Source organism: Rhipicephalus sanguineus, chromosome 2 (genome assembly GCF_013339695.2).
Source record: "Rhipicephalus sanguineus isolate Rsan-2018 chromosome 2, BIME_Rsan_1.4, whole genome shotgun sequence".
NCBI lineage: Eukaryota > Metazoa > Arthropoda > Arachnida > Ixodida > Ixodidae > Rhipicephalus > Rhipicephalus sanguineus.
The window spans coordinates 188,272,866-188,344,680 of record NC_051177.1 but is presented as its reverse complement, the minus strand read 5'-3'; the positions used below and the strand labels follow the sequence as shown (position 1 = coordinate 188,344,680).

The following is a 71,815-nucleotide window of genomic DNA, read 5'->3' as shown; positions in this document are numbered from 1 at the left end:
TCCAGTTTGCTATGAAATGTTAACAGGTGCTTCAAGTGCGCGGTACTTTTCTTATGAAACTAAATAAAATGCTGTTCCGGGAAATGTGCTACATTCTACCGTGGGTGCGCTACCGCTGGTTACGCGCTGAGGCGGTTTCAGTCGGCGAAGCAAAACTGCCTTGCCGCAACGGGTTTAAATTGTAAAGCACCAGTAGGCCCCTAAAGCGACAATGTGAACACGAATATTCTTGGCGTTTCCTGTTATATAGGATCACATATCGGAAGGATATTCAATAAAATACCAGCTGATCGGCATCTACTTCTAGGAGACACTACACTTTTCATGTTCACTTTCCACGTGCATGAGATGCGCAATTTTCTGCATTTTAATCGCGCGGTAATTCTGTACATAACGTAGGTCGAATGACTACAACAGCGAAATAATATTATTTCAAAGATAAAAGAGGACAACGTTTTATTTAAAATTAGATGGACACTACGTCGGCTCGACATAGGCTGTCCCTCATGAAATATGCTTTCAATTGGGTCAACTGCACTTTCTTACCGTCATCGCTGCGCCTAGCCGCGCTAAATAAAGCCTCTTCCTAACCATCCTACATTATACAAGCATGATATTCAGATAGCTAACAACGCTTTATTCGCTACACTGAAAACAGACAGGCCAATTTGTAACCTAGCGCAGAGCTTCATTATCGACGACGACAGGCCTGCACGTGATTCGCAGTGTCAAACTTGTACCTTCTGCTCGCTGTGAGGCGGTTCTTTACACGTAATAACCGTCAACGTAAAAACTAGGAAATGCCGGTAACGTGTACAGGCCCGCCTGACATTTTTATGCCCCGATTGCCGACTACCAAAGCGGACACAAGCAAGAAGTGATAGCGGCGACAGCAATAGAATTCGGGCACAAGCCTCCAACATGGCGCCGAATCGTTAGCTTCGTCAAACCTCCAACAGATGGCAGCAATTTTGCATAAGGTCTATTGATATACAGCATATACTGGCCTTTAGCTTAGGAGTGAGAAACGTACCTTCTGCACTTCAGTGCAATGCATATTATTTAGTTTGCATTCCTTGAACATGGAACGTCGAATAGTTTGTATTGTTGAGCTTGTAATCTTTGAACATGGGATGTCGCCAGAGCCAACGTTTTGAAACTTGGAGTTGTCTTCATAAAGGGAGCAACTGTTAATTCTTGATGTTGCCATCTTGATGAAGGCAAGTCTACTCGTACAAGAGTTGGCTGCAGTGACATACCGTTTGAAGATTTTTTTCGTCTTTTCAAGCCTCCTCCATCTTCCATCGAACATCTGTGATGTTTGTGCTGCCATGAAACTGTGGTGAAACTGTGTGGTGCTGCCATGAAAAAAAAATATGGGCGTGCGCAGGCACAGCACCATCGAAGAAAAATAATTATTTCTTTGTTAAAGATAGTGAAGGCACACTAATGCAATCTCAGCCAAGATTATTAATAGTTGCCGACTCAATTTTAATGTAGTAGTTTCGTTGCTGTGCATACGCACGATGAAACTCTCATCAAAAAGTGGGAAGCAACCACACATGCTCCAGTGTTCAGCTAACCAGTCATCACTGCCTTTCTTTATGTTTCAGTCTTCCCTGAGCCTTTCTTTGATACACTGCCCCATTTGCCCCACATAATGCTTATCCCATCATCTGATAAACGATGCCTTCTTTGCAGAGCACATAATGTGTCCTGTGATTCCTATTGCAGCCAAGTGAGTGTCTGGGTTGCAACCTTTTCATAGTTTAGCACGCTTATTTGAGGCCGTGAACACTATGCTGATGATTGCCCGACCACCAACCGTTCTTATATTGTCGGATATCCCGTGCAGGTATGACATAGTGGCAAACATATTTTGGCCATCACGATTAGCCATTTCTTTGGCCTGGCAGCTGGAAGGTGTTTGTTTAGTAGGGCTTCTGCAGCCAATACAGCAAGGGGAGCAGGATATCCTGCTTGCATCCAGCGAGTTCTTGAAATCAAGCCTCGTCCACAAGAAATAGGAACATGATTATTTAGTACAATATGCAAGCACATAAGTTTTTAAATGTTTTAGATATGAGGATGACTGCGTCTTTCTTTATTAAATACCACAAAGGTTCTTTCGAATCTGAAGCCACTAACATATTAACACTGGCACATGATTACTAACACCCACTGGTGCTTACCCACGAGCATCCGGGCAAGGATTGTACCATATCAGGTTCCTGAATGTACAATTTCATTTGCATAAAAAGTGCATGAGCTAGTTATACGAACTGATGGGAAACAAGCCATTGCTGCCTCTTAGTTTCTCCCACTCAATAATGGTAGAAAGGTGCATTGTCTGACACTGCTTGGACAGTGGCGTAGCGAGGGGGTAGCAGACCGGGCCCATGCCCCCACTCGCCCTCTTCCCCGAAATGAATTTCTGCCTATGCCACTGTAGCTCGCTAACGCAGTAAAATTTCTGTTCCTATTACTTGTGGACTAGCCTTAATTTCCAAAGAACTCCCCTGACACAAGCAGGATATCCTGTTCACCTTGCTGTATCGTTTGCATATGCCCTACCCAGAAAACCACCTTCCAGTTGCCAAGCCAAAAAAAAAAAAAAAGCCAAATCTTGATGGCCGAAAAATGTTTGCCACGATGCCATATCTGCACGGAATATTCAACAATATAGAAACTGTTGGTGCTCGGAATCATCAGCATAATGTTCATGGCCTCAAATAAGCATGTTAAACTATGGAAAAGCAGCAACCCAGATACTCAGAGGAGAGGCTTGGCTGCAATAAGAATCACAGGACACGTTACGTGCCCTGCATATAAGGTACCGTTTATCAGATACTCCTATCATGGGGTAAGCATTATAGAGGGCAAATGGGGCAACATCTCAAGGAAAGATTCAGGGAACATTGCAACAATGTAAAGAAACGCAGCGATTGCCTGTTTGCCAAACAGTAAAGAAACTATACTACATTGATTATTGAGTCAGCAAGTATTCATAATCTTGGCCGAGATTGCGTTAGTGTGTCATTACACTACTTGTCAAAGAAATAACTATTTTTCCTGGACGCAGCTGTGCCTGCGCATGTTGAAGTTTTTCTTTTTAAATTATAAATATGTGTGATCTGAGTCCAAAAAACACTTAAAAGATAGCGCCTATCTGTGTCCCTTCTTGTCCTGTCTTCACTACTCTCTGCAATAAACGTAATGGTTAAAAGGGAGCCGTTCGGCGACCTAACAGCTTGTCACTATTAGTGGGTTAGTAGGCCTTGAGGCGCTCCACGTTGACTATGTCGCGCCCTCGACGGCGCATGTCCAAAGCTGGTTCGATGGGTTCGATCAGGTAGTTGACCGGTGATGTGCGCTCGATGACCCGGTAGGGGCCTTCGTATTTCGGCAGTAGTTTTGAAGAGAGGCCAGTTGCAGTGGTAGGGACCGAGAGCCATACGAGCGCTCCGGCGACTAACGTGGACTCAGAAGTGGTGGTGCCACCGTGAAGGCTCTTCTGCTGCTCTTGTTCGTGCATTGTAAAGGTCTTTGCAAGCTTGCGACACTCTTCAGCAAGCCTGGCTGTGTCAGAAATAGGCGCACACTCAGATGGATCCGGCTTGTAGGGTAGTATCGTGTCAATGGTGTGCGACGGGTGCCTTCCGTACAACAGGAAGAAGGGTGAAAAACCAGTAGTGTTCTGAGGGGCGGTATTATAGGCGTAGGTGACGAAGGGCAGAATGGCATCCCAATTTGTGTGATCGGCGGCGACATACATTGAGAGCATGTCGCCGAGCGTGTGGTTAAAGTGTTCGGTTAGGCCATTCGTCTGCGGGTTGTAAGCAGTAGTTTTGCGGTGAACAGCATGGCACTCTTTGAGAATGGCTTCGACGACTTCCGACAAGAAGACACGGCCTCGATCGCTGAGAAGCTTCTAGGGTGGACCGTGACGCAGCATGAATCGGTGTAGCAGGAAGGAGGCAACATCGCACGCTGTAGCCGCTGTGAGGGCAGCGGTTTCGGCAGATCGCGTTAGATGGTCAACGGCGATGATGGCCCAACGGTTACCAGCCGAGGTCAGAGGAAGTGGTCCATACAAATCGATGCCCACGCGCCCAAACGGATGGTTAGGGCAAGGTAATGGTTGTAGACCGACTGATGACACGTGCGTTGAAGGTTTTCGGTGTTGGCAATCGAGGCAGGAGCGGACGAACTTCTGCACGTAACGGTACATCCCTCGCCAGAAGTATCGTTGTCGAATGCGGTGGTAAGTTTTGGATACCCCAGAGTGCGCGCATTGCGGATCAGAGTGGAAGGACTCGCATATTTCAGCACGCAGACTTCGGGGTATCACAAGTAGCCACTGGCGGCCGTTGGCGTTGTAATTGCGTCGGTGCAGTAGGTTGTCACGAATGGCGAAATTGTGGGCTTGACGACGCAACGGGCGAGTGGTTGGTGTTGCCGACGGATCAGTGAGCAAGTCTATCAGCGAGGTGATCCATTTATCCTTGCGCTGCTCGGTAGTGATGGTGTGAACGTCGATGGAAGAAACAGCAATGTGAGATACTGAGCAGGAGGCATTGGCGTCAGGCAAGGGGGAGCGCGAGAGGGCGTCGGCATCAGCATGCTGGCGTCCGTTGCGGTACAGCACGCGGATGTCGTAGTCTTGCAGGCAAAGTGCCCAGCGGGCGAGACGGCCCGAGGGATCCTTCAATGATGACAGCCAGCATAGTGCATGATGATCGGTGACGACATCAAATGGGCGACCATACAAATAATACATGAAAATTTACTACTTTGAAAATTATTAGAGAAATACAAATGCAGAGGTTCATTATTCACATAAAGGCCTATTCATACAGCAAATATGAACAAACTAAGATGTTCACAGAAGTAACCATAGCGTCCCAAATTTGACTAATTTTCACTAACGTAGCGTTTGTCGTGAATTTTTAAAAATGCATAATTTGCTCAGAATTCCATCAAATTATAAGAGCTATTTCTTCTTCACTTCTACTTATGCTAAATAGAAAGATATTTGTAATGTATAGCTTCAGTAGCTGCCAGCATGGTTGCGAATTTACGAAAACGCACTCTTCGTAAGATGGTCGTCGTCAACCGGCGACGCTCGTCGAATTTTCCTGTGTTGAAAAAAATTTTTATGTGAAAACAAATTGCGATTTCGTGCTGTGCAGTCATATGTGCACAACATACAAAATTATCAGGAAAATCGGAAACATCAAGTATACACCTTTTTTTATCTTTCGTGGAATCGACCATTGTAAATGATGTTATCTCTGTGAAAACACTTGGGTTCAGGTGATATCTTAAGTATCTGCGTGATTTCTAGAAAAGTTAGTCGTGAGTTCAGCACTGCTATGTGCTCTTTTCTTGAGTAGCTGTGCTATCCTGTCAAGATGTTTAACAAGTAACAACGCACTTGAATGTGGATTCTTCTTTGTGGCAAAAGAGCGCAGACAACGGGACGAAGAACATACAGGGCACAGAGCTGACTATCAACTGATTTCCTTATTGGAAAGTCTGAGAATCTGTAGGCAGGCGAGCAAAAATCGAAAAATGGCACAAATGCTATCAAGTGACTCGGCCGCCCGGCTTTTTTTTTGGATAGGGTTTACAAGATGCGGCAGAAGCCGATTTCATTAAAACATAAACACAAGCAAAAAATGGCAAAAAAGAACAATGACATGGTGGTCAATACCAAACTGATTAAAACCGCTAAAAGTCTGACATTCATAAATCAACAAAAACGAAGAACCAGGGTCTGAAAAAAAAAAGGTTTTTAAGCAAGTGACAGCAAGGCTAGAAAACTGCAACCACTAACAATAAAACAGAAAACAAAACAAGAAAACAAAACATGTGACAACAAGCTTAGTGATCACAATTGAGGCTCATGGCAGCTAATTTCTTCGTCAAATAGTGCTAGTGATAGCGCGCTAACGCAAGCTGCTCCCCTTTTGTGAATTATGTGCGCCTCACAAATTTTGTGAGCACATTACTCCCGATATTTCATGAGAACTTGCACATTGTCAAGCAATGGGGAGCAGCCGCATGATGTACAATGCCAGGTTCCTGCCTGTTGTTGCTTTTAAAGATTTGGCATGTTCACCCATTTTGTAATTTATGCATCGTCCGGTTTGTCCTACATATGATTTTCTGCATGATAATGGAATGTCATAAATGACGTTCTTCACGCATTCAATGAAATGATTTCTGTGCTTCTTGTCACAGCAAAAGGATACTGTTTCATCCCTGTTAACTAGCCTGCATAGGGAGGCCAGATGGTTTGGGATGGAGCACAAAACTCTTATGCCTACTCTGCCTGCAGTCTTCTTCAACCTATGAGAGAAACCGTGAATGTAGGGAACGTCAGCCAAGGGAGAGCGAGTGTGCTTGTTTGGCCTGTTATTTCTGGTCGTTCTAAGAGTGACGAGCATCTTTTCAGCTAGGGAGCTCAAAAGAGCACTAGGGAACCCCGTGCTCCTCGAGCGTTCCACTTGAATCGTAAAACTTGTTTCCGTCCACTGAGGGCATGATCGGGTGAGGGCGTTTCTCATGGCAGAATAGCCTATTCCTGGAGTCATCCAGGAGTCATGCATGGAGTACCATTTGAGTAGCGAAAGGATGCTGTTATGCAACGTTACATCAAAGAAGCTGACCGAGCTAATTGGCCTGTATATGATAGCTGGCCTATCTATGACACCACAGCCCTCAGAAGTGCTGTATAGCGGTTTGTTTTCTTATGTTTTTGATCAAAGCAGCATTAAGCCAAGGCTATGGGGTTGGGCATTGAATACACGTGGATTATTCAAGTAAAATGGTAAAAATGATATCACTATTTCGAAACAGAAAGTCATCAATCATAAATTGCAGCATCTGTTGATGTGTTGCGCTAAGCTGTTCGCTTCAATGCCAAACTACATTTTCACACTCTCTCTTGCAGGTTTCAAATACAGCAACTGTACCACCACAACAGTGCAGCACAGGAGAGCCTATCGTCAGTGCCGCGTCGAGAAATTAAATAAAAAAGCACTTACTCCTGGAAACTTCTCGTATCATCTTATTGGTTTGTTTGTGATTATAAAACTGCACTTTCATGGGAATTGAATCAACTAGCCCCATTTATTGTCCCATTGAAACTAAATAAATTGACAATGTAGAGCTTGTTTCCAAATGCCTGCATCATAGGCCTACAAGATTACTTATTGGCTTCAAAATACTCTTACATGTAAAGAACGCTGTTGATATAGTCATTGCTGGAAATGTTCTGCTGATATTTTTGTTACAATCCTCTAAAGCCTACACACTTTCGTATTGTTAACCACAAAAAGATTTATTGACCTGTGTGCAGCAAACATGCTGTTGCAGGCATAAGGCTGCAATACGCTGAAACTCATACATCAGAATTCTACACACTAACAGCAGCCAATTCCTTGTAGACCCTCATTAGGTGTGCATGAGAAAGCGCATTAGACTGGCAAAAGACAGTCTAATGATTCTGATAATAATAATAATATCTGGGGTTTAACGTCCCAAAACCACGCTATGATTATGAGAGACGCCGTAGTGGAGGGCTCCGGAAATTTTGACCACCTGGGGTTCTTTAACGTGCACCTAAATCTAAGTACACGGGCCTCAAACATTTTCGCCTCCATCGAAAATGCAGCCGCCGCGGCCGGGATTCGATCCCGCGACCTTCGGGTCAGCAGTCGAGCGCCATAACCACTAGACCACCGTGGCGGGGCAATGATTCTGATGTCTAAAGACATTAGTCTCTTTATTGAAATACATTAATTTTTTTTTCTGTGAGATTAGCTGATGCATGCTCCTTGTGTTAAGTAAGATGCAATTTTTCTAGTTCATGAAGTTGACTGACGTTATCAAATGATGTAGCAAATTTTCATCAATAGTTGCTGCAAATAGCTAACATGCACGGTGGAAATTTGCTAACTTACAAATACTATTTTCCTGCATTTAGTAACTAAGTAATAACCGTCGTGGTAGTAATGTTACTAGCTTAGCTTACTACCTTCCAATAAGTAGTAACAGGAACTAGTAACTGTCATGGTAGTAAATTTACTAACTTTATGTTACTACCTTTGGTATGTAATAGCTGCAGGTAGTAAATGACATGGTAGTAACTTTACTACCCTGCCGTTTACTACCTGCAGTTACTACTTAGGTAGTGAATGTTGTGACAGCAATTTACTGCCTCAAAGTTAGTAAGTAGCACTACCTTTTCTTAAGAGTGTAGAATGATGTGTCTTGTAGTTAATATTGTTTGGGACACAATTGCAAGGAAAGTGCACACGTTCAAAGCCAAATTGCTAAGGTAGCTTGCTAGAAAATAACAAGTGGACTGCCCCCTTATTTGTTTTGAAAGGATAAGTTCATGAGATTCAATTAGCTTAATCTAATCCAATAGCAGCTTTGAAAACCACTTCAGAGAAACTACTGCCGAGATCCTTTAGGGGGCCATTATGTGCACAGGTGCTGAAGTGGAACACGTGGAGGTTGAAAATTGAGCAATAAAGAATATGGCATGTATTTTAGGGTGATTTTATTTTTACCTTCGTTATTTTGTTCACACAATGCCCTATTACTCCAACAAGAGAGCATATAGGTGAAGAACCCTTGCAATGCATCCTATTGTATATGTAGTGATGCGTGTGCTCTGCAGGTGAGAAAGACAATGGGGACATCAATGAACATCAATGTCTAGTGGGTCTTTGGGATTTTGCCGAAGACATCATGTTTGTCCATGATGAACCGGCAGTGCAACCACACACGGACATAGGAAAGAAGGCACATAACACAGTGCTGTGTTTCGTGTACCTTTCCTTTGTGTGTGGTTGTGCTGCTGGTTCATCATGAAGGACAACCAACTAGCCCAAGTTTCAGCCTTGCTAGACATGTTTGTGCCTGCTATTTTTTTTTGTGTCAACAAGCTGTCCTCCTACTCTTGTAGAACTTCTCACTGTCTTGTGTTTGCGTTGTAGCGTGACAATATTCTCTATATTTTCTCTCATGGCTCTAATTCATTTCATTGTTCTGCTCAGTATGCAGCTGCGCAGCAGCATAACATGTTCCTTCATTCACTTAGTGCACTAAATACTGGCATGGGTACTCGAAGAAATGGCACAAAATGTAACAACAATTAGCGGTGCCAGATGGAACACCTAAATGCCACAGTTCTACAGTAATGGGTGAAGGGAAGGGCTTGAAGCAGAGAATGGAAATAAGGGACCCATGCATACATAATTAAGTGCCAGGCTGGCACAGTGATGGATTTGGACTCGATGCCTGACTAACTTATTGCAAATATATGTCTCAACACTGCAAGGGAAAGGTCATGTTTTGAAATGGTACCAGAAAAATAACAAATACATTTCAGGTCTCAACATTTAGTGAAGGACAAATCTTGTACTATATGCAAATACCCTTTATGTGGCACAATGTCTGACAGATGGTGTGCCGTGGTAACTGCACGTAAAGGGGGCTGCACGTAAAGGATAATATTGAAGAATTGATCGCTGGGCAAGTTGGTAATCCATGACTACAAAGAACTGCGCGAAATAAACTGGCACAAGGAAGACGCTTGTCCGTGCGTCTCCTTGTGCCAGTTTATTTCACGCAGTTCTTCGTAAAAAAGAATAATAGCTGCACATTTAGACGTGTATGTCTGCATGCTTATGTGAGCGCTATATGAGCTGCTAATTCTGAAAAAAAAGCTGCAACACTTGCGCTTGAACTACTACAGAATGTTATTGTGTATAGCTAGTGTTGGTACTGGCAATAAATCTTGGATTCTCAAGCACAGTTTGTATTAGCTGCTGTACCAGCCAAAGCTAAGGATGTTGCATGACAGCTTATATTTAAATAAAGGTGCACGTAAAGCTACATGGTATGGAACAGGGGCGTAGCCAGGGGGGGGGGGGGGAATTGGAGGGCGTTCAACCCCCCCCCCCCCCAAAAAAAAAAAATTTTTCAATTTTGCTTGTGTATATATACACACAGACATGCAAACGCATGCACAAACATACATAAAGCATGGATGACTCCCCCCCACCCTGAAAAAAATTTCTGGCTACGCCCCGGGTATTGAACATGAGGGAGGTTGACTGGGACACGTAAAGCTCAACATTTATGGGTGTGCTATTAGTGTGAAAGCGTGCTTTTTATTTGCAGCTGTTATTTGCAATTATGACACCTACTGAGTAAAAGAATTGTTCCTCTATATCTACTATTTAGTATTTTACGTTTGCATGTCGTGTCCCATGATCCGAATCAAGCAGGATGCTACTGACTGCACATTTTTAAGACAGGTGAACATTTATTCCTAGAAGTCAAGATTACTGCCCGAGTTCAGCCACTTCTAGCATTCTGCTAGTTTATACGTTTAAGCGTTGTTAAGCTCAAAGCATACTCGACTGGATGACGTGGAGTGAAGTAATACTGGCCCTTGTCGCTCCGATCACATCTCGTAGCCAAGGAAAGAATCACTTTCACTCGTCGACAATGGGTGGAATACGAAAACAACCTTCAACCTGCTATGTTTCCCAACACAGGGCCTCCACCAGATCGCTGTTCGGCGCTGATATGTGGTCAACTGAGGCATGTTATAGAGCTTAACGTTCATGAAGCTTCAAGGTGCAAAACAAGTGCATATTTAATTTGGGGTTATTATTTAGATTTAACAGCACCTATTAAATATTAGAATGTTTCAAGTTAATCTTTGCATCATTCAGTATAATTGTTCACATGATCCTTCTGAATCCTTCAGGCCACTTCTGACTTTTGAAGAAATAGCATGGTTTTATCCTTGAAAGCTGGATCATATTGTGACTTCATTCGATTTCAAGCATTGCTATTTTTGATGCGACGCTTGGCAGGAAACATATGTTCTAACGGGTGATGCAAGCGATTTCATGCGTGCTCTTTCCGCGCCAGTCATGCACTATACGTTTCATCGTTTGTGGAAGCCAAGGGGAGCATCACTTCCAACTGTCAACAACGAACGAACCACGAGAACGAACAACCTCAGACCCGCCGTCCTCCCCAGCATGACAATCCCACGGCATCGCTCGTCCGCGCCGTCAGCCTCGAGCTCGGGAGACTGCATTCTTTTTCTGCGAAGGCTCGTTGTTCTTTCGACTCAACAACAACGTTCCTTCATCGCCTATGCTACACTCGAGAGAGAAATGAGCGCGCCCGTTCTGAAAGCTGGTCCGTCGCCTCGTACGCGCTGCACTACACCAAACCCATCAGTTGCGCGAATAAGCGATTATGTGTTTTAATCCGATTCTCTGAGATGAACCTCTACATAATACTGTCCGTATAAACGCACCGACATCAACGCGATGCTCGCGAAGGACGTGGGAGACTGTACTTCGCCAAGTAGAGATGAGATCAGCTGACTTCCACCGCCTGTACTGCGTCAAACATCGCAGAAAACTTTTCTTTGGCGGCTGGTTGCCCATCAGGGCACGTTCGGCTGCTGTATGATGCCGGCAAATGGAAATGCACTCGGAAACGCATCGTTCATTGTTCACCTCTGTCTCCGTGCGGGATGCGCAAGCCGTCGGACGAGAAACATAATTCCACACACAAACTGACTGTGACTGCCCGCGAGGGTTCGCTTAAGGTCGTGCACACGTATACACGCGCATTATACGCGAACGATGCCTCTCATATATGCAAAATTATAGCGTTGTAGCCGATCGTAAAATCGTCCAAGATAACGTGAAGTGCATATATAAAGCCGCGGAAGTCCACCGAGATCGTGTGGTGCGGTGGCGTAGTGGTTACAGTGTCTGCTTGTCACGCGGTTGGCCTGGGTTCAAATCCCCGTGGTGGAGTGTGTGTGTGTTGATACATGGTTTGTGACTCTCTGTGCAGTGTTCTTGTGATGTGTAAATGCATATTCATGAGTTGAAAGGCTGAAGAGAACAAAAGAAAAGAAAGAGGTACACTGCACGATCAACTACAACGTAGAAGAATTTCTTTTTTTTTTCTAAAAATTTGCGAAAAGTACCGCATATATTTCGACCGCATATTGAGCCGTATATAAGCCGGACAGATTTGACCTGAAATACCGCTTAACCACATCGACGGTATGCGTTACTTTAAGCGGTCACTTTTAAACGGCCTTCTGGCAACGAGATGGCCGCGCATAGGGAAGAGCCGCATAAATTTAGGCCGCATAAGAAAGAGCCGCTTAGCCAGAGGCCGTATAAAGAAGGGCCGCATGAAAGAGCCGTATAAGTAGGCCGCTTAGAGAGCCATTTATAAGCGTCGAAAATTTGACCTACTTTCCGCCTTATATGCGTTGTTTTAAGCGGTCGTTTGCTAAGAGTGTATGGTCCACAGTTGTCTGAAGTGCTTTTATGGTGTGTGTATTGAGTCTATTTCGTTGTATGTGTAGTCCAAGCACCCTAAGCCTGTCTACTTTGGGTACGGGGGTCTTGTTTAATGTTATTTGTATATCTGAGATGTGCTTTTCAGAGCCCCGATGGGCAGGGAGGAGGAGCAGTTCGGATTTAGTAGGTGAACAAACGAGATTCATGATACCCGCACAGACCACCACCTTGTCAGCGGCAGTCTGCAGGGTCTCCTGGATGTGACCGTCAGAGCTTCCTGTCATCCAGAGGGTAATATCGTCAGCATAAAGTGAAAATTTGAGATCTGGGATGGATCTCAGTGTTCGAGCCAGCGGCATCATGGCGAGATTGAAAAGGAGAGGAGATAAGACAGATCCTCCAGGTGTGCCGAAACTCCCTAAGGAGTAAGAGCAAGAATGTTTGGACCCAATGTGGATAGTGGCCGTACGGTCCGAAAGGAAGGTGGATATGTAATTATGTATTTTTTGGCCAACGCCTATAGCGTTAAGTTCACTCAGTATGGCGGCGTGGCTGACGTTGTTGAAAGCTCCATGGAGGTCGAGACTGAGAATTGCTTGAGTGTCTAGGCTAGAGTTTGGCATAATGATGTCATGCTTCAGGCGAAGCATGACATCTTGGCTGGAGAGGGATTTCCGAAAGCCTATCATTTCGTGAGGGTATAAGTTGTGTTCTTCGATGAATTTGTTAAGGCGGTTGAGAATGACGTGTTCAAGTACCTTGCCGATGCATGAAGTGAGGGAAATCGGGCATGGGTTGGATGTGTTTATGGGTTTACCTGGTTTAGGTATGAAAATAACTCTGGCATCCTTCCACGCGGCCGGTAGGGTACAGGTGTCAAGGCAGTGGTTAAAAAATTTAGTGATGGCTGTAACTGAGTTGTCATCTAGGTTACGGAGAAGTTTGTTATTGATGAGGTCAGGGCCTGGTGCGGATGAGGTCCGAAGGTTCGCAAGCGCGTGTCTAACCTCAGTCTCCGTTATGGGACTATCTAGATCATCATTTGGTTTTCCGATATATTCAGGTGCCTTGCATCGATACGCTGGGGGTAGGTGTTTGTCACGGAGATCGTTAAAAAGGGTGCTTAGGTCGTCCTTGTGCGAGTGAAGTAGTTTGTTAATGTGATGATTACTTGTGGTGCGCGATATGGTAGGGTCCAATAAATGCCGCAGGAGCTGCCATGTTCTCCTGCTGTCTAGGTGACCATGCATGCTTTCGCATTTTTGCCCCCATTGTTGGCAGGCGAGCTGCGTGGCATATTCTTGAATTTGTAAGTCTAGTCTCGCAATTCTCAGTCTCAGTCGGCGATTGTGTCGCCTCTTCTTCCAGCGTTTGAGGAGAGATTGCTTAGCCTCCCACATGTGAAGAAGTCGGGCGTCAATCGTTGTGAAAGGGGTATCAGGTGATAACTTGGTGGTATGCATTTTTGTGTCGGTGTGTAGTTGTTGTACCCATTCCGAGATGTCCTCTATCTCAGTAGGCGCCGAGTATTGACGGGCCTCGCGGAACTTGTTCCAGTTAATAAGGCTCAGGGGCTTGGGAGATAGCGGTTTGTGTCGAAAATGTACGGTAGTTTGAATAATGTAGTGATCACTGCCGAAGTTAATGTTGAGGTTAGTCCATGTGATACACTGAAGTCGATGTGTGAGTGTAAGGTCAGGAGATGTATCTTTAGCTACGCTGTTACCTAATCTAGTGGGCATATCTATATCGTTGTGAAGAGTAAGGTGGTGGTCCTGTATGTGCACCCATAAGGCCCTGCCCTTGGGTGTAGAAATAGAGTGGCCCCATACTTGATTTGGTGCATTGAAGTCACCAACTACTAGGAGAGGGTGATGTTGTGTTGCCGCAATGGCTCGAGCAAAGAGAGTGTTGAAGCGATGGTGTTTTGCCTGGGGCCGGCTATAGATGTTTAATACGTATAAAGGTGACGCTTGAGTTTTAAAAGGAAGGACCTCCAAAAAGTCGTGTTCTATGTCGATGCCGTCGAAACTATAATGAGTTACCGTCAAGTGTTTTTGCGTTAATATTGCAGTGTCAGGTGAAGTTACAGATTTATTTTGGTGTACACTGTACCCCGGAAAACTTATGTTTCCGTGGGTCTCTTGTAGTGCAATGACTGCAGGGGGATTGGGGCAGGAGGCCAAGTACTGTTGAACGTTTGCTTTCTTTTTTCGGAACCCCCTGCAGTTCCATTGCCAGACCACAAAGTTAGAGCGATGAGGGTTTGCAGCCATGGTCGGGAGGGGGTGTTGGGGAGGGGGTGGGTATGGCTATGTTTGGATTGTTCGCCGTGACGGCGGCAATCCATGCAGTCGTCTGCTGCATGTGCGCTTGTACGAAATCTAGAAATTTGTCAAGTTTTTCATTTATGGCAGTTTGGCCGTTCTCCAGAGCCGTGAATCGGCTCTCTATGTGCGAAATCTTGCTCTCAATGACAGCGAATCTATTCTGGGTTTTATTTTCAAGAGCGTTTATCCTGTCATTAAGAGTTAAAACTGAGTCGCCGAGAGATTCTTCCTGGCGCGGTGTGGCAGGGGCTTTGCGCTTATTTGAGGGCGGCAGGGAGATGTCTCGAGACATTGAGGGTGTAGTGTCCATGGGAGGAGGAGGAGGAGGTGCCGAGGTTTCAACGGTAGGAGGTGGGTCAGCCGGAATGGAAGGTCGGGGTGCGGAATACTTTGAAGGTGTGCTAAGGCACATGCGGGATTGAAGCTCAAGTTTTAGCTTTTGAATTTCCGCCTTTAGACTGGCGTTTTCAGCTAGAAGTTTCTCTAGGCTACTGTTTTGAGATGAGGAGCAGTTAGAGGAAGCTGTCTGTGCCCAGCTTACCGTGAGTGGGTCTTGCAGAGGGCCGGTGGGATGGGGGTTCGTTGATTGGGTGGGGAAGGCAAGTTCTTTGGGAGTCGAGTTTGGTCCCCTTTTCTTGCTCCTGCTGCGACTACGCTGCTGGCCACGGTCTTGCGATCGATGAAGGCTAGGTGTCCGGGATGAAGAAGCATGCGTGGGCTTGGAAGGTATCTGGGATTTAGGAGTCTTGGTCTTGTATCGCTGTTTGCACAGCGGTGAACCAGTGAGGTGAGCTCCACCACACACGACACAGATTGGTTCGCATTCATGGTCCATTGGAGAGTCCTTGAGTCCACATTTGTGGCAAATGGAATCGAGAGTAGAGGGGCAGACATCCTGTCGATGTCCGATTTTGCGGCAACGGGTGCAGGCTTCCACCTTTAGTCGGAAAGGGAGGCAACGAAGCGTGCAACCTTCATAGTTGATGTAAAAAGGGACGCGAGAGCCCCGGAGTACGACCAAGATGGTTTCGGTGGTGCCTAGTCGTCGCGCGGCCCCAATGGTCATTGTTGGATTGCATCTTTGGAGGGTGGGAAGGATTTCCTCTTCAGTGTAATCCAGAGGGAGTTGAAACCTTCCACGGCAAGAGTTTATGGGGTCGGCAACATGGGTGGAGTTAAGATCTGTCCAGGCTGGTAGGAGGCTAGGCGTTTCCCGCTACTAGGGATGCCTCTTCCTTATCGTCCAGTGACACCTTGCAACCAAGGAGGCCAGCTTCCAAAACAAAACTGTTTATTAAAAGCGAAAAGGTAAGATCAGATGAGATCAAAGTACATGACTGTCCAGCGGAGGCCGATGCCCGGCTCGCGCCCCCCTCATCCACACACACACCCGTTTATAAACACTCGCGATGTAGGGCGGAACCATTGTTTAATCTCCTCGCTCGGTTTCTACCAATGAGTGTATCATATCGGACGATAGAAAGAGAGGCGGGGCACCTTCAGTGTACACGCCCCCTTTCGAGCCCGCCTTCCACAACACATCGTTCACGTACCACTGTGGGACACTTACAGCAGTGCCCCAGGGCTCTCCTGTTTACACTTGCGTACATTTCAGTGTAGCTGGCCTGGCGCGGCGACATCACTCGCGAACACAACACTGGTTCAAATGTTTTAACAATGAACAAGTTATCTCGCCCTTCGCCCCACGCAAACCTCTCCTCACTGTTGTCCTTTTGAAGTCATAGACCCGCGCCGCCGAAGAGTCCGCCTTGTCGGCATCCAGGCCCCATTCAGACAATGAAGCTGTCGGCACCGGGAGGGTCCGGGCCACTGCACGTGGCGTGCCCACACGCGACGAGACGACCGCTGTACAGCTGGTCTGGCGCGGCGACGTTGCTCGCAAACACACAAATTGGTCCGAGGATCGCCAACAATGCATACGCACTTCGCCTTCCGCGCCGCGCCATCCATGGCCCGTGTCTCTTATCTCCCGAAGCCGCAAACGGCGCACGCCGTCGGGAAGGCTCTTTGTGCGCTCTCGTGCCCCTCCAGATGACACGGCGGATCGGCCGCGCGTTATTGAAACTAATGGTTCTTTTACCGCAAAGCAGCAAACTCTCGGACCATGTGAACAGTGGCGCGGTGTCGGCTGCGACTGATCCTCTAACAATCGGAGCACGTGTTCTGCGCACTGCCCGAGGGCTCACTCAAGCCAACGTTCGGCTTGGCGAGCTTAACTCCTCCCCACCGAGAATGTTGTGGTACACTTGTTGTACACACAACACATTATCAGAACATGTAATACACCATGACACTTTAACATTGAATAAATGAGCACTAACGACACTGTAATCACGAGAACATATGGACTGATTAGTGTACACGAATGTTTGTTGCGCACCACACAACACCAACACATCACAGGGCTCTGCAGGTCAGGCCACCACCCTATACATTCCTTGGCCCACCATGTCACACTCGCAGATGCCAACGCTAAGCTTAGGTTGACGAGACAGACCCCGGAACCGCAGTCTTAGTCAGCTCTTGCTCTGTGTATCTGTCGAGCCTCGAAAGCGCATCGGCACAGTTATTCAGGGAGCCCTTAATGTGGGCAAATTCAATGTCATATTTCTGCAAGGCCAGGCTCCATCGAGTGAGGCGAGCGCTTGATGATGCCGATTTCGTTAGATACGTAAGAGGGTTATGGTCCGTGATTACCGTAATCTTCGAACCAAAGAGCCACGTGTCCAGACGACCTAGCGCCCACACGATCGCATAGGCTTCGCGCTCGATAGCTGACCATCTAGTCTGCGGCGAGGTGAGCTTTTTGCTTAAGAATGCAATGGGCCTTTGTTGGCCATCTATTTCTTGTGACAGGCACGCTCCTACTGCTTTCTCTGACGCGTCGGTTGTAATCACAAATGGTCGCTCAAGGTTGGGGACCGCTAGTGTAGGTACCTTGCCTAATTCAGCTTTCACGACGTCAAACGCGTTCTGCGACTCACTGTTCCACGGTATCACGTTTGGGACGCGTCTGTGGGTGAGATCGGTCAGGGGCCGTACTATTTCGGAGTATGACGGAATGTAGTCCCGGTAGTAATTAAACAAACCCAGTGCACTTCGTAGTTCTTTCTTTGTAACGGGCGCTTTAAGCTGCTGAATGGCTTGAACCCGCTCTGGATCTGCTGAATGCGACCCCGATCCCACTACATGACCCAAATACTTTACGCTTTGCTGTGCAAACTTACACTTTGAAGGGTTGATCGTAAGTCCGGCATCTTTAATCGTCCGCAGCACCTTATCTAAGTGCTCCAGATGCTCGTCCCATGTCTCAGAGTACACAGCAACGTCATCTATGTACGCACAGGCGTGGCCTCTGTGCCCCAGCAACACCTCGTTCATAATTCTTTGAAAGGTGGCAGCTGAATTCCGTAGCCCATACGGCATCACTTTCCATGCAAACAGCCCTCGGGGTGTTGCAAACGCTGTGTACTTCTGTGAGTCCTTTTCAACGAGTATCTGCCAGTAACCACGCGTCATATCAAGCAGAGTGATGTACCTCGCTCTGGCGACCTCGTATAGAAGTTCTGTCACATTGTTCATAGGAAAACTATCCGCCTCTGTGATCGCGTTCATCTGCCGATAGTCAATGCAAAGTCTGATCGTCGCATCTTTCTTGGCAACACACACAATGGGATGTGCGTAACTACTCTCGACCGGATACACTAGACCCCATTCCAAGAGTTGTTCAACCTGGCGATCTACCTCACGACGCAGTGTCATTGGCACGCGGTACGGGTAGCTTTTTGTTGGCTTGGCACCCGGCATTACACTTATTTTGTGCTCCCCAACTCTGCACTGTCCGGGTTTTGCGGAGAATACATCCTCGTAGTGACGTACTACTCGCTCCAGCCCAAGGTACTGCCCTTGTGTTAAGTGCTCACACGCGCGGACCGCAAGTCGAACATTTCCCGATTCATCGGAAAGGTCAGGTATGTTCTCTACTTCACCGAGCTCCTCATCGCATTCAAAGATCACCCCTACATTATTCACGCGGGCGTGGTATTTCCTGAGTCGATTTGCATGAATGCACCGCTCCGTCCCATCTTGGAACCTGACAATGTAGCTGTCCTGTCGCTTCTTCTCTTTGATTATTGCAGGTCCCACCCACTTCGGTTGCATTTTATTCTGCTGGTTTATATCCAACACCAGAACCTCCTCGTCAACACAAAACGTTTTCTCTCTTGCCCTTAAGTTGTATTTGCCAGCGTATGCGTTTTGCATTTTCGCCGCTTGGTCGTCAACCCTCTCTGCTGCCTCGGCCATCCGCTGCCGGAGTGCAATCAGATACTCTGACGCCGCCTTGTTGAGGCCCGTGGGTGGTGCCCACTTTCCTGTCCATGTCCTTTGTAATATACTAAGCGGACCATGCGGAAGGCGTCCGTACATCATTTCAAACGGAGATGCGCCCGTAATTTCATGCGGAACCTCTCGGTAAGCCCAGAGCATGCATGGTATGAAGCGGTCCCATTCACGTGCATGTTCATTTATGATACTCCTCAGCATGGCCTTGAATGTACCGTTCCAACGCTCAATTAATCCGTTACTTTGTGGATGTTCTGGCGTGGAGAATCTCATATTTATCCCCAGGCGCTGAGCTAGTTCTCTGGTCAATGAAGCTGTGAAGTTAGTGCCTTGGTCACAACAAATAAGCTGAGGGATACCCACCCTTGAGAATATGTCCAGCAGCGCCTGACACGTTGCCTTCGCGGTTAACGCACGAAGAGGTATAACTTCAGGCCACCTCGAGCACAAATCTATGACACACAGAGCATAACGGTAGCCTCGTGCTGAGGCGGGTTCAACGGGACCTACGCAGTCTAGGTAAATAACTTCAAACGGTTCACGCGGTCTAGTCAATGGTGTAATGGGCACCCTGTCTACGGTCCTTTTCTTTGAGAAGATCTGACAAGTGTGGCACGTCTGGCAATGCTTCCTAACATCAGCTGGAAGCGTTGGCCAGAAAAATGCACTGCGGATTCGGTGCTTAGTTTTCTTCTCTGAGAAATGTCCTCCGCACGGCATATCATGAGCGAGGATGAGTACTTCATTCCGGCGGCTTTCAGGTAGTACGAGCTGCCGGCACGGCCTGCCATCCAATTTCTCCGTACGAAAAAGTAGCCCGTCTTCTATTACCATACCGTGTGTTCCTGCTCTAGCCTGATGCCATAGATTTTCTAGCGAGGGATCCTCTTTCTGTTCCCTGGCAAAAGTTGGGTCCGCTGTACATGGCTCTGGAGAGCGCAGCACACATTGCTCTTCCCTTACTACCTCCATCGTGTCCTGCTCAACGTTCTCGCTTGGCTCGAATTCCAACACCGGTGCTCCGTCGGTGTCCCCCTTGCGTTGTGTCTCTATACTTATTTGTGCTAATCTAGCGGCATGTTCTGCAGCATCGCTTTTCTCATGTTGTAGTTCTTCCAGAACATCCGGAGTTATTAAGGCATCAACGCCTTCTGTTAACTCATCGGTCACCGCACACAGTGTCATCAGTTGCGGATTTGTTCCCCCATTCGCTGCTGGTAAACTCAGGGGCACATACACGAGGTCAGCTAGGACGGTATGCCCAAACGCCCCTTGCAGGCGTACCTTTCCACTGCCCTCTGCTTTCATTTCGTTTGGTAGGAGGATGTTTTTATTTAGTATTGTAATGTCGGCTCCAGAATCTAGACATGCCTTGAACAACCGCCCGCCACAAAGAACATCAACCCAAGTTAACCTAGATTCTGACGGGGTGTTGCTGGTCCCTATTTCCTCTTCATTAAACTCGCAACCCGCCTTTCCGGCAAACTTGGTCGACCGCGGTGCATTACCACTCTGATCGCTGGTTGCTGCCTTCGGTTTAGTCTGAGGGCAGCTCCACTGAACATGGCCAAATTTTCCACACCCATAACATTTGGGTGGTGGGCGCGGCTCCTGCGCATGACTTCGGTTTAGATTTGAGTCCGTACGTGGCTTTGGTTCCGTATTTACCGGCATGCCAGCCCCTCTCTGGCGATATAAAGCTCTGCTCTCTTCAAATTTTTCGGCTAGTTCAGCTACCTTCATCGGTCTAAACCAGTCGCCTGTTTCATGCTGGAGCACATAGGCACATAGCTCGTGCGACAACATCTCTTTCACACGGTCAGAGATCATGAGCGCGCGAAGCTCTTCCAAGGTCTTTACATTCCGGCTCCGCAAATAATAGTCAAGGGTTATGTCTAATCGTGTGACAAACTGTCCCCAGCTTTCCTTGCCTTTCCGGCAGGCGTAAAACCTGCGCTTATACTCCTCAGGCGTCAGTTTTAATTCCGAGAGCACTAGCTCGCGGATTTCATTGTATGACAAAACTCTGTCCTCGGATTTGTTTGCAACGAGGGTCCTACTTTTCTCATTAAGGAAGGGTACAATGATAGCGCCTGCAGCATCCTGTGGAATGTCGCAGCTTCTGAGCATACTTTCCGCACTTTTGAACCACGCTGGCGCCAGGTCATCTGATTCAGGCATTGTGGGAAGTACTGCCCTTAAGTCCTTGGCATAGCTACTCAATTTTGCCCTCCGTCCACCTTCGCTCTCATGAATACCCTGCTCTTGCAGCCTTAATGTCTGAAGCTGAATTTGCATCCTGAGCATTTCTAGATCCAGCTCCTTCTCCCTGAGCCGCATGGCAGCATCCGGATCACTAGAGTCTAAAGTACGACTATGCGCTTCCGAAGCTTCTACGCTCAAAAGATCTGTCTCTGTCAACCCCGGTTCAACGGTTATCTCTCCCGCTGCACGCTGCGTCTGTGCCCGCGTTTTAACCGACATGGTGCTCCCGGAGAAAATAGGGCAGGGCCTACCTGAGCTCATGCGCCGCAGCCACTTGGCGAGCCGTCTGCAGGTGACGCCTGTCGAAATCCTCCAACGTCAGGAGCCGAGAAGTCGCTCAGTCGATCCACCGGGTCTTTCACAGCGGCTCGTGGGTTTTCACCGTCGTAGTAGCGACGCCGCTGCTAGTCGATACACCAGGACCAGCACCTTTCAGTCGCCGATTCCTTGCCCGAAGACTGTGCTTGGGTGTCGTCGCAGGAAGCTGGTTGGGGCCTCTACCTTTGATGACGCCGCGCAAAATCGAGCCTTGGCTCCAGGAACAGCTTCCAAGCAGAAATCACTAGATGTTGCCTGCCCTGATGCAGCAAGTCAGTCAGACGATCCTGGTCACGGCACCAGTTAAGATCTGTCCAGGCTGGTAGGAGGCTAGGCGTTTCCCGCTACTAGGGATGCCTCTTCCTTATCGTCCAGTGACACCTTGCAACCAAGGAGGCCAGCTTCCAAAACAAAACTGTTTATTAAAAGCGAAAAGGTAAGATCAGATGAGATCAAAGTACATGACTGTCCAGCGGAGGCCGATGCCCGGCTCGCGCCCCCCTCATCCACACACACACCCGTTTATAAACACTCGCGATGTAGGGCGGAACCATTGTTTAATCTCCTCGCTCGGTTTCTACCAATGAGTGTATCATATCGGACGATAGAAAGAGAGGCGGGGCACCTTCAGTGTACACGCCCCCTTTCGAGCCCGCCTTCCACAACACATCGTTCACGTACCACTGTGGGACACTTACAGCAGTGCCCCAGGGCTCTCCTGTTTACACTTGCGTACATTTCAGTGTAGCTGGCCTGGCGCGGCGACATCACTCGCGAACACAACACTGGTTCAAATGTTTTAACAATGAACAAGTTATCTCGCCCTTCGCCCCACGCAAACCTCTCCTCACTGTTGTCCTTTTGAAGTCATAGACCCGCGCCGCCGAAGAGTCCGCCTTGTCGGCATCCAGGCCCCATTCAGACAATGAAGCTGTCGGCACCGGGAGGGTCCGGGCCACTGCACGTGGCGTGCCCACACGCGACGAGACGACCGCTGTACAGCTGGTCTGGCGCGGCGACGTTGCTCGCAAACACACAAATTGGTCCGAGGATCGCCAACAATGCATACGCACTTCGCCTTCCGCGCCGCGCCATCCATGGCCCGTGTCTCTTATCTCCCGAAGCCGCAAACGGCGCACGCCGTCGGGAAGGCTCTTTGTGCGCTCTCGTGCCCCTCCAGATGACACGGCGGATCGGCCGCGCGTTATTGAAACTAATGGTTCTTTTACCGCAAAGCAGCAAACTCTCGGACCATGTGAACAGTGGCGCGGTGTCGGCTGCGACTGATCCTCTAACAATCGGAGCACGTGTTCTGCGCACTGCCCGAGGGCTCACTCAAGCCAACGTTCGGCTTGGCGAGCTTAACTGGTGGCGACTTCGTAGAGGACACCGTCGAACTTTAAGTTCCGGATGTTGTGGTATAAATCAGCTCGGTCCATGCTTGATGTACTCACGAGCACTGTGTGATTGGTAGGGTTGACCCTGATCTGATCGGGGCTGTTGATGGGCAGTCCAACCGCTTTGAGAACGACTTGTCGTAAGACGCAGGGGTGCAGCTTGGTACAGTCGAGGCCACCGCGTATTCGTAGAATCACCTTGTAGTCTGTATCGGGCAGTGGTGGGGGTCGAGGCTCCCATGTAGGTGGTTTCTTCGGAGCCGCCGCGCTGGTGTCAGCCGATGAGATGTGGTCGGTAGAATGAAGGTCAGCATGCACAGCGCGCCATGAGCGCACGCCGCCGTCTTCAGAAGCGACGCCCGCTGCGACGCCAGCCGCGTCGCCCTGGGCGCCTCCGCTCATGCTAGGCCGGCGGTTGGGCCTAGCGCGGAGACGGTCGAGCTGAACGAGCAAGGGTCAGCACTCTTTACAGGTGAAGATTCAGTGCCTATCAGGAAAAGAGGTCCAAGAATGTGAGAAGTACTGCGTGAGACGCTATAGCGTCTCCCGCCGGCGCAAGAGCTCCGAGCAACACGTCTGCTCTCTGTGAACGCGACTTCGTAGAGGACACCGTCGAACTTTAAATTCCGGATGTTGTGGTATAAATCAGCTCGGTCCATGCTTGATGTACTCACGAGCACTGTGTGATTGGTAGGGTTGACCCTGATCTGATCGGGGCTGTTGATGGGCAGTCCAACCGCTTTGAGAACGACTTGTCGTAAGACGCAGGGGTGCAGCTTGGTACAGTCGAGGCCACCGCGTATTCGTAGAATCACCTTGTAGTCTGTATCGGGCAGTGGTGGGGGTCGAGGCTCCCATGTAGGTGGTTTCTTCGGAGCCGCCGCGCTGGTGTCAGCCGATGAGATGTGGTCGGTAGAATGAAGGTCAGCATGCACAGCGCGCCATGAGCGCACGCCGCCGTCTTCAGAAGCGACGCCCGCTGCGACGCCAGCCGCGTCGCCCTGGGCGCCTCCGCTCATGCTAGGCCGGCGGTTGGGCCTAGCGCGGAGACGGTCGAGCTGAACGAGCAAGGGTCAGCACTCTTTACAGGTGAAGATTCAGTGCCTATCAGGAAAAGAGGTCCAAGAATGTGAGAAGTACTGCGTGAGACGCTATAGCGTCTCCCGCCGGCGCAAGAGCTCCGAGCAACACGTCTGCTCTCTGTGAACGCTCGAAAGGAACTCTGAATTTAATGAAATTTTCTCCTAAGAGAAATTTTAGCGGAAGAGCATTTTTTGAATACTGGGCGCTGGTTCTAAGGATTATGTCCACATTTTCAGAGTTTGATTAGGGTCATGTCAGCATTTAGTTCAATTTCAGGAGCGATCATCTCAGAAAAGCGGAGGACACAAGTGCGGCCCGATCCATTCACCCCACGGGCGGTACTAATATCCTGTCTGCACGGGAGACGCCCAAGGAGCGCTGCATGAATAGCGTGTAGATGAACAAAAACCACAGCGTGCTGACCAAACGGGAAGGCGCAGCAACGGGGGCGCGAATAGTTGAAAACGTAAAAGGACAAATTGTATCGACTATGTTTCCGCCGCATAGAAGCTTAGCTCTGTAGTGTAAGCAGGGTTGCCAATGGTGGCTACTTTTCGCCAAATTGGCGAATTTGAGAGGCCCGTGGCGACCTAAAATTATGAATGGCGACATGGCGAATTTTTGGCGATTTTCGCCTTAGGTCTCCACCGAGTTTTGAATCCTAAGCTCAGTGTCTTCCCAACGAATGAGCGGCAACATTCTCAGTATTTTTCTTGGTTTTAGACCCACGAGTAGAATGTGCACATTACGCGTCATTCGGTACGTCCGTCCTGTAACTCGTGTGTACCTCCTCAATTCATCTAGAGATAATAAAACGTTTATTTGATGTTCTGTGAAAATAAGGTCAGTGAGTGGGATCCTTAGTTCGGGATGCCATCTAGATGCAGGAGGTACTGGAACGTCCCCCAGCGACATTCTAGCAAAATGTAAGTCAGCGGACTGCCTTGCAAACCGCGAGGGGGCAGTGATTTACTATAGGTTTATGGCTTTAGGTGCTTTAAGCTTATCTGAAGTTTCGCATCTGAAGGGGCAAGACGACAGGTTGGCCGCGTGTTCCGACCATTTGTTCCGCCAAAGCTCCAACTGCTCTGAATAGCTTGGCGACTTATTCACTGTTGCAGTACCCCCAGTTCAGCTCGCAAAGACTGTTTTGGAATAGCGAAGAGAGGCGGATACGTGGCTATTTCTGCAATAAAAATTATTTATTGAGGCATTTTTCACTGTTCTCGGTGAGCGTGTGCAATAAAAACAATTGCTATATAACATTTTACATTGTTATACAGCAAAAACGCATCGGATTGACGCGTGTAGATATAAGTAACTATAAGAAAGGGTCAGCGATGTCCGGTATCATATTAGTTCACACTGAAAAGGTGTAAGACTCACTAATAATCGGTTTCTGTAGGATTTCTGTCGTGTTACCTTCAATAAATCTTTTAATCCTTTTAATTCATATAGGGGTGCGTAAAGCTGTCTACAAATAATGCTTTCACGGTTTTCGCCCAAGGTTTATACCCTACTTTTAGCTTTGAAACGAGAGGACAGGGATGGAAGGATATCATGAGCGTTTCGTTCATTCACCCTTGCGCCACCACGCACATCTTGCGGCTAGTCGGAGAAGCAGCACCATGCACTCCCATGGTGAAGCGGGCGATACGACTGGCATCGAGAAACGTCAATATAATTTAAGGGTCTTGGATGGTACTGTATTCTACAGGGCTATACGTGAGTGGAAATTTTTATTACTGGGTATGCCGCACATATCTAGAATGGCTACTTTTTTGGCGAAATTTGTAAAAAAAATGGCGACTTTTGGCGACTTTTTGCTCGTCGTTTGGCGACATTTACTCGAAAGTCAGTGGCAACCCTGAGTGTAAGCGATGAAGAGAGCGTGAACGTGAGGAGCCTAGTCGAGGTGGCATCCACTAGGCTTTGTATTGAGGTCCTGGATTGGGTCCGTGTAAAGTCACTGGAACGGGAAAAGTACCGCGTTCGTTTTCTCTTCACCGCCGCGCCATTTCGGCGGCTTCGCCACACAAATGGGCCAGCTCGCTCGCCTCGCTTGTGTCTCCCGGCTGCCGGCGCACGGCGCTTTGAAGGGCGATTATTTTTGTAGCCTCAGAAAAGCGTTCAGGAACATTAAGACATCCCGTATCGTTTTCACACTTCATCGCAAGCCTGTCGAGGCATCGAAGACGGCCTGGGTGCTGCGCTTTTGGGTGCAGCAACCGGCGGGAAACGGGCAAAGCTCTCTTCGCTATTCCCAGGGGGAAAAGAATGCCAAGCGACGGGCTGTGTGGCTGCACAGAATACGGCGCGAGAAATTTGTTCCCACGACTGATACTCGCCTTTGTGAGGCAAGCGTTTCATTGAGAATTCGCAAATGTTGTTTCAGGGAATGTTTGCGTCTCCGCTGCACTAGTGCAGCTTGTTTCGCGTGGTTGCCGCAGAAGGTTCATGCCCAATAACATTGCCGGGCAGCGCTTAATTATGTCTGGCGTAAAAATGACGACTTTGGGCTCACATATAACGATCAGTGCGCCATGAAAACTGACTGCTACAGATTGGTAGTGCGTGACGTGACTATGACGAACATAAATACCAGGTGGTAACATGAAAATAATGGCACGCGGGTCATGTAAGGCATGATTTATATGCCATGCTCATGGTGCGGCCGCGGCCGGTTCGCTGGCTTGATATGTCACGCGCTACCCAGATTGGTAGCGCGTGACGTGACTGTATAGTTGTGTCTTTTGTGTCGATCCGGCAGATCCCACGCATTGTGGGAATCAATCTAATGCGAAGCAGCCAGCAAAGAGCTGCATATATCGCCTTGTTTGTATTTGAGTCACATGAAGTAATTCATGTCATGACATCTAGTTCATTATATATCGCATGTTTGTCATGAATGCATGCATGTAGAATCTGGTATATACAACGCATGACCTGTAATTTATGTTCGTCACGCACCCATGTCATATATGCCATACCAAATTTGGTATAAATCCAGTTAACAAAACGGTCGGAAGCGCACAAAGACAGTGTAATGTAAACCATGCCGTACATGTCATGCATGTCATGATTTTCACGTTACCGCCTGTCATTTATGTTCGTCATACAGTCATCTCGCGCCACGACCGTAACTAAGGGGTGGTTAAGGGGGTTACCCCCTGAAATTTTTTCATGCTTTAACTTTTCGGGTGGCACTAAAATACTTCACAGCGCCCACTAGTTGCCAAAGTTAGCCGTTCTACACACAAACAGCCTCGAAAAAAATTCCTGGGTACGGCCCTGCCTCGCGCTATACCAGTATTGGTGCATATCAAGCTACCGAACCGGCCGCCGACCGACCGAACCATGAGCGTGGCAAGTAAGTGATGCTGTACATGACATGCAAGTCATGATTTTCATGTTACCTCCTGTCACTAACGCTCGTCATACAGAAATATCTCGTCATATCAGTTTTGGTATACATGCATTTCATTAAACGACCGCGAGCGCCCCGAGACCATGTCATGTAAATCATGCTTTACATTGTATGCCTGCCATGATTTGCACGTTATACCAGTAACTTATGTTCGTCATATGCTTTTGTCACACCACATCAATTTTGGTGTATCAAGGTAGCGAAGCGGCCGCGAGCGCACCATGAGCGTGGCATATAAATCATGCCGTACATGGCGTACATGCCATTATTTTCATGTTACCACCTGTAGTTCATATTCGTCATACAGTCATGTTACGCCATACCAATTTTGGTATACATCCCATTAACGAAACGGCCAGGAGAGCACATAGTCGCGGGCGGATAGATAGATAGATAGATAGATAGATAGATAGATAGATAGATAGATAGATAGATAGATAGATAGATCTATCTATCTGATAGATAGATAGATAGATAGATAGATAGATAGATAGATAGATAGATAGATAGATAGATAGATAGATAGATAGATAGATAGATAGCGGACTCGCAAAAGTTCGCTAAGAGATGCTTCGCATTTAATAAATGCCGACAGCCGTTCGCGTAAATGCCGCGCAGTTCGTATTTCTTTGTCGCGTTAGTACGCGTGCATGCGCGTGTAGGCAAGTGAAAACTGCCACTATTTCTTTCCTAATCAGTTACAGAACAACGGTATGCTTAATTCGGGGTTGCAAAAGCGCACGCAATGCGTAAAACATGCGTTACTCCGCGTAAAATCAACACCGCGCCGCCGCAGCTTCGGCCGCGCTGTACCAAATATGGCGGCGGGCAGGACGGTCGCGGTACTTTTCCCATTCCAGTGACTTTAGGTCCGTGGAGGTAGGAGCGCCATCAGGCAGCACTCGAATGCATTTCAGCGTAGCTTCTTCTTCAGCCGCAGCGTCCCAACCACTAGGATGTCCAGGACTTGAAAGAGAACGAAGAAGGACAGGCCAAGGTACATGCCGATGATGCCGCCCAGGTTTCCCATCACGTGGGTTTCCTGCAAACGAACACAATCTTTCGCGAGAAGCTCAAAGGCTGGCGTCGCAATGGACTCTAAGGTTTGACCGTATCGATAATATTGTAGCAGATACGTGCAAGTAAAAAATGGGTAGAGCTAGAGTGTACTAGAACTGTCGAGTGGCGTGAACGCGCCTTGCCGCCTGATGCCATCCGCGTCGACCGTAGCGGCGGAGCTGCAGTCGCTCGGTACTGAAGGCGCGCGGCGCCGCGCGCTAGAATGTGCCGCGAAAACTGCTGGACGCGTCAGCGGCACCCGGCTAATCGGCACTGATGTGGCTTTCGTTGCGTGTCTTTCATTATTAAGCGTAGGAATTGTCGTCGTACGCCTTTATGGACGAAACTTCAAAGCTTTTAATGGATGCTTGCTTCATATATGCCTTTGAGAGATACTGCAAATCAGTTCTTGTAGCCGAAGTGACTGCTGGAAAGTACACAAAATATAAAAATAAAACCAGGCTGACACCGACCGTGAATATTCAAGATCTCAGTGTAACTGAGCCGAACTCATTACTGGAATATTTAGAACAATTACTCTCAATTAACTAGACGCCGAACGACCGCCAGCAGAAAGAGACAGAGGAAACAAAAAGGGCGTGTCTTATTCTGATTTCTTCTGTCTTAATGCTTTCTTCTGGTGTTGATTCGGCGTCTAGTTCATTCAGAGTAACTGAGCTGCTCTAATAAAATTTAACTGTGCTCAGAAAGCTGTGTGCTGATATTGTGCCGAAAGCACACCGAACATTTACCGCGCATTGGCGAAGCTGCGTGTACGGTGCGTATCTTTACAAATGCGCTGTAAATGTGACTTCGACATTACGAGGGCTCAAAGGTATTGGAATGCAAAGTTAACTCGACCGGTACAAATAACGGTCGTCCTCCGGTGCAGTGCACGGATATTGTTATTAATTGCTAGGCGCCGGGTGGGGAGGGGATACTTTACTGTCCGTATATGTGCGTGTGAATATATATATATATATATATATATATATATATTTAAATAAAGCGGTTAAGCCGACGCTTTATTACGCCAAAGGCAAGATGGCGCCGACCAAGAAGAGGCCCGAGCCGATGACTGATGATGGTTATGTACAGATGAGGAAGATGAAGTCCAATTAATGCCTACACTAATTTCCCCCGTTGACGAAAGCGGCCAGCCTGGCCGCGAATTACGTTGTGGAACGCAGATTAAAGGGGTTTGAGACGCGAAACGTGCGCAACCTCTGTGCCGCGGCAGCGTTGGTCAGTGGAGGCATGAACAGGTGTAACACGGTATAGTTCACCGGCGAGGTCTGGTCTATAACTGTGTAGGGGCCAATATAGCGAGATTCAAGCTTTTCGCATAAGCCAGGTGTCCGTGCAGGCGTCCATAGGAGTACAGGGTCGCCAGGGCGATAGAAAACGTCGCGGTGAGTGGCATCGTAGCGATTTTTGCGATCTTCTTGGCTAGCCTCGGTGTTTATACGGGCGCGACGACGGCATTGGGCAACCCGGTACAGAAACTGGTCGCAAATGAATGGTGAAGAATTGACGGGTCCAGAGAAGAAAGAAACGTCGAGTGATGAGGTTGGCTGGCGTCCGTATACTAAGAAAAACGGAGAGTAGCCTGTGGTCCGTTGAACTGACGTATTATACGCAAACGTTACAAATGGGAGAACCGCATCCCAGTTACGATGGTCAGGTTGGATATACATGGATAACATGTCGCACAGTGTGCGATGAAATCTCTCCGTCAAACCATTTGTCTGTGGGTGGTAGCTAGACGTTGTCTTGTGGATTGTGTTTGACACTTGGAGAACTTCACTAAGCGTGCTTGAGAGAAACGCCTTGCCTCGGTCGCTCAAAAGAACGTGAGGGGCTCCGTGCCGTAGGTAGATAGCTTTCAAGAAGAAGGTTGCTACTTCGGAAGCAGTTCCTGAAGTGATCGAGGCCGTCTCAGCGTACCGGGTCAAGTGATCAACAGCGGTGATGATCCATCTCTTGCCGTCTGGGGTAGTTGTGAGGGGCCCGAATAGGTCAATTCCGACGACAGAGAACGGCTGTGCTGGGCAAGGAAGTGGTTGTAGGGTCCCGACTGGGACAGTAGTAGGCCGCTTGCAGTGTTGGCAAAGGGCGCACGAGGCAATATATTTAGCTACGCTCGTGGAAAGACCTGGCCAGAAGAACCGGCTGCGGATGCGCTCGTGGGTTTTGTGGTAGCCAAAGTGGCCTGACGTTGGGTCGTCGTGTGAAGCCCGAAGAACTTCCCCGCGAAGAGCCCGCGGTACGACGGGGACCCATCGATGGCCTTCCGGGTGAAAAATGTACCGATAGAGTACGTCGTCTTCAAACTTGAATAGCTTGAGCTGTTTTCGTAGCCTGGCATTAGGAGAAGACGAAGCACCACTTAGGCGACTGATGATGTCACTGCAATAAGAATCAGTACGCTGGTGAGTGGAAAGCACTGAAGGGCGGTTGGCTGAAGGCAGGGAAGAAATGGATGCAATCGACGATGTGTCCTCAGTGCGGCCAATTTGACAAGGTGACGTGACGTGCTCCGATGTTGGCGGCAATGGACATCGTGATAGAGCATCGGCATCTTGATGCTTCTTTCCGGTCTTGTAAATGACGTCAAAGTCATATGCTTGTAATCGGATAATCCAGCGGCCAAGGCGTCCCGACAAGTTTTTGATTGTCGACAGCCAGCATAGCGCATGGTGGTCGGTCACAACAGTGAAATGTCGACCATGGAGGTACGGACGAAATTTTTGGATGGACCAGACAACAGCCAAGCACTCTTGTTCGGTTATCGAGTACTTCTCTGCAGAGGTGAGAGTGCGGCTTGCGTACGCGACAACTTTCTCGCGAAATTCACGGTCACGCTGTAGCAGTACGGCACCAATTCCCTGCCCACTAGCGTCAGTGTGCAGTACCGTAGGTGCCTCGTCATTGAAATAACAAAGAACCGGTGGGGATGTCAGTGCGCGCTTGAGTTCTTGGAATGCGGCTTCGCACTGATGATTCCAATCAAAGGGAGCGGTACTAGCAAGGAGCTTGTCGAAAGGCGAGGCAATGGTGGCAAAGTTCCGGATGAAGCGTTGGAAGTATGATGCGAGCCCAAGGAAGCTGCGCAGTTCTTTTGCACGGAGTGGGCGCGGGAAGTTGAGCACTGCGGAAATTTTTTTCCGGATCGGGCTGGATGCCATCTTTGTTAACGAGATGTCCGAGAACTTTGATCGTTGTGCTACCAAAGTGGCACTTCTTTGTGTTTAGTTGAAGGCCAGCATTCGAGAAGCATGTGAGCACTTCGTCGAGGCGTTGCAGATGGTCATCGAAAGTGGAGGAAAACACGACGATATCGTCCAAATAGCATAGACAAGTTTTCCACTTGAGGCCGCGAAGAACAGTGTCGATCATCCTTTCAAATGTGGGGGGGGGGGGGGGGGGGGGGCATTACATAGGCCGAAGGGCATTACGTTAAACTCGTAAAGACCGTCCGGCGTAGAAAAGGCGGTCTTTTCTTTGTCCGCTTCGTCCATTGGAATTTGCCAATATCCGGAACGAAGGTCAAGGGTGGAGAAGTACTGCGCGCCTTGCAAAGAGTCAAGTGCATCATCTATACGAGGCATCGGATATACATCCTTTCGGGTGATCTTGTTGAGCGCGCGGTAATCAACACAAAATCGTACCGATCCATCCTTCTTTTGTACCAATACAACGGGTGATGACCAAGAACTGGCAGAGGGTCGTATGATGTTTCTTTTGAGCATGTCGGGCCACGTTCTCCTCAATGATTTTGCGTTCGGCCAAGGAGACTCGATAGGGACGACGGCGTACAATATTCTGACCATCAGTGTTGATACGATGAGACGCAACTGTGGTCTGTCCGAGTGACGAAGCATTGGCGTCGAAGGAGGCCTGATGTTTTGCTAGCAATTTCAGCAACGCCTCACGCTGAAGAGCAGGAAGGTCGGGGTTTATCCCGGAAGCAAAGGTGGATGAAGAAATAGGCTTGTCCTGTGGAGGATGAGCTTGCAAGGCGTCAAGAGGTACGAAAGATGCCGGTTGTGTATCCACATAACAGGTCACCGCAGAACCTTGAGGTAGGAGAATAGTCTCAGTGGTGGTGTTCAGGCCGACGATTACCGCAGCACTTTCTTTGAATCGCACCAGGCTGGATGGGAACACAATGCCACGAGCTAGACAGCGGTCGTAAGGGGTGATAAACACGTCACCATTGGCAATATGCATAGACGTGATCGGGATCAGTTGCTCCTGACCCGGAGGCAGTACGGAATCGGCAGCTGTGGAAAAACGCAGTCGTGTCTCATCGATACGCTCGCTGCAATGATCGGTCTCGGTCATCTGAAGTACACGTTGGCGGCAAGAAATTAAAGCAGACGCTGACGAGAGAAAGTCCCAGCCTAAAATGAGTTCATAAGCACAGGAAATTAAAACTGCGAAAGTGATGTGATGACGGATACCGTCAATGAAGACGCGTGCTGTACATTGAGCCAATGGTCGAATGATTGCTCCATTGGCCCCAATCAAGGATGATCCAAGGTAGGGCGTCTTCACTTTCCGCAAACGAGAACACAAGTCCGCACGCATAACAGAAATCGTTGCTCCCGTGTCTATCAAAGCCCAAACCCGCACACCTTGCACAATCACCAATAACATGTTTGACGGTCGTTCAGGAGGACTTGAGGCATTTCGCGGCGATGCAGTTTTCCCTCCAAAAACTGCACTGTTTAGTTTTCCGTTCGCTGGACAGGGAGTTGAGAGACAGGCCGAAGCGGCGAAACAGAGCGCCGGAGTGGCGATGGGGAACGTCGTCTGGAGGTACGTGTATTGATGGTCGTGTTCGAAAAGTCGGCCGGCGATGGCGATCGGCGAGTGAAAACATTGTCGGCGTAACGGTGGTAAAATCGAGATGGCTCGTCACGTTCGAAAGCAGCATAACCACGACGTTCGTCCTGCTGGCGGCGTCGACAAACCCGGGAGATGTGTCCCCGAATGCCGCAGTAATAGCAGACAGGCCGTGGGGCACGCCAGACGGAATGGTATGGCGGAGTATATATATATATATATATATATATATTCTCGCAAAGCATAGAGCACCACTGCCCCTCCTGGCTTCACTTCTGACACTTTGCAGATAAAGCAATGAAATTACGTAATACAAAACGTTGTCAAAAACAAGTTTTTTTAATGGCATCAATAGAAGATCAGGAAACGTGCAATATAAGCTGTCCATTGAAAATGAGAACTGGCTGCAATGAATTTAGGCAGAATAACCGACAGGCTATATTTACATCTGTGCATTTTAATATGCTTGAGACAAGCCCTGATGCATGAAGTTTGTGCCTCGGAGGTGAACACGCGCCTTCGGCTCGGCTTCCTGGCTCGCCTTATTGGTATTTTAAGCCCTCAGAGGTCGCATAACCGATTCATCGTAACCGCGGAAGCACGCTGTTGAAACAAGATAGCCTGCCAGCATTAAATAAACAGCGCAAAACTGGCAGAACTCAGCCGTCACTAATATAAATGTTGCGATAGAGTCATTTGTACTCAGGTTACTCATGAAACAGTCGAGCGCATTGGAGCTCATACAGAGATCAGTGCTCTGGATATATCGTAGAGACTGCCGGCAGAAGAATTGTAGGCTTTCGTCGCTGGTTCGTTATTTCTTCGTAGTCAGTGTTCGTAGTCACTTATAGTGTATCGCGGCTCGAAGTGTTGCTTGCAAACCGCTCAGCAATCAGTGAGCAGCTAGATGCATGTGCGCAAAATCCGATTGTCACCTTCTTTGGGGATCGGCAGGCTCCAAGAACAGGGGATATCTCGGCGCAATTTTGGCATGCGTGCATATTCACTCATGCACCATGGCGCGTAGCAGGCGTTGAGACACCGATTGAAGCTCAGTAATGCATTAAACGCGCTCAAAACGCGCAATTACACGCTTTCGTATGCTGCGACGAGCGCGCGCCAAATGCAGACGCTCTCCACAGCTTCAGTACAAAGTGACTACAGCGCCGCCGCTACGGTCGCCCGTCGGAGCATCACCCGAGATGCGGCGCGGCCACTCCGTTCGTTCCACTGCCCCCTTCTAGTACACTGTAGTAGAGCTAAAGGACAAGGACAGCCGTAACGTGGAAAGAATTCAGGAGCCCTTCCCCCCAGGGGCGTAGCCAGAAATTTTTTTCGGGGGGGGGGGGGAGTTCAACCATACTTTATGTATTTTTGTGCGTGCGTTTGTATGTGTGCGTTATATATACGCAAGCAAAACTGAAAATTTGGGGGGGGGGGTTGAACCTCCCCCCCCCCCCCCTTGGCTACGCCCCTGCTTCCCCCACCGGCAAAATGGGGCCAAGCGAAGTTTGCCAAGTACCTACCTGACCTCCCACTTTTCCCTATACAAAGAAACAAAGAAAGAAAAGTGGTAGCCTGACGTACCACTTTGCTTGTTTCTTTCTTTCTATCATTGTTCCTTACTGCCTTTCTTTCTATCCCCGGCGGAAGCGAAACGGCTCTGATTGCGGTTGCGGTCGTGGCGTCAGGGCGCGCCTACGGAGTTGGCATCGTGCCTAATGACTGGCGTTCCGGCGCCGGCGCGAGAACGTGAGGTCATGCGCTCATATCCAGGGAGCAATGAAACGTGGCAACGTGAAATTACAAGCGACCTTCATAAAATATCAGATTGGTGTATGAGAAAAAACAGCTGAACGCCGACAAGTCCACAATAGCGACAGCATCAATTATTCGAAAACTGCGCGTACAAATACGCACGTGAGAGGCACACCATTGTGAGAGGCATTTATGTACGCGGCCGGCGCCGAGTTTTTCGCGTACGACAACTCCGCAACCCAAATCTGTAGCACATAACATGTTTCGCTTGAATAAAACACGGTGCTAGCTACATCATGTCCTTGCTTATCCTTCTATAGTCTGGTACAACTTTAGAAGGCAGCGGCATTTCCTCCTCAAAGGCGGATGAGCACAAGCCTGCACCAATGGGCGCGCACTCGGGACTGACGTCATGAGCGGGACGGCCGGGGGCTCCGCCTTCGGAGAACATCGGCGCGTGCATGAGCGGGACTATTTCTTTAGTCGCAGAGGCGATCGGCTGCCGCGCTTCGGTCGTCTTGGCGGGGCCTCTCCTGCCTTCTTAAGTTGTGTCCGACTATAGTGCTATCCACTTTTCCCGTTCGATAGACCAACTAAACCAAATAAAGGCCTTTAGCCTTCATATTTTTTTACTAGATCTCAGTGTTATCTGCAGGTCGCCGTTGTAAGGTTCGTGCCCGTATCCTGTTTACACTTTTAGAAGTGTTGTATATAACACTACAGTGTTAATTTGTCCGTTCTACTTACATCGTACTTAGGCACCGACCGCACATGCTCGTAGGTGAGTGAGTTGAAGTACAGGACCAGGCGAGCCGGTGGCCTACGGCAGGAAACAAAAAAGAAAGGACCGTATGAATTTCGCCATATTGTAGAAATACTGTTGAATTTACTTGGAATGTGCACGCTGTTTACGTTACATAGTGTTCTGAAATTTCGAGAACTTCCACTCAGGACTACCGCGGCATTATTTAATCCGAGGAATTGTCACGTGAATATCCCTGCTTTCGAGTGAGCTTTGATGACCTGACGTATAAGCCTTGGTTGTAGCAAACGTTAAGAAATTCGGGAGGACGGGTCAACGACCTTAACAGGGGCGTAGCCGGAAATTTTTTTCGGGGGGGGGTTCAACCATACTTTATGTATGTTCGTGCGTGCGTTTGTATGTGTGCGTGCCTATATACGCAAGCAAAACTGAAAAATTTCGGGGGGGGGGGGTTTGAACCCCCCCAACCCCCCCCTTGGCTACGCCCCTGGACATTAAGGCTTATAGTGAGTGTTGTTTCTCATATTATTAAAAGTTCTCAGTAACTCCTTTCCACAGTTGCGCCACAGTGCGATGATCGTTGACGGACGGCAAACAAATAGTAATTTCTCGCTACTGCAATTTATAATCACGCATAAGGACTACTGTTTTAATCACTCTATGTTGCCGTATATCATTGCTTCCTCTCGGAACATTCAAGTGACGCGCAGGAATGGCGAGAAAAATCTCGTGTTATACGCCTGCAGCACAAATGTACGCGGCGCACGATTGTAGAAAAAAATTGTACCTACGGTAAAAACGCTCGTCTGGTGAAAATAACTGCGCTATAAACGAGGTCATTGCCCTAATACTGCTACATACGCGTTTTCATTGACCGGTCCCGCAACGTCCTGTAACGAGAGTACAGAAGACGTGAGGGACAACATGCACTGGTGACGCATGGAATGACGCATGAAACTCCAAATCTGTAGAAGACATGCGGCCCGCACAACACATAAATGTTTAACGAATCAATTTTCTAGGTGCTGTCGTACACACTATGAACTGGAAGGAGTAAACGCAGGGTAAACATGAATGCTGCGTATTTTTTTCTGCTGGGAGGAAAGTAACAAAGCCTGCGCAGTCTCAGCCGCCCCGCAAGCCCTACTCTCGCCCTCAGTGCATAACTAGTCCAGTCGTTTGTTCTTGGTGCCGACATAAAGCTGAAATTACAGTTTGCCGATTGCAGGTTAAATATTACTTCGCATCCGATACTGCAGCTGGAGGTCAGTGTCGGTAAGCAAAACTTTGACAGAGGTAGGTTGCTGCTTTCTTGTTGAGATTTGTTGATTGGTAATTAACTAGACTGGATTTCGCACCTCTTATTAGACGCCCGACGTATCTTGCAATAGCTCATTAAAACGTTTGGCATAGACCCTTAATCTCACGCTTCTATGTGACCCGTTATTCTGTCTGATGGACCTGGACTGAGGTCTTAAAACTGATAGAATCATTCTTTATCTCTCTTTCTCTCTCGGCAAACGTCCTCCCCGACACTTCCCACTGGCTTTAAGGAACTGGCGTCTCGTTCAGACACGCCGCACGGAACTCTGAACAGGCTTTCCACTTGAAAATCTCTCTACTGAAAAATGTCAAATCTGGACTACTTTATTTGAACGGGCCCTTACCTCTCTCAGCTCCGTCATGGTCACGTCACGCGTATAGCTGATGTCCCTTAGGGATGGCAAAATCGACGAACGATTAATCGATTAAAGGTCCACAATTAATCGATTAATCGTAATCGATTTCCTCCTTTCGATTAATCGAATTAATCGATTAAAGCTAGTCGATTAATCGATCACGGCACCCCCTACTCCCGCTGCCAACCTCCCCCCTTGGCCGGAGCGCATGACTTCGAGGCACGCTATCCTGAGACGCAGATGCCGTGCACATCGCCTCTCTTTCACTGCTTTCACTACAGCGCATATTTCTGCGCTAGCAGAACGGGCCCGGAGCTGGCGGCGGCCAGACCCCGTAGAGAAAGATATGAACTCGCCCTCAACTCCAAGCACTCCCCAATGCTTCAAGCCCGGACAAGAGGCGTCTCCACCCCATCGAGGCAGAAATGAACTTGCCCGCTTCGCTCCGCTGCTCAGCAGCAGCAGCAGCAGCAGCTCTGCTGCTGCTGCTGCTACTGCCTGCACCTCCTCTCCCTTAAGCTGGTTCAGCGTCGCCTGCGTATACGTGGGGCTTGCGTTGCTTGCGTGTTATATTGTGTAATTATTACACATTGCTGGTTATACTGCAACATTTGGGATGTCATAATGCCAAGTAATCGGAAGAGGAGCGCAGTGTGGTCGTTGTTCGCTGAAGGTGAGTAAACGAAGACTGCAAGGTGTAATAAATGTCGCAAGCACTTCTCGAAGCCAGCGACGGAAACTCTAAGATATCACCAGCTGCCCGCCCACTCTATTGACGTGCCAAAGAGCCATCTCCCAAAGAAAGGTGGTAACGACGAAGCTGACAGTGTTGAAGAACCCTATTCTGACGACACCAATCCGCCTCTTCAGGTAAATTATCAAGCTCGCTATTTAGCCAACGGCCATCTCCCGACGACGGGCCCCTTGTGTCCCAGTGTGCGAAAGTGGGAATTTTCGCACACTGGTCACAAAAGGCCCGTCGTCGACATTTTCGAAAGCGGGAATTTTCTATCGTCAGCGCGTCTGATAAAAAGGTTTGGGTCTATATCAAGCACGAACGATGCCTCTCAAACAAAGAGATATCGGTTATAAAGCACCCATAAAAAATGTCGATTAATCGATTAATCGATTGAAACTTTCCGCCGAAACCAATTAATTGATTAAAGACTAAATCAGTTAACGATTAACGATTAATCGATTAAAAATTTTAATCGACCATCCCTAATGTCCCTGCGGAGAATGACGACAGCTTGTCCATGAATTACGTCCGCCCATGCATCTGTGACCAGTAAGTCGTCTCCATGCTGAGCGAATCTATCTTTATATCTCATGGAATGAATATTACCGGCGAGTCAGCGAGAAGAAGAAAAATTAGCGCTAAGCACTGGGCAGGCACCAAAATCGGCTGCCAGTCGGCCAGACCACCTCTCGCGCAACATTTAAATCCCAGCGATCTTCCACGGAAGTGAATGCTTTGTCACCGCAAGCACAAACAGCTCTGAAGACATCATTCATTGGTCTGCTGGCAGATGCATTCATAAGGATAAACCTTTTGAATTCAAGTAGCGTCTTATCTTCAGTATTGGTTAGTTCGACACAATAATGCAATTAAAGAGTCCACATACTGCATGGGAGATAATTATATTGTTTTTGTAAGCACTGCCAAATTGCGCTACCCGACTTTCCGTATTCAAGAGATCTTTATGGCCGCTTCCGGTTTTCAACTGCAGAGCTGTTTAAGCTTGACTTCTGGCCGTGGTGAACGTTAACAGAAAACTATCATCATCATGCACCGCCTCTACCTTCGAACTATCATCATCATGAACGGCCCCTACCTTTAAAGTTTAACGTGGCGAACGTTAGCAGAAAATTCCGCTCGGCGAAGTGGCGAGGAGGAAGGAGGAGAGGAGAAAGAGAGACAAAGAGAGAAAGAAATGCTTCAGCCACAATACACAAAGGTTTAATGAAGCAACTTTCTTGGCGAGGTGGGATTTGAACCCGGGTGCCCGCATTCCGAAGGCAAGCGTCGTAACCGCTAGGCTATGCACCCACGATTACAAAAGATGCATTTATGGGAAGCTCGCGATTGCGTTGTTGGATGGGTTCTATAGGGAACTTCCTATGGGCGAGAGAAAGGGCAAATGAGAGCGAGAGAGAGAGAAAGGAAGAAATAGAGGAAGAAATAGATAGAGATAGAAAACAAAGAGAGAGAGGACAGAAGAGGAAGAAAAAGAGAGAGATACTGAAAGAAAGAGAGAAATAGAAGATAGAAGAATGGAGAGAGAAAGAAAGAACGAGAGAAAGAAAGATATAAAGAAAGAAAGAGAGACCTAAAGAAAAAAAATCACAGCATATCCACGGAGTGAATGATGATGAGTGGGCGAAGCTGCGGAGGTTCATCGGTAAACCGTGAATCTTCCGTGAATTCTGCCCAGTACATCATCACCGACGTGAGATCGGGCGCGTTTACACTAAAGGTTCGATGAGAGTTATGACGACTTGCAGCTCACTTTAATTTTACATGTACGCTGTGAATTTTCATTGTTTAATCACGCACAGGAGAAATCGCACACACGCACTACCTTGGAGGTCAAAATCCAGTGCCTATATATACGGGGTGGTCAGTGAACGGTGGTGCAGCGCGAGCGGTCGGTTTTTGTAGCGTTAGCTACACTTGCCTAGCCCGAGCAGGTTTCGCGGGGGTCATCATGAGCCGTGCTGCGCATGCGCGCGCGACTCGCCGCTGCTGCTCTGCGCCGCTGCTGCTCTGCCCTCCCCTTCTCTCTCCTCTCCTACGCTGCCCCCTCTCGCCCGCCTGTCAACCGCGTTCCCCGCTCGCCCTGTGAGAATTAACGGCCAGGCTAGATGGAAGATACGACGCGCGTAGCGTAGCTCTTCGCGTTCCACGACGCGAGCTCGGTAGAGGAGGCGTTGTCGGTAGCATGCCCAGCGAACGGCAACGGAACGCGATCGTGCAAGTGCTCCGGCTTCGCATCTACTCATGGTCCCCTTTAGCGGGAGATGGTGTATTCGCCTTCGCTGTGCAGTCGCCGTCTGACAGTGCGCTGGTGCCGCTTGATAGCGCCTCTTACTGGCGTTTGCAAGTGGGTAACGCCATGGAGAAGGAGAGCGCAAATGCTGCTCAACGGCGCAGAAGAGCCGAGAAGCTTATGTCATCGGATCCAGAAGTAGTTGTCTGGCAATTAGCGGTTCAGCGTACGAAGAATGAACAGAAGAAGGCTAATAATCCTAGACAATCTGGAAAGCTAAGAATAATCAGCTGAACCTTTGCTAACGCTACGTATAACCTGGCATAGCCGAGCTAAGCCACTGCAAATTTTTTCAATCAAGACGCTGCCGCGACGCTGCCTCGCGACGCTGCCTGCGTCGGCGCCGCTGCGCCGCGAGGCAAGATAGGGGGGGACCGTAGGAGAGGAGAAAGAGGGGAAGCGTAGGAAGGTAGAGGGCGATAAATATCACGTACTGTCGCAGCGCATTGTCTTTAGGGAGCCTTCATGTGTGCACGCCCCCTCCGTTTTTAAGACTGGTTATGGGAGAGGGGAAGGGGGAGGGGAAGTGGAGAGCGGAAGGGGAGAGGGAAAGGGGAGAGGGGTAGAGGACATGGAGAATGGTGAGGGGGAGTGGAGAGGAGGTGTGTGGAGAGGGTATGCGCATGCGCAGTAAGGGTGGTCACGCCGCACACCACCACCGGACAGATACTGCCGTTTACTGCCGGCTGCCGGGAGATACGCCGGACAACGGAGACGTGACAAGGTTAGACTAAGAGGAGCTACGCCCCTAAAATTACACCATTTCCCGCTAAAGGGGACCATGAGGCGATGCGAAGCTGGAGCACTTGCACGATCGCATTCCGTTGGCGTTCTTTGGGCATGCTACCGACCTCGCGTCTTGGAACGCGAAGAGGAACGCTACGCGCGTCTTGTCTTCCCTCTAGCCTGAACGTTAATTCTCACAGGGCGAGCGGGGAACGCAGTCGACAGGCGCGCGAGAGAGAGGCAGCGTAGGAGAGGAGAGAGAGGGGGAGGGGAGAATTTCGGCATGTCTAGCCAACGCCACCTAGACTTGTCTAGGTGGCGTTGGTCTAGCTAGCCCGCGTTTCAGAGGAGGAGTGGAAAGGGGGAGGGAAGAGGGGAAGTGAAGAGGGGGAGTGGAGAGGGTATGCGCATGCGCAGTAAGGCTGGTCACGCCGCACACCACCACCACCACCACCGGATTGAACTCCGCCATAAGATACTTCGCATCTAAAAAAGTAATCTTTCATGGCGAGATGGCAATTTAACCCGGGTAGTCACGGTCCGAAGGCGATCACTAAGACATAGCACACTAGCAGTTAGGTGCTAAAAATTCAGTGTGACTTTGCAAAAAGTCGCTTCTTGGAATGATTTGCTAAGTTCCCGCAGCTCTGTTGGTTATTGGTGTTTACGATAGCAGAGCCACGCCGAATTTTTCAGAAGAACCGTCCACTTTTTCACCCCCATCTAAATACTACTGTCGCAGCAGTGATCGAAACCACGTCCTGTGGCTCAGCATTTCGACTCCGTGGTAATTAATTTATCTCCGCTGGTTTCCATCTGTTATAAATTTGGGAATCTGCCAAACGAAAACACAAAAGAAGGTGGCGTAATGGCTGTCTAAGTAAATGAAATCGTTACGGAAAGAATGAACAGGAAAGAGAAGGTTGAAGAGTTCAATAGGGAATACAATGACTTAAAGACGGAAAGTAAGGGGCCATCTTCAGCCATCCGTTGCGAAAGCCCTAATCGCATTTTGTTGTCTCCTCGGTTTCAGACTGCTTGCTCCTGAAACTGCCTGTCATTAAAAGATGCACTTGTGTTTAATAGAAAAGTAACGTCCTGCGTGATACCGGCTAGTCCTCTTTTAGGCAAACAGTACATTCAGAAGCAAACCGATGACTGCTTGTTATGATCGTCGGCTAAACTCCATACGAAGTGCATGCGTACAACTTTCAAGCAGCTATGAGCACAGGTCGGCAAAAAATGTGGAGCTCACTCAGACTCACTCATGAAATATATTTTGCCCTTAGAGCTCACTAGGACTCAGACTCACGAAAATTTTTTTCTCAACCGGACTCACTCGGACTCAAGCTCACCAAAATATTACTCACCCGGACTTACTCACTCACGGCTCGATCTGAGTCTCAGTGAGTCGACTCATGAGTGAGTTTCCGACCTATGGTTATGAGGCATCGAAGTCTGCGATACCGTTAGGTTCCTCTTTTGGAGTAGAAAACATCGTTTTTACTAAGACGACAAGGATATCAAGAGTCTGCGCACAACTTACCTGCAGGCGTGAATGCAATTGCACTCCAGCTCGAGCGTAATGCTGGTCTGGATTGCGGCGACATGTTCCGCACACTCCAGCTCTGTGATAGAACACGCGTTAACATGATACATGCACTTCACTTCAAAACAAGATATAACGAAGACGGCAGGGTTATGTATATATATATATATATATATATATATATTTAACAAAACGAAGGTGTTGTCAACTGTCAACAGTGGTATAAATATTTATTTCTCAACAGTTTCGGGAGAGGTCCTCCCTTCGTCAGGAGATGAGTTAAACTAACGTCGAAATTCGAAAGTGCTTCTTGCCGCGTCCCTCTCGCCTTCAAAGATATTTCACAGAGAGTCAGAGTAAAATAGAATAAAGGAAAGAAAGGAAGAAAAAGAAAAAAAGAAAGGAAAGAAGAAAAAGCAAGGAAAATGACAAAGTTAGAAAAAAGAAAAAAAAGTCAGAATCAAAAGGCAAATTAACAGATCTAGCGGATACCCTGCTGCCTTGAGACGTTCCAGCATTTTACTAAAGTTCTCAGAAGTTAAGTGCGGACATGACTTTTTTAGAGCATCAGTGAAGCGTGTTGTGGCAATTGACCTGTGCACTAGCTTTGAATGACAAGAATCAATAGGCAGCCTTTTGATTCTTGTCATTCTTGTCATTCTTGTCATATTTTACGTTAAGTGTCCATACTCCCAGTCTTCATCGCCCAGATCACCTATTACAAGACCGGCATTTTTGTTATTTGATATTTCTTTTTTCTTTTTATTTCTTTACACTTGTTCATGTCCACATTCGCCTAGAGCCCTTTTCTCCCCTCCCTCCCATCCACTGCCAAAATAGAATGTAAGCGAATATACGCTGACTAACCATTATGCTCTAAAAAAACTTTTTCTCTCTCTCAATATCAAGAGATTTTGTAATTACGTGGACGCAAATGCCGTCACTGCAGTGCAGTGATGGCAAAATAAACAGAGAGAACGAGAATTTAAAACTGTAGTTTAGGCTAGAAGATTGCGCCCTCACTTTCCCCAATCGTAGGCTGCCCATGGTTACGCAACCTTAATTGACAGTCGGCTTCAATTGTTATTTGGGTTCTGAAGTTACGCTTTTACCGAGTCGGGACAATGTGTACCAGGACATCAAAATAATGATTTTGCGCATGCCATCCTTAACAACACAAACACATGCACCCAATGTCCTCTACAATAATCATTCTTGGGGTTTTACGTCCCGAAACCACGATGTGATTATGAGGGACGCCGCAGTGGACGGCTTCGGAAATTTTGATATTCTGGTGTTCTTTAACGTGCACCTATGTCTAAGACGGGCCTCCAGCATATGCCTCCATCAATAGGTGACCATCGCGGCCCGGATTCGATTCCGCGACCTTCGGGTCAGCAGTCGAGCACCGGGACTACTAGACCACCGTGGCGGGTAAATGTCCTCTATAAGTCCTCATAAACGTCTGTCATTGTTCACGTCGTCAGTGTTTTGCCTTGATCAATCAAACCACAGGTCTTTCACGTACTCTTTCGCAAGCGCAACATGCATCACTGAAGCGCTGATACTGGGAGAACATGCGTAGTGCTGCTGTTACCCACTCTTGTCTACGCAGGTCCCATACCGTTGTGCCAGCGTCAAAAGCTGCGGCAACTGTGCTGAGAGACATTCGCACGTCTCCGCGATTTTCACCTGGAGACAAAAGTTCAGGCAGTCCTGCGCAGAAAAGACGTAATAGAGGCGGTGCGTAAAAATGGGGTCCTCTTTCATTACCCATGGGCACATAGCACAAATACCGACCGACTTCCGCATTCATGAACACTCTTCGTTTGTTTGTACATAAAATTGGTTATAAATATCAAAACGAGAAATTACGGCTCCAGTCCACGCTGCGAATGTCGTTGGACAGCGAAACTGTAAACGATACCGAGAACGATTACCCATTGTGACGACGCTTGTATGGTCTTCCGCATTAGAATCGTACAAGAGCGAGATTGACGTCTGACCTTTACTGGGAGTGGTAGCCAAGAAGTGCGTCTGTTATTGCAGACCGGCCATACATGTTTCATCGCACACAAGCGTCTGACTCGACGCGTCCATAGCCATGACGCATTGCTTTGGGTCATCAGAGTCGTCAACGTCCATCAGCCTCTCGGCCTCGTCTTCGTCTATCTCCCCTTCGTCCGGGAGACGTTCGAGAGTCTGTGGGTTGAAGCGAATGTTGTTGAACTTGTAGAGCAGACTCTGGAGAAGAACGTCTATTAAAATTAGAATCTGCGCCCTTGAAGCGGTTGATAGCATTGTACTTTTGTCGCTTACGCTAAGCGCGTACGTGGAGCGGCGTTTAAAACGTCTGTTTAGAAACTGCACCCTTGAAACGGAGCGTCCGTTTTTTGCCCACGGAGATGAAACCGTTCGGGGGTAGAGGTATACTTACATCTTCGCTGTAAAAACAACTCGAGACCATTCCACTTGGGGAAGGTCTGTGACCAGCGAAGGTGACGGGTGCAAAAGTTACCTTTCGAAGTTGTCATACGAATGCGTAAACCTAGAGTTTTATTGTAAACTGCGGCCTACGTTCCCTAGAATGCTGCTTTCGGCAGGCATCGGCATTGCGTTTCCTTTTTAGCGTTCGCCAGCATCTTGAGCGGCCCCTTAAAGAGCGCTCGGCAAAACGCATGATTGCTATGAAATTTTCGCAAAGTTAGAATTTCCCTGGTGCGCGAAATTATTCATGTCGGCTTTACATGTTGTCCTGCAGATGATTTTTGTGCCACCACCAGTACACCATATAATAACAACGGGCAGCGGCCGCGACAGGGGCGCAGCCGCAGCGGCCAATGGCGAGACGGCAACCACTGCTGTTGTTATACGAGCTCGGTCTATTCGCGCAGCGATTCGCTGGAAACCAGCGTGTAACAGCTTTGCTGTAAAGGTCTATTTGATTCCTGAGCAAAAACTGCGTGACTTGAACTGGCGGCTTGACGAGCACTGAAGGAACGAATAATAATTGATAGTCGTGCGATTAGCACGTGGTTTATTTGTTGATTTGAAACATTACCCGCAGCGCCATTTAGGCATTAATGCGGGGGGCACAGTCCTTCATAGAATAAATCCGCAGTCTTGCGGTCAACCAGTTCGGCTGGTAACATGTTCCATTCGGCAATCGCTTGTGGGAAAAATGAATGTTTAAACAGATCAGTTCTGGGGGTGTATGACCGTACTTTGAATTTGTGGTCATGACGAGAGGACTGATAATGGGCTGGTTTTAAGTAATCTGAAGGATTGATCCCTGTTTTCTTGTTATAGATTGAGTAAAATATTTCTAATCTCAGATTACGTCTTCGGTTTTGTAAAGATTGCCAATTAAGATCTCTCTTCATATCTCGCGAGCTTTCAGTTCGGTCATATTTACCCAGAACAAACCTGGCTGCGAGGGACTGAATGCGCTCAAGTGCATGAATGTGTACTTTTTGAAACGGATCCCATACAGGACAGGCGTATTCCAGTATAGGTCTAACATAGGCATGGTATGCAGCCTGTTTAACTTCTGTGGTTACATGTTTAAGATTTCTTTGTAAAAAAGCAAGGGCTGTACCAGCTCTGCTGACTACGGTGCCAATGTGCTCAGACCGGCCCCCATCCTCGGAAAACGTAACTCCCAAATACTCGTATTTGTCTTCTTTTCTAATAACATGATTGTTTAAAATGTATTGATTCATCAACCTATTGACCCTTTTAGTAAAGCTAACGTGAACGCACTTATTAGTGTTTAGGACCATGTCATTATTTTTACACCATACCTCCACATGATTAAGGTCTATTTTATAAGGTCTATTTGATACCCATGGACAGGACGGGCGCCCGTCCTGTCTATGTCTTCTTGCGTAGTCGTGTTTTTGGCGTTTAAGATTACTATTTATACTAAAGATGCACAAACTAACCCGACAACAAGTGCTATAGAATATATGTCTTCCTTAGTATAATTTTTTGTTTAAGCCTTGCTCACTCTACTCCAACCTCAAAATTAAAGGAAGAGGAGAAGAGCAAGCTTGCACAAGCTTATGCTTCTCGTCTTTCTACATTTAACTAAACACTTAAATAAAATTGGTGACTGAAGGAGTTAGCAGGAAAGAGAGGTAGCTACTTTTTTTCTTCGTCAGCGTACAGTGAGATAGAAAGAGAGAGAGGAGAGAGGACGAAAATGAAAGATAAGGAGGGAAACCAGACGCTTGTCAGGTTTGCTACCCTGCACTGGAGGAAATGGAATGGGGGATAAAATGAAGGGAAGGAGAGAGAACGAAGAATGCTGCTTCATCCTAGAGTGCATAATGACGCAGCAGTTTGTCACTGATGTCACAAGAGCTCGTTTGCGGAGCTTGAGGGCATGTATTCTTGGCATGGTGCTGGGCATCGCATGAATAAAGCATGCGAGGCCTTACGAATACATGAGGGAGCACTTTTGCGATGGACGCCGCTAGTCAAGCAATTCGCCAAGCAGTGTGCCATTCATTGCAGGCTGATTGGTCAGGATGGCAGCCAATTTTTTAAAAGGTTTCGATGTAAGGATGAAATACGAGGCATGGTGACCTCAGGCATTATGCGCTTACCTCTCGTGTATAGACACCGTACATGCGGTCCATGTGAACCAGCAGTCGGGGAGGCCACGTGGAGCGACAGGGATTGGCGTACGGCTCCGGCAGCCCCGTCTGCGCCAGCTGCAACCACGCCAGTGCTCAATCAGGAACAAACGGTTCCATATGCAGTTTCTAGACGCGGCATTGCTCTAGTCAAATATCAAGTATCGACACAGTAGGAGAGAAGAGGGTTTGATGTTTACCGTTGTACGCTGTTTCTTTTTTCAATATTTAGTCATGCAGCTCCTCTCGAAGTTGATCCACATATTTGCGTCAGCGTAACATGCGCACGTAAATTTGGAGCTCGTGACCGAATTCTCAGCAGCCGAATCTGTGACGCTTCAGTCTTTAGCGCAGTATCTTTATCAAAAAGGAAGCATGGACGTCTGCGCTGAATCGAACTGAATTGAAGCTGAACAGTTGCTATGTTTCGACATTGATGAGCGATACCAAGCAGCAAGCGACAACGCTAGTGCGTATGCTTACTTGTTTTCGTGAGTCGTGCCTTTTCTGTTAATTAAAAGGGGCGGGACGTTCTCACGCGTGCAAGGCGTGCCACAGCTTCAGTTTCAGTTTATTGATTGCATATACTGTCACAAACGAGCGCGTTAACAAGGCGCGTGCGCCGCCGCTTTCAGACGACAGCGGGAAACCACGGCGCAGCCGCTCGCTCAACAAGCGCGCGCAAAGAAAAAAAAAGTATCAAAAGACGCCGACGCGCCGCACCTCCTCACCCACTCAAAACAGCCGCAGACAGCCAGATCAAACGCCCGGCACGGTCTCGAAAGATCGCGAAGATGGTGCAACGCCGAGCGACGCCGCCGCCATCGGAACCGTCGAGAAGAGTCTCGCCCTTTCCCTAGCCTTGGCTGTGCTGCACGTCGAAGAACACACTAGGCGCTTCTGGAACCCGTGAGCCACGAAATATAAGCGTGCACCGACGACGAGAGCAGTCAGCCGGTCCGGAGATGGTGCAGTTACGTTTAGTGTGGTTCCGTCGGCCAAAGAAGACGTGTTCATGATGTTCTGCGGTCAATCGATCGTCGATCTGGAAGAATCGGATGATGACGCCGTGTGAGCAGTGACAAGTTACGGGAGTGTTTCCTGGAAGAGAAACGACGGGAGGAACCAACGACGATCAGCGCTGGAGTTTCTGTGAGTGTTTCCTGGAAGAGAAGCATTCAAGTTACGTCAAAGAAGTGTGGACTGGATACGTTTGTGAATATTCAGGACTTTAAGTGTTCTTGAATAGGTTGTATTGCATGACATTGCATTTGTAGCGCACGATCTGGTTGTTCTGTTCCCGTTGCGTTAACACCATCATTGTGAGGTGTAATCGATACCAGCCGAGTGTGCATGTTTGGCTAATGCTTGTACTGTCTTAACTGAGAATATATTTTGTTTGCGTTATCAACTCTTGGCTCTTACTCGGTCTTTGGACCACAACCGGCGTTCGCTGGCGCACTAAAAGGACCAACTCTAAATTGTCCGCGCTTTCGTGGTGCGTTTCGGGGGGCCGATGCGTCAGCCCTTGGAATCTGCCCGGCGATTGCCTCCCTTTTAACGGGAAAAGTGACATAAACATAAATGACATTATACAGGTACCTTAATGAAAACTAGCAGATAATGAAGCCAAGGAAGGTTTAGGGTACATTAAGTGTACTGTAACCATTGTGATATAGATGTGAAGAAAGTAAAGTGGATGAAAAGACAACTTGTCGCCGGCAAGTTGTCTTTTCGGAACTCTATGGAGTTGAACTCTATAGAGTTCCGAACAGTCAATGTTGCCCGGTAACGTGAATAATGGTCTCAAACTGCACTCGAAAGACTTCCGACTAAAACTGTTCATCTAGGTGCCGATTTTGAATATAGGCATTTATAGGCACTTACAGGCATTTAGGCACAAACGCCAAACGATAGGCATTTATAGGCACTATAAAAACACTATAAAAACCGTTCTTAACCTCTAATTCATGCTCATATATCAAAGTGGGGCGATAGGCCGCAAGGAACAAAATGGGCATTTGCCTAAAATCCGGTCTCTACTGATTAGTTCTCGCAGCAATATCGACTATTTCTCACGAGAGCATGTGGAAAATCGGCAGTGTTACTGCTAACAAAACGTTGCATATAGTAACACAGAAACATGGTATGACAGCAACAGTAACTGAAGAAGATTTCCAAGAATGTGTAGCCTGAGCACGGATCATTAACACTGTAAGTTCGTTTTGGCCGCGCTAGAGATATAAGCCATGTGCATTTTAACCCGTCTCGTGCTGATGCTTTTCAGAGTTGCGGTTTCTTACTAAGGCGAGATAGCATGCGCTAATCTGCAGCAGCACACCGCGTTGGACTAAATCATTGTGCACTGTTTCGTCGGAAATATGCTTCAAAGAGCTCCAGGTTGTAATTTGTGCGTGCAGTTGTTGATGTGGTACAAGTGAGACGTCAAACATTTTTGTGCTTTTATAGTGTCTTTGGTCTACTTTGCTACTATGAAAGTGAGTCACAATATTTCTTTAGTCTTCCAAACTGAAACGCGAAAAAAAAGCTTGTGTTGATTGTGGATGACACTTTACCAAATTTAAGCCGACGTACGTAGTGTAGCCTGGAGACAGGTAGACGCCATCTTGGCACACCGAGAACCTGCGTCGACAGAGTAAAGGACAATGCATCTGCGTCTTTGCTCACGAACCGTCATGTAAAATACCTTTAAAGTTTACGTACACACGGTTACGTTGCTGTGAGGTCATGGATTTGAGAAAATCCTGCAACGTCACAAGAAACTGGTGCGTAGTATTTAACGTGACACCCTTTCTTTGGTGTAGGCGTTTTTTTAGAAGGCTTCATTTTACGATAAGGGTGAGCTTTCTACATGACATCTCAATTTTAACTTGCTAATAGTGCCCACTTAATGCGCAATCGATGGATTTAACCTACTTCTTCTGACCCTCTGACCCTTTAAATGTAGCTTGCACACTCACCTGGTACCGTGTGCGTGGACCATGGCGATGAAGACTGCCTGGTAGGAAGTGGGCAGGTACTCGTTCAGCTGCGGATTCAGCGTCACCACCAGCCCTGCGTGACACCGAAAAAGGCGCTGTAGGAACGAGGAGGCACGGAATTTACGTGTGGTAGAACGACGTTCCATTAATGCAACATCGTATCTGCAATTATATCTGTTTCGCTCTTTCGACATACTCGCGCCATTACCGTCGTATGGTGACGACAGGGCGCTGTAGTCCACCCGTTGGTGGTGGTCACAGAGGAAGCAGAAGCAGTTACCGTACAGCACGTTGGTGATGTTGCGGAAGAGCCTGCGAAACCCAAAGCACCAGTCAGTCACTGCACGTGTTCCTTTCTGTCCAGTGTACGTGAGACAAACGTGAAGTGTGGCTTCATTATTGGTACTCCTGCGCATTGCGACAGAAGTGCGCGGCATGAGCTCGTGACATTAGGACATGTAGGAGTCGCACAAACATTAGTCTAGGTTGTTTGTGTCGCTCTATCTTACAGAGTTACGTACGTTCAAGCAAGACAGAAGTTCAGGGAGGCTTGAATAGATGAGAAGTTAAGCGGGGGTTGTTGCCGGAACTAACGTTTCGACAAGAGGACTTGTCTGCATCAGCGCAGCGTCGGACGCATAAAGTATATTACGCGTATATACCCAGCTCTGTCTTTGCAGCACTTTTGGTAACTCTTGAGAAATCGTTGGACAGGGAATGTTGCTAAAGCTAAGGGCAGTCCCAGCCCCGACGAAGACGGGTCTTCTTGTCAAAACGTTGTTTCTAAAAACATGCCACGTTTAACAAGTTCTCAATATTTACTGAAGGTGCTTCAAGGACAGAGCTGCGTATACATTATATATGCGTTCAATATTCTGTCCCGTTGACATTATGGGAACTCGTGGTTTCCTTTAGAACTTTGCGCGAGTTTTTCCTCAGCCGCGTGTTACTGTCATAGGGGCATTGACAAATATGCTGCGCGGAAGTCCGCCGGGTGGTAAAGGGAGCACTGTTTTGTAGCTTTGTGTTAAAAACAACTTTCGCCTTGTATTGCCCAATCCTACACTTCGATGGCTACTGAAGAATTAATTTGCCATATTCATTATCTCTTTGCTTAGAGATATCAATTTTATTCGCTCTGTCGCCGCGATTTCCTAGCCACCTGGTTACGACGGTACCGAGAAGGTGTTGGTTCCAGGTCCATATTCCAAACTAGGATGAATAGTTCTGCTATCGCATGGCTTTTTTTTCGCCCGAGTATCCCGTATATTTTCCTTTGTAGCATGGCGTTAGAAATAGATGAATGACATAGTACTCTACTCATAAATGTACAACTTATCTCTACTTTGGCAGGAAAGAGATCTGACTCGAAAACAATTTCTTTTTTCTCGTAATTAACAATAACAACCTCTGGAATGTTTGAAGTCGAATACGCGAGGGGTGGGCACAGTAACGCATTCCTTACACTCCCTTGCCTTCTTTGTCCTTCCTCAGTGTTGGGTAGCAAACCTGGTGCAACCTGGTATGCTACCCTACACTATAGTAGATGAGTGAAACCTGGTTTTCTCTCTCTCTTCTCTTTGTCACAGTGCCGACAAGGGTCAAAGAGCTCAGCAAAGCTGTCGCTCACATTTTGTGGAACATTGATCGACGAAACACTACCCTGCAGAGACAAATTGCGCAAAAGGGGTTCTAGCGCTTGCGAGTAAATCGACATCGTGTTTGTACGAGACGTAAGCTTAAAAAACGCCAGGCCTGCGCTGAAACCGCAGCACAGTCACAGCGAAAGCTGGAAGAGCGGCGTTTCTAGAGCCCGTTGTAAGCTCTCTTGGGGCTACAATACAAGTAGACTAGAAAGGTACCCACTACGCAATAAATCACAAGTTTTGTGAAGTTGGGAAGCACCTACTAAGCCATTATTCGTCATTCTGCGGAGAAACGAGGCACCAGCTACACGTCTGTAAGGCATTATGTGCACTTTGTTGACGCGACGACTGATGACGATGAAGAATTATGGCTCAGCCCTTTGTAATGGGTTGGAAGCTTTAAACGGCCCACCAGTTATGTAATTTGCATTGGGTGACGCCCGCTCGCTATTTCCCTCTCCCGTCATGCTGTATAACACGTTGACGTGGGAGAGAGACGGGGGGGGGGGGGGCGAATAACTTTACTGAGACCTCGAGGAAATGGATCATGCGCTCATGGGCTTCCTTGCCAACCAATCCAAGTGCACTTGCGAGGAACCCACTACGCTATAAAGCATTGTAATTTTACTGAGACCCCGAGGAAATGGATCTGCGCTTATAGGCTTCCTTGGCAACCAATACCAGTGCACTTGCGAGGAACCCACTACGCTCTAAATCATTCTAATTTTTGAGATGTAGGGCAGCAGGCACTGTGCCATTTTTCGTCATTTTACGGAGTTCCGTGGTACCTGCTAAACGCATGTAAATCATTATGCGCACTTTGTTGATGCTGTGCCTGATGACGACGAAGAATTATGGCAGAGATCTTTGTAACGGGTTTGAGGCATTTCATAACCTACTCGTTGCGCAATTCACATTGTGTGACGCCTCGTTACAGAATTCGCGTTGTGCGACGCTTGGTGCTTATTTTACTCTTCTACCACGCTATATTGCATATGCTAATGTGGTTCCTTCCCGACATAAAGCCTGTATAGGACCTTTTTCCAAAGCACTTTCAAGCACCGGCATGGCTCAGAGGTTGAATACTGGGCTCCAACGCAGAGGGCCCAGGTTCGAGCCTCGTTCCATCCTGGAATTTTTTTCTTATTCCGTTTTTTTTCTTATTTCGATCGATACTGGTTACGGACACCGGCGGCGGCGGCGGCGGCGGCGGACAACTACGGCGCCAAAAACGGCCGGTGAAATGATCTCATAACAGCTTTCGCTGTAATATAATGATGTTGTGGATCGCATGCTGTTGCACTTTCGCCGAAGAGAAAGGTCAATATCCAGGGCCATGACTCACGTGGCGTCTCTGCAGCCCTGTTCGTGGTAAGTGCAGTCGACGAATGTGTCGGTAAACTGATGACCGAGGGTTCTGAGCCATTCACGGTTCTTCGCCTTGTGGTGCGCAATCCAGTCCGATATTTGCTGCTGCAGTCTTAGATCGTCTGGATTGGCCTGCACAGAGACGAAGTACACGCTGCTGGCTCGGCCTCGTTACGATTGTCACAAAACAAATGACGCCTGGTTCCTCAAGCCTCTAGTACGTTGGGCTAAGACGCGTCCTTGGCCCATAGACTTGGTGCAATTACAGCGCATGTAACTTCCTTAGAGACAGTGGTTTCAAGAGGAGTGAAAGACAGAAGAGAACGGAAAGTAGAGGCCATCTTGAGTTGAGCACCGACGCCACCGGGTGCGAGGTTGTGGTACATTTCTGATTTGAAAACTCAGGCAGGTCCCACGCATGGGGGGAATCAATTTCATACGGAGCAGTCAGCGAGTACCAGCCTATGCCATATTTTATTCTTTGAGTCAAGCGTTACGATGTGGATCGACGTAATCGTGTAAAATGAGCAGTTGTATGCATGTCGTTGACTTACCAAGCACACTGAGTACAATGGCGTGTAAAGGATAGCTCATGATCTGACGTAACGTCGGCACTCAAGTTAGGAGACGTGTGTTTCATCGCCACACAGTGCACGCTACGGTGCGATGATGTTCAGTAGGGTACGCATTTGGGCTGGTTGGTTCATGATTAGCAGTAGAAAACAGCGCTAAAAGACGGGACGAAGAAAGGACACAGAGCACGGCACTGTCTGTGTCCAGCGCCGTGGTCTGCGTCCTTTCTTCGTCCCGTCTTTTAGCGCTGTTTTCTACTGCTAATATTGTGCACATCGTGCCTAGCGGTCGTAGGCGTATTCGTGCAACGCTTGGCTATAGCTTGCGTAGTCATAGGTGTACATCTGTAATCTTTATTACACTGATATAAAAGCGGGTAGCCAACATTACAATCATAGTTGCTGTCGTCCTGACGTGACACTGTCATCGTCATCATCGTTATCGACCTGACTACGCAGGGCAAATGCATCTCCCATGTCCCGCCAATCAACCCTGTCCTGTGCTTGCTAAGGCCACGTTGAACCCGCAAACTTCTTAATCTCATCTGCCCACCTAACTCTCTGTCTCCTCCTCGCGCGTTTGCCTTCTCTTGGAATCCAGTCTGTTACCCTTAATGACCAGCGGTTATCTTGCCTACGTGCTACATGCCCTGCCCATGTCCATTTCTTCTTGATTTCGGCTAAGATGCCCTTAACACCCGTTTGTTTCCTGACCGACTCTGCTCCCTTATGGTTACACCTATTATTTTCCTTTCCATTGTTCGTCGCGTCGTTTTCAATTTAAGTTGAACCCTTTTTGTAAGCCTCCAGGTACCTGCTCCGTAGGTAAGTACCGGTAAGATGCAGCTGTTATATACGTTCCTCTTGAGAGATAGTCGCAAATTACCATTCATGATTTGAGAATGCTTGCAGAATGTGCTTCACCCCATTCTTATTCTAGTTACTTCAGTCTCATGGTTCGGCCCCGCGACCACTAACTGTCCTAAGTAGACGTATTTATTTACAACTTCCAATGCCTCGCTACCTATCACAAAGCGCTGTTCCCTTCCGAGACTGTGGCACATTACTTCCATTTTCGGCATAATAGTTTTCAGACTTACCGTTCTGCTTTCCTTGTCCAATTCAGTAATCATGAGTTGCAATTCGTCCCCTGAGTTAGTCATTAATGTAATATCATCAGCGAATCTCTTGACATTGCTCGCGAATCAAGTTAAGCTAATCGCTTGACTTGACGCTTGTACAGGGTCGTTGTCCCAAGCACTTTGAAACACTGGCGTGAATTTGTGGTAGAATACTTGGCTGTCATGCAGAATTCCTGGGTTCGATTCCGAGCTGTTTTTCATCCTGTCCTTCCATCGCGATATTTCGCCCATCGATAACCCCGTCGACGCCGGCCTCAAATTTCCCGTGACACTGGCTCCTTCATGCTGTCGCGTTATTGTTTCCAATGTAGCGGTTCATATAGAATGTGACGCATACCCACATATCACGGGCCACGGTGCGAGGGGTATGCGCCACACGTTACTGGCGGAAAGAATTTCATGACGTCCGCGACAAGGAAGTCGTGTGTATTATTCATGTCATGACCTGTGAATCGTGTTTTCATACACTCACGTCCTTCTATGTCAGTTTTGATATCTACCAAGTAAAGGCCTACTTAGGACAGGTAGTGACCGCGGAGCCGAACCATGAGAATGAAATAACTAGAAGAATGAAGATGGGATGGGGCTCATTCGGCAAGCATTATGAAATCATGAATGGTAGTCTACCACTATCCCTTAAGAGGAAGGTATATAACAGCTGCATCTTACCGGTACTTACCTACGGAGCAGAAACCTGGAGACTTACAAAGAGGGTTCAACTTAAATTGAGGACGACGCAGTGAGCGATGGAAAGGTAAATGATAGGTGTAACCTTAAGAGACAGGAAGAGAGCAGAATGGGTCAGGGAACAAACGGGGGTTAAGGATATCGTATTTGAAATCAAGAAGAAGAAATGGATATGGACCGGGCACGTAGCACGTCGGCAGGATAACCGGTGGTCATTAAGGGTAACTGACCAGATTCCAAGAGATGGCAAACGCGTGAGGGAGAGACAGAAAATTAGGTGGGTAGATGAGATTAAGGAGTTTGTAGGTATAACGTGGCAGCAGAAAGCACAGGACCGGGTTGATTGGCGGAACATGGGAGAGGTCTTTCCCCTGCAGTGGGCATAGACAGGCTGATGATGATGATCATTATGAAGTAAAGGCGACGACGACTAGTGTGTCAAGACGTAGGCGGACAGATAGATAGATAGATAGATAGATAGATAGATAGATAGATAGATAGATAGATAGATAGATAGATAGATAGATAGATAGATAGATAGATAGATAGATAGATAGATAGAAGCTGTCAAAGTGCATTTGGTTCGCTAAGAAATGCTTCGCATTTAAAAACCAATGGGTGACGGCGGCACTAGAAATCGGACAAAGTATCTGCTGCACTGAGTCCTGTACCACCATAAACCCACTTGTTCTTCTAATAGGGATAGTGAACTAACCAATAAATAATCAACCCTGTGTGATTGACTGATTGATTGATTTATCGATCGGGTCCGTGAGTGGGAGAGAAAGTGAAGTAAGAGACTTAGATTAAAAGAGCAAGTTAGTGAGTGAGAGAGTAAGCAAGTTGCTGGCTCATGGCTGATAGACCGTAATACCGATGGAACATTTTGCATTAAAACGCTCGGCCAACCAGTGATTTTGGTTACGAATGCATACTTCTTGAAGCTCCTGTCCTTTGCCGCAGATGCGTTTTTCTAGCTCGGAGCTCATCCCCCGCTCCGAGGCGTCGAGGGCGCATAATTTCGATCTACGCAGCGGGTTGACGTTGCACACGGTGACGTCTGGTAGCTCGAAGGACTCGTTGGTGTTGTAGTACTCGAACGCGACGGCCACGCTGTACGTGAAGTACTCGCTCAGGATGGCGAGAGTCTCGGAGGTGTTGTAGTACAACAGCGTCAGAAGTGCACCGGCCCAGAGCAGGCGGCGCACGCCTCCACCCTCAACGAAGGCTTCTGCACCCGGGAGGCCGGAGTCCAGCGCCAGCTTGCCGTAGACTTGCCCGCACGTTCGCCACACGCTGTGGTGGCTGGTTCCGCCTCTGTGTTCAGATGATGGCATTTACGCTGCAGTAATGCGCAAAAATCAACGTGGCAAGTGATTGAAACACTTTAAATCACGTGTTATTTGCAAGGCGGTTTGTCCATAAAAAAGTCACAGTTTAACCGCAAGGGCGAATCAATGAATGCGATAGCAACGAATTGGAATGTTGTACGAAGTAAGGCTAGCAGCTAACTCATAAGCATTCGATCGCGCACAACTACAAAAGGCTGGCGTAAGGGAATACGGCCGCTCCAGTGAGCGAAGCAGTTTTCGTGCTGTCTGTCACCTGAACGCTAAGTGAACGTTGAGAGCACAGCCCGTACAAGGTTAGCAGTCGTATACTGATGTCCGTAGAGATAAGGCGCGTGACCGCGACGTTATGATCACAGTTTGCAGGTGCCGTCCAAGCGACGCAGCCCTCCCCTCCCCCCCCCGGCACCCCTTTATGCTTCTTTGCCCGACGGAGCCGGCCGGCGCCTTTCATCTCGGCTTGAATGTCGCGCCTGTCCGCAGCTTTCGCAAGCTTTTGCTCGCACATAGAACATACGATGTGATGTGCGGGACGTTCTCATCGATTTGAACTTTATACGGAACATGACGGCGACGGTGACGGCAAAAATGCACCTGCGCCTGGAATTTCCACATGATTGCTTATCACCATAAAATATTTAGGTTAGGGTGCCCCTAGCGTTACAAAACGCAATGCTCCGGGCGTACAAAACAACGCGAAGAAAAATTCTGGCAGATCTCACGCAACATGTGAACTGATTTCATGCGAGTCAGTCAGCGAGTAGCTGTGTATGCCACATATTCTTGCTATGAGCCAAGTCTGACGAGGCGGGTCGATATCCTTGAGTAAATTTAGTAGTTGTGTGCATATCGTGTGCTTACCACGCACGTGAAGTACACTGGCGTCTGGAGGGTAGTTTGTCTGACGTAACGTCGGCACTCACGTTGCAGCACAAGCGTAAATTTTATTGAAACGAAGTGTATAGACTACAGACATGACTAATTAGCGCAATAAAAGAACGGACAAGGTAAAGACAACAGACAGGACACATTGTCCTGTCTGTTGTCTTCACATGACCATTGTTGCTTGCGCTAATTTGTTATATTTGTATTCAATACGCACCAACTAACCCAACTCGCTTGCCTGTCACTTTCCAGAACAATGGTTGGTGACGTACAACCAGCCAACCAACCAACTTGCTTCTCTAAACAAGATGTGCCCGCAAGTTATCGATAACGGAAAGTACATATCGTCATCATAGTCCTTTGCCTCTCACCAGTAATATTGCCAAAAAGATTGAACACTTGGAAATAGATATGGGAGGCGGTGAAGAGAAATCCTTAGTTGACGTTTGTAGAGTTCTTCCACGAACCACAATCGACATTTGAGCTTTAAATCACCGCCGGTGCCAGAGGGGCTCCCAGGTTGGTTTCTGAGACGTCCTGGTGCTTACATTGTAAGCAGAACCGTACATTACGCCGAAGCGGTGTGGGTTAATCTGCTCTTCAAACAAGCGCCACGTGCAATGGTGTGCACTGTAGGATGGTGTGCGATGTATAGCACTGAGATAACGGAAACTGCAAAGCCGCTTCGTGCACGGGTCCAAGAGTTCGACTGTAGTCATGGTTGCGCCTCGACACCGAACAGCTCCTCTGACACAAGTGAAACAGGCGTTTTAAATTTAGTTCGGTATGTGCAGTTTACGGACAGCGTTCATCCAAGACGCATTCATCTCTTAATCGATGGCTTCATCCCTTAATCGATGTTGTGTACCGATAAGCGGTACACAACTCCACACACAAATGAAACATAAACGAAAACATACAAATGGAAACACAAGTGAACACCCAGCGCTGCTTCGCATCCCCACATGGTTCCCTTTAGTGCGAGATGGTGTAATTTTTTAACTCTCTTCAATAGGCGCGGCTACGCGCTTCTGTTGCTTCTGTCTCGAGAGCTCGAGAGCAATCTATCAGCATAACTGTTATCAGTCGCAATCCTCCCAAAGTCATATCTACCCAACGGCACACCGTTCGAAGCACGCCGCGATAACTTTGATACCGCTATCAAAGTAGAAGTGTGACGCTCATACCAATAAGCGCTTTGCTTGAAAAAAACGAACAGTGTTCTGCGCGGCAGTAGAGAATTCATATGCACGTGAACAAAAGGAAGGCCAGTTTGCGGCCACGCGCTGCGGTCTACGGTAGATGGCGCACCGCGAGGTGGCGCGGACAGGCAGTTTGGCACGCGCTCGTGTGGTCCGTAAACTTTTGTGGTTGACAGTACCTTACTGAAAAGCGACTAAGCTTGCTATCGCCATAACTATTTGCATTCCCCATTTATACTTCATATTTAGAGCGCAGCTCTTAGGCACCCGTTCCTGCGTTGAGCGGCGTTGCTGCCGTCGTAACCGGCAGAGCGAACGAGGACGAAAGAGAGAGAACGCGGAGCGCAGCGGAAGATGAAAGACGGTGATAGAGTGCGAGGACGAGGGAACGACAGTGGCGAAACGACAGGTTCCGCGGCAGCCACCCGCGGCGCCATAGTAGCGCGCGCCGTCTTGCGTCGGCGGTTGTGGAACGCGCCCACGCGCTGCCTTCCGTGGTCTCCCGGTTAGCGAAGCAATCGCGCTACGCTCCCGCGTCGTCCCTGTAGCCACAGTCCCGGATTTGTTCCGGACCGTCCAGTTAGAAACTTTAATGTCATCCAACGCAAGCCCAACAACGCGCGTCACGCTACGGAAGACGAAGTTCGCACGAATCGCCCGCACGAAGCAATGCTGCGGCGGTTAGCGCTGGCTACGAGGGGCTTTAGACACTTTGGCTGAACTTCCGTCTGAAGAGCGAGAACTTTTATGAGTACATTTTCAAGCAAGAAAAAGTGTTGCGAGCAGCACGTAGGCAGCTCAAGAACCACTTCAAGAGGCCGCAACAACAGAAACAATGGAAGCACCAGTGGTGAGTAGTGGAACTTACTCAATTTCTGTGGCACATACCCGTTTACGATCAGCGTTATACCACGGCCCCCGGACATGAAAGTCTCAGGTAAGAACAGCTTCGCTGTTAGAAGCCAAAAATCGCAATATGGCATCATAGATTAAGCTACTCAAGCGTTGAGGTACGCAAGCTTCATTGCAGAACCTCTGCGTTCCTGTGTGCTCTAAGTGGGAAAGCATTTTATCTATCTATCTATCTATCTATCTATCTATCTATCTATCTATCTATCTATCTATCTATCTATCTATCTATCTATCTATCTATCTATCTATCTATCTATCTATCTATCTATCTATCTATCTATCTATCTATCTATCTATCTATCTATCTATCTATCTATCTGCTACGCCCACGTGTGCGTCTTCTTAACTTGGTATATGATAAAATTTGCATCGGACAACATCGGTGTGCGATTCGCAGGTAGAGTAAGCAATTATAAAACACGAATTAAGTGACATGCCTGTCACTTAATTCGTGTTTGAAGAAGAAAGTCTTGAAGAAGACAAGTCCACTTGTCGAAACGTTGGCTCGAGCACCCACCCCCTGTTTAAGGATTTTTTCATGCCTGTCACTTGCGTCATGAAATCCTCTTCCCCAGTCACGTGTGGCGCATACTGGCATACCATGTCTCTTGGTATGCGGGTATGAGCCAAAGGTGATTCACTGTCTATAGACTACAGACGTAACTTATTAGCGCAAAAAAAACAACGGGAAAGGTAAGGACAACAGACAGGGCACAGTGTCCTGTCTGTTGTCTTTAACTTGTCCGCTGTTTTTTGCGCTAATTAGTTAAGTGCCCTGTCTGTTGTCTTTACCTACAGGGGGGGGCAGCGGGGGCGCCCGCCCCCTCCTAATAACCTAAGAGGGGGGGCGCAAGATCTGCCCCATACATTGACCCCCCGTAGTCACCTAAGAGGGGGGGGGGGGCGCTAAATCTGCCGCGTACATTGAGTTACAAGGGGGGGGGGGGCGCTGCGATGAACCTTCGCCCCTCCTAATGGTGAACCCTGCGCACGCCTATGACCTTGTCCGTTGTTTTTTGCGCTAATTAGTTATGTCTGTAGTCAATACGCACCAACTAACCCAACTCGCTTCTCTATCACCCCCTATACACCTTTTCACTGAGGCACTCTTGGACGCCGCCATAGTGCCAGATCACCGCTAGCGACGTTTGGCGGTGGCGCCATCTTGGGCTGTTTGCTGTCCCGTCTTTCCGTCGACACGCATACATTCGTCGCATCGTGTGTCGTCAAACTATTGTTTTAGTTCTGTGCAAGCTTTGCGGAGACGTTAGTTCGGTTCTTTTGTGACTCTCTGAGCTTTCCTCGCTGACAAGACGGTCGGCATCGAGTGTTTTGCGATTTGTGGTATTTGTGCATGAACGGTGTGCGCTTTACGGCAGTGTTCACATTCCGATGGCTGGTGGTGCATCTAAGGAGCCCGTCGACTTAGGAGGTAAGACCACTCAACATGTTTCTGATTTATGTCACCGCGTTAATGTTCACGACAACGTTATAGTAAGAATTCTGAGAGCTAGCACGATCAAACTGCACTTATTGCTCGTCAAATGCTACTACTACAACGCTGCATACCCATGCCGTTGCCAGAAAATTGTTCACCTAGCTGCAGTAAATGTTCAAGCGCAATTACGCTGCACTTGAAGGCGAGCGCTCGCAGTTTTTGCTTGACAACAGTTCGCTGTAGCTGTACTTTATTGACATCGTGCTTGTCCTGTTCTTCAACGTGGTAAAAGTAAGCGGTATATTGAAGCTAATCGAGAAACCTCGCTATTGACAGGCCGCGATATGCTGTTGCATGAGGCCGAGATCGCGGTCCGATTTTTTTGTTGCCATCAAAAAAAAAAAAAAAACGCCAGGCCTGCGCTGAAACCGCAGCACAGTCACAGCGAAAGCTGGAAGAGCGGCGTTTCTAGAGCCTGTTAAGCTCTCTTGGGGCTACAATACAAGTACTTTAGAAAGGTACCCGCTACGCCATAAATCACAATTTTTGTGAAGTTGGGAAGCACCTACTAAGCCATTATTCGTCATTCTGAGGAGAAGCGAGGCACCAGCTACACGTCTGTAAGGCATTATGTGCACTTTGTTGACGCGACGACTGATGAAGACGAAGAATTATGGCTCAGCCCTTTGTAATGGGTTGGAATCTTTAAACGGCCCACCAGTTATGTAATTTGCATTGGGTGACGCCCGGTCGCTATTTCCCTCTCCCGTCATGCTGTATAACATACGTTGGCGGGGGGGGGGGGGCGAAGAACTTTACTGAGACCCCGAGGAAATGGATCATGCGCTTATGGGATTCCTTGGCAACCAATACAAGTGCACTTGCGAGGAACCCACTGCGCTATAAATCACTGGGACCCCGAGGAAGTGGATCATGCGCCTATGGGCTTCCTGGGCAACCAATACAAGTGCACTTGCGAGGAACCCACTACGCTATAAATCATTGTAATTTTTGAGAAGTAGGGCAGCAGGCACTGTGCCATTTTTCGTCATTCTACGGAGAGCGTTGGTACCTGCTAATCGCATGTAAGGCATAATGCGCACTTTGTTGATGCTGTGCCTGATGACGATGAAGAATTATGGCAGAGCCCTTTGTAATGGGTTGGAAGCATTCAACAACCTACTCGTTGCGCAATTCGCATTGTGTGACGCCTGGTTACAGAATTCGCGTTGTGCGACTTGGTGCTTATTTTACTCTTCTACCACGCTATATTGCATATGCTAATGTGGTTCCTTCCCGACATGAAGCCTGTATAGGACCTTTATGCAAAGCAGTTTCAAGCACCGGCATGGCTCAGAGGTTGAATACTGGGCTCCCACGCAGAGGGCCCAGGTTCGAACCTCGTTCCATCCTGGAATTTTTTTCTTATTTCGAGCGATACTGGTTACGGACACCGGCGGCGGCGGCGGCGGCGGACAACTACGGCGCCAAAAACGGCCGGTGAAATGATCTCATAACAGCTTTCGCTGTAAAACTATCAATTGCGTGTGGCTCCTACAATTCAGATCGCAATAGTTGAGCTCAGTGCCTAAGGGAGGCATGCGACTGTTTGCAATCTCGATGGACGGATCGTAAATGTATAGATGCGGATCGAGCAAAATCGCCGTCTATTGTTTTCGTGCGAGCATTATGCTATGATTTATGGACTTATCGTTGTGAGCAGTCGTTGTATCTTACGAGGTAAGCTGTCGCGCTGAGCTCGTAGACACGGATTCAGTTGTCGATCACGCCGATCGCATGTTCGTGAGTTGGAAGTGTGAAAACACTTGTGTACCTACAATTACGTGGTCACAAATAAAACCTGAAATTACATGAGGTGTCGTTGCTCTTCTTGCCTTTATTATTTTCCGCTTTCTGTGCAAAATAATATATTCACGCTAATTGTTACCCATCCGAGAAAACCAATCTTCTGTTAACTTTTTAACACGAAAGTGTTTTATGCCGGGGCCCACCAAGACTTCAGTGACGTGTTTCCGTCACGGAAATGACGTTGAAAAAATGTACACCATCAGATTGCAAAGAAAAAAAGTTCCGACAACGGGCGTCGAACCCACGACCGCTCGGTCCGCAACAACAGATGCCGGGCACCCTATCCACTGCGCCACGGTCTCTTTTTTCTTTTCTCTTTAATGCATGGGAAGACTCTAGAGGCTTTACAAACGCGCCTTTTATATCTACCACTATTCCGGTCGGTGGAGTGGTGTTGCCTAAAGTCCCTGAAACTTCGTAAAGTAGCGACATACGTGCATGAAAGCGCGCCTCCTCTCTTTTCTCCTTCCTCTGCCCTCTCCGAGGCTGACGCCACGTCGGCATTGGCCAACTGCCGTCACGTGGGACCGCTCGGAGCGTTCGTTTGTTTACAGTCGCTCGCGATTGCCATCTTTGCTCTCGAAGCGCGGGCTCACTGGCTCTCAGCGCATGTGTTTTATGGATACGCACTTTCCATTCCGCGTGCGTTGTGCTCTGAGATACCTTGCACACAAGACCGACGTCACGGTTGGTTGCCATGGGCTTCTGCTGTGCTTTCGGATGCCGAAACAAATCGAGTGAAGGCAAAAAGCTGTTCATCATACCGTCCGGGAAGCGCAACGAGTTGCGAAGGAAGGCTTGGTTACTCCAAATAGGAAGACAGAACTTTCGGCCGACGTCTTCGACGCGACTATGCGAGGTAACTTGCTGTCCTCCCACTATAAGTACTCGTGGAGGTTCGCGCAAATCGCTGCGTGCTATAACGCCGCAGACACGTCTCAGTTAATTGTGCAGTAAGTCGCTATTCCTCACACGTTTTGTTGCTGCTTCTGCGGGGTTTGTGCTAAGTGTTTTTTTTTTTTCAGGAATATGTGGTTACGTTTTGTGCTTGACGTGATGCGCCTACTGGTTTGAATTTGCGGTATCGGTTTGTGCACCTAGCATGGCACGCCGACTACGGAGGCACGCCGACTGACGATCGAAAATGTGATTGCGAAACTTGAGAGATTCGGCGCAATTCTTTTGAAGAAACAAAGCTGCAGTGCGAAAGCTCACTTTAGGAGTGGTACTCTCTGTTTTTGTTGCGTGCTCGGTTTTTTTTTCCTGGAGCAAATAGCTTTCTCTGGCTCTTTTACGTCGACAGATCCGCCGGTGGACTTGCGATAGAAGGTAGGTAGGCAAAGCGTGCGTGCCTACCGAGTCGCAGGGTGCGTTCATCGTTTAGGAACCTCACGTATACGTGTTATTTAGCGCGAAGGTTTACGTGCCATCTAGTGTGGAGGTTTATATCCACGAGTGGCTTTCCGCCGCGGTGGAGCAGAGGTTATGGTGCTCGGCTGCTGACCGACCGCGGTGGTCACATTTCGATGGAGGCGGATAGCTTGAGGCCAGTGTGCCGTGCGATATCAATGCTCGTTAAAGAACATCAGATGGTCAAAACTTCCAGAGCCCTCCACTACGGCGTCTCTCATAATCATGAAGCGGTATGAGCCTTTGGACAGAAGATGAAGAAGCACGAGAGCCGGGGCAGGAAAGAAAAGGAGGATGAAGTTGAAAATAAAGCGGATTAAGATGGACGCCAGTTCCATACTGAAGCTTTAATGCTGTTCCGTTATTTTAAGTAGGAACACTACATTATTTCGGCGCAGCCGGCCATCGAAGCCATCATGTGGGTGACGTTCTTCATTGACGAGACCTCCGAGGAGAAGATCATCTTTTCGAAGTACCAAGTTCAAGACGAAGCAGAGGTAGACCTACCTCGTGAGCTCAGCTCGGAAGAACTCGTGAACCTGGTTGTGGAAAAGGCAGCCGTGGACACTACTGAACTACGACGGAAAGGTGCTGTGAAAGTGAACTTGCGTGTGGTGACCTTCAACGACCTAGTTCTTGAACCAGCGCGTCGAAAAGACTCAGGATCACGATCTTCGACGGAAGAGGTGAGCCTCGTTTTGAAAGCTCTTCAGCTGCAACAGGAACAGATGGTTCAACAAAACCAAATAATGACATCTCTTATAAGCTCTCTGAATGCTGAGAAACCGACGCCTAAATTCGTAGAACCTGATGCCTTCGACGGTGTGTCTTCAAGTCCAGAAAGTTGGCTTGATTTCTACGAATATGCCGCTGGAAAAAACAAGTGGCTCTCTGATGAGGCTAAAATCACCAACATGCGCGTTTACTTGAGAGGTGTTGCGCGAAAGTGGTATGAAACATGCATTCTGGAAGACAGTGACGACTCTTGGAGCCAGTGGAGGAAATGTTTTTGACTGCATTCCGAAGCAATCCAGTAGAAAGATGGAACACGGCGCTTAATTTGAAGTCTGAGCAAAGCTGCCTTGTCGAGTACTTCTTTGAGAAACGCCGTCTTTTAAAGCTGGCTGAGCTTCCATCTACGGCCGTAGTTGCCTTAATAATGCATGCATTGCACACTAACGTGTTGAAGCAAGTGCAAATACTGTCACCAAAAACTCTAGATGACCTCCTCGCGTGTCTTCAGAACATACCATCAGCTTCGGAAACAAGCATAACCGCCCAGTCAAGCAGCTGTTTCAGTCGGAGTAAAGCGGACTGGTCAAGCCGCGCTCTGCGAGAACCGAGCCACATCGCAAGTAGCACAGATAACTTGCCCTGGCACTTTCCAAGAGGTCGAGTGAATAATATCGACACTGAAGCTCAGGAGTATTCGACAGAAAAAAAAACTAATAAACGAGGGTGATCAGTCCCACCCGATGACTCCAAATGAGACTGTTTATTTAAGTTGCTCTAGCCTACTTCACATTCCCGTCAAAGTAGGAAACAAACATATGATGGTTCTGGTAGACAGCGGTGCTTCTGTGTCCATTATAAATGCCAAGCTGGTGGATGCAAGTCGCTTGCATAGTGGAAGAATCCTACGAGTACAAGGCTATGATGGAAAAGTAACGTTGCATGATCAGTGGGCCTTTGTAAACATCGAGTTCCAGGGTCAGGAAATAGAGAGCGAAGTGTTGGTGATAGAGGGGGTGACGTACGACTTTTTGCTATCAAGACCAGATATAAAGAAACTAAAGATCAACGTGTACTGGGACGATGTGGTTCTAGTCGAAGGAGTAGCAAGGAACGAGACAAATCAGGGTAGACAAGATAATCTACGAGTTGTCAAGTGCGCGGAGGATATCGCAACGACCTACCCTGAACTTGTATGCATAGGAAGCTATCCTCAGGCGATGAAGTCACACAAGGTTCCTTTCGAACTCGCTGACAAGACCGTCATCCGAAAAGCACCTTACAATATGTCAAGGGAGCGAAAGATGTGGCTCAAGAAAGAGTTGCAGGAGATGCTAGATGCTGATATCATACGACCTTCGGTATCACCCTTCGCTTCTCCCATAACGATCGCACCGAAAGAAGACGGAACCTTCAGATTATGCACCGACTACAGGGTTCTCAATCGTCAGACAGAACTCATACCATTTCCTATGCCGAAGATCGACACAATTATAGATGAGACCGGGGGTTGCCGACATTTTTCCCGCATCGATTTATGCAAAGGTTTCTGGCAGATCCCACTAACCGAAAAACAAAAATGTAAACCGCTTTTATCACGCCATTCGATCTCTACGAATATAACCGGCTTCCTTTCGGTTGGAAAAACTCGCCAGCGTGGTTCCAGAAGATCATGAACGACGTCCTAAAGCCATTCCTTGGTGTTTTTTGGAATGTGTACAAAGACGACATTATAGTCTTCTCCAAAACAGAGGCTGAGCATCAGGACCATCTGTCTCAGGTGTTAAACGCCTTGAGCTTGGTACATCTCAAGGTTAATTTTAAGAAGAGTGCATTCTTTCAACAAAAAGTTGTATTTCTTGGAAGAGTCTTCGATGGGAACACCAAAAGCACAAAACAAGAGTCCGTCGAGAAGATCTCCCAGTTGAAGAAACCATATGACATCCATTCACTGCGTGTGTTTTTGGGATTGGCAGGACATTTCCGATCTTTCATAAAGGACTTTGCTGTCAGAACTAGATGCCTCACGCGCTTAACGCAGAAAGAAGTTCCCTTTGAATGGAGTGACGAATGTGAGAGAGTCTACCGTGACTTGGTGCACAGAATTTCTTCTGACCCAGTTCTGCGCATACCAGACTTCACTTTACCCTTTGAATTGAACACTGACGCCTCACATTATGGGACTGGTGCAGTGTTGTATCAAAAATGTATTGAAGCATCTGGCCGAGAAAAGCGACACGTAGTAGGTTACTACAGTTACACTTTCAAGCCGTCTGAAACAAACTACACTACTACGGAAAAGGAAGCACTGGCTGTTCTGAAGGCCGTTGACTACTTCCGCACGTACCTGGAAGGTACGAAGTTCACTTTGTTCACCGATCACTAGGCACTCACTCATCTCTTGAATATGACCCAAACTAAAGGGCGTATCGCCAGATGGGTGAATTACTTGCAGCAATTTGACTTCACCATCTCGCACCGACCAGGACCGCTTTTAACCGATGCAGATGCTCTATCAAGACTGATGGTACAAAACAACACAGAACAATCTGAAGAAATCAATGAAGTGAAGCTGTGGGAAGGCTCAGAACAACTGGTTTTTACTGAAGGTCGGTATCAAGTCCCACCAACTCTTGTTTCCAAAGTGCTTTACTTGTACCACGATAGCCCAGAATCTGGAGGACACGACGGATTTTGGCGTACCTACAACAAGTTGGTCAAGAGGTTTACGTGGCCTCACATGAAGAAAGACGTCAGTCAGTACGTTCATTCATGCCATGTGTGTCAAGTACACAAAGTCAAGTATAAACAGCCTACGGACACCATGATACTACATTGCCACTCGAACGTGCCTTTTGAAGTAGTTCACCTGGATTTCGCCGAACTTAACAAGAAACGAGAAAGAGTCAGAAAAACGCAAGCTTTTCTGCTGGCCATAGATGAATGCACCAGGATGGTCGCGGCACGAGCAGGAAAAGAAGATGCAAATAGCGTCATAACCCTTCTTGAAAGAGACATGTTTAGAACTACGCGGACAATCGTATGCGATAACGGCCCCGCGTTCAAGAGTGAAAAGCTAGCAAGATGGGCTCGAGATCACAATGTATCGATCAAGTTCTGTGCGCCATACCATCCTGCGGCGAATGGGCTTGCAGAACGTGCCACACGGGACGTGAAACAGTACATCAAGATGTACGATAGTTTTCCTGGTGGATGGAAATATCCTTTAGAAGCAGCCGTAAAACATCATAACCGATCCTACACAAGTGGCTTGTGGTGCAGTCCACAGTACGCTTCTACAGGAGAAACCCCGATTCTGCAGGCAGACCGTGAGTTGGGACTCTTGGAAAACCTCAAGATTGTCGAGGAGAGGCAACAAAAATCACAGGAGGAGAGGTACCGAAAACGAATGAAAAAGAATTTCGACAAGAGGCATCGAGCAGACATGCCAGACATTCAAGTCACCGACCTCGTACTAGTGAGAAAAGGAATAAGAGATTCCAGTGCCAAATTTTACGGGCCTTACTCTGTGACCAAGACAGCCACCCAGAACGGAATTTTGAAGACTGTCTGGTACACTGGTGAACGTGGATCAGTTGAATGTGCTTCAATTGGGAATGTCTTCAAGTATTACTCCAGGAGGGGTAATTAAAAGAAAGCGGGAAGGGTGAAGCGGTATGAGCCTTTGGACAGAAGATGAAGAAGCACGAGAGCCGGGGCAGGAAAGAAAAGGAGGATGAAGTTGAAAATAAAGCGGATTAAGATGGACGCCAGTTCCATACTGAAGCTTTAATGCTGTTCCGTTATTTTAAGTAGGAACACTACAAATCATATCGTGGTATTGGGACGTAAAACACCAGATGATATTATTATCCGCGAGTGGAGCTCTCGCGAAGGAAACGTTTACGGTGGCAGGCTAGTTTATTCGTTCGCTTGCTTGTTCACTGAGCAGCGAATATAGTTCGTATGTCAAGTACGTCTACGAGGCGCACTTGCGCACTATGGTTGGTTCGTCTAATCTCTTAACGAAGCAACCATGGAACGCTGTCTAAATGTATCGACTGGAAATGATGTACGCCTTCTGGCGCATTCTTCTTTCAAAGAAGCTCCGAGCTGCTGCTTGCACTGACAGTCATTTTCTAAAGAAGTAATAGTCGCCACTCTTTAACTAGCATAACACCGCCAACACCAATTGCCCATGTGTTTTTGCACTCTAAAAACTGTCCGCACCCTTTGTGGAGTCTTCTTGCCCCTCACCATTAACCGTCCTCTGGCTAGTTTGCGCTTCCTTTCTGGAAAACTCGGCGCTCGCCACTTTCCTATCAAGGATGCTTTTTAATAACACGCACGCCATTCGTGGCCTGGAAGTACCGTGCGCCCGGTGATTGACGGTTATCGTTTCGGGACAGGAATACGCCCCATAGCACGCCCTTTTTGTGAGGTTGCTAAACAGTTGACAGGAAATGGCGAGCGCAGAAATTCGGCGAAAAAGAAAACAAGTGAGCCAGATGCTGGATATTGTTTTATGGGAAAGAGATGCCTCAAATACGCCCTTTTGTATTGCAGTGTACAATGCTACATAATATAGGCACGTATAGCGGCGTTAACTATATTTACCCAACCGATACTTCAGAACGGCTACCTCTAGTGCGTACTGGCAGCCTCAGTGCGTCATTGGTATGCGCGGCGAATTAGCCTCGCGAGGACGACTTGTACAATGTGTAGGTTTCAGACGGCTTCATGTAGAGCGGGAAATTAACGTTCAACATCACACATGTCCTTTACAAACGTGTCCTAACATCTCCTAAACAACATATAATTAAAAAAAAGGATACCAAGAGCTAGACGGCTAGTGCGAATGCTTAAAGCGCGCCGCCTGGCAAGCGCGCGCTCTCTTTGCGAAGCGTCGTCTGCTACGCGGGAGCAAGGTAGGTGGCGCCATGCTCGAAAAGAGAGCGCGAAGGAGAGGAGAACGAGGAGGTACGCGAGCGGAGGAGGAAAGTGTCGCTACTTTACGAAGTTTCAGGCGCTTTAGTGTTGCCCTCTATAAGCGGTAACGTAAAGCAATTCGTCATTACTGTGGCCTCCGCGATTAGCACCTGCAACGCTTGTTGCTAACGTTCGTCCCATTCGGCTCGTTTTCAATAAAATTGAAATTTTGTCAATGCCTTAACACACCGTGAGGTGGCTATCTTAGCCCAAGCGTCGTAAAGGCGTCCGTCTCGCTCATAGCATTACGCTAATCCAAACCAAAATACCTCTGCGACGCGTGCCTGCCTCACCTGGCTGTAGCACCGCGTTCCCCGCTTACGCTCTCCCCGAGAAAAATCACGGCCGGGCTACCGGGGCGGCACGACGCGCTTTGCGTTTCCCTCTAGTCCGGCCGTTGTGTTCATTCACGTTTTAACATGTCGCGGGATGGCGACCAAATTCTGCGTCCAATATGCGACGCTCTTCTGGCTATCACACCTCGTTCTCTGATTACGCTTTCACCGTTAACTGCTACAGCTACCACAAGAGTTTGTTTAATCATTGAACGTGTACGTTAGTCGTCGAGATGGAGATGGACCAATATGCATCAAAGTGGGTGCATAGACGTTAAGCGGTTCTATAGCTGCTAGACATCTATGTATACATTGTGCATACTTTCTTATATCAATGTACAGTAAACATTCAGTTACTTCTCTAAGGGCACGCTTTACTTTCATGTTATTCCGATTCCTATGACGGTGGGATCAACCATGTCTTTTTTCCAGATGGCAGGAGCCATGACCATCCTAACATGACGAATGAGTGGCTGGATGACAATCTCTCGTATCCGAGGCGAAGCATCGGCACGGGGTTTAGATCGCTGCGCTTGCCGTCCACAAATACGCTGAACATACACGTGATGACGTCGAGGGCACAAAACCTTTTCTATTGACTGCGGCTACCCACTGTCTTTTCAAATCGGCGTCAGCGAGAAAC

At 48.0% G+C, this 71,815-nt stretch overlaps 2 protein-coding genes across 2 annotated transcripts; both read right to left on the bottom strand.

The window, feature by feature from the left end:
* Positions 1-28,430: 28,430 nt before the first annotated feature.
* On the bottom strand, positions 28,431-36,931 carry LOC119383931 (acid-sensing ion channel 3-like). The gene is made up of 3 exons (XM_037652207.2): positions 36,852-36,931; positions 35,975-36,047; positions 28,431-28,601 (listed from the first exon to the last, which is right to left on the bottom strand). The coding sequence occupies exons 1-3, from the start codon at positions 36,929-36,931 to the stop codon at positions 28,473-28,475; spliced, it is 282 nt and encodes a 93-aa protein (XP_037508135.2). The 3' UTR covers positions 28,431-28,472.
* Positions 36,932-45,034: 8,103 nt separating this feature from the next.
* LOC119382102 (acid-sensing ion channel 4-like) lies at positions 45,035-57,388 on the bottom strand. The gene is made up of 7 exons (XM_049413007.1): positions 56,987-57,388; positions 53,628-53,782; positions 50,833-50,948; positions 50,616-50,709; positions 50,211-50,277; positions 47,605-47,712; positions 45,035-45,238 (listed from the first exon to the last, which is right to left on the bottom strand). The coding sequence occupies exons 1-7, from the start codon at positions 57,386-57,388 to the stop codon at positions 45,035-45,037; spliced, it is 1,146 nt and encodes a 381-aa protein (XP_049268964.1).
* Between the last annotated feature and the right edge of the window lie 14,427 nt (positions 57,389-71,815).

What these genes read in the sequence shown, in the direction of transcription:
- LOC119382102 (XM_049413007.1), bottom strand. Translation starts at nt 57,388, where the DNA reads ATGCCATCATCTGAACACAGAGGCGGAACCAGCCACCACAGCGTGTGG. An exon ending in CGTACGTCGGCTTAAATTTG is followed by an intron (nt 47,713 to 50,210) that starts GTAAAGTGTCAT and finishes GCGTGGTTGCAG; the next exon opens with CTGGCGCAGACGGGGCTGCC. An exon ending in ACGGTGTCTATACACGAGAG is followed by an intron (nt 45,239 to 47,604) that starts GTAAGCGCATAA and finishes GTTCTTCTCCAG; the next exon opens with AGTCTGCTCTACAAGTTCAA.
- LOC119383931 (XM_037652207.2), bottom strand. Translation starts at nt 36,931, where the DNA reads ATGCGTCACCAGTGCATGTTGTCCCTCACGTCTTCTGTACTCTCGTTA. An exon ending in GGACCGGTCAATGAAAACGC is followed by an intron (nt 36,048 to 36,851) that starts GTATGTAGCAGT and finishes TTCCTGCCGTAG; the next exon opens with GCCACCGGCTCGCCTGGTCC. An exon ending in GGTCGGTGCCTAAGTACGAT is followed by an intron (nt 28,602 to 35,974) that starts GTAAGTAGAACG and finishes GTTCGTTTGCAG; the next exon opens with GAAACCCACGTGATGGGAAA.